The sequence below is a fragment of the Solea solea genome, chromosome 21 (assembly GCF_958295425.1).
Source record: "Solea solea chromosome 21, fSolSol10.1, whole genome shotgun sequence".
NCBI lineage: Eukaryota > Metazoa > Chordata > Actinopteri > Pleuronectiformes > Soleidae > Solea > Solea solea.
The window spans coordinates 366,792-438,880 of NC_081154.1; the positions used below are offsets into that span (position 1 = coordinate 366,792).

At 40.1% G+C, this 72,089-nt stretch overlaps 2 protein-coding genes across 2 annotated transcripts; both read right to left on the bottom strand.

Moving 5' to 3' along the window:
- Positions 1–10,322: 10,322 nt before the first annotated feature.
- Positions 10,323–20,568, bottom strand: foxk2a (forkhead box K2a). Its single transcript, XM_058620287.1, has 9 exons — positions 20,040–20,568; positions 17,466–17,660; positions 16,572–16,713; positions 16,330–16,476; positions 14,636–14,829; positions 13,910–14,112; positions 13,559–13,810; positions 13,285–13,476; positions 10,323–12,859 (listed from the first exon to the last, which is right to left on the bottom strand). Exons 1-9 carry the CDS (start codon positions 20,333–20,335, stop codon positions 12,603–12,605), a joined length of 1,878 nt encoding a protein of 625 aa, XP_058476270.1. The 5' UTR covers positions 20,336–20,568; the 3' UTR covers positions 10,323–12,602.
- A 4,701-nt stretch (positions 20,569–25,269) lies between these two features.
- Positions 25,270–31,033, bottom strand: LOC131448146 (transmembrane protein 238-like). The gene is made up of 2 exons (XM_058620290.1): positions 30,175–31,033; positions 25,270–27,832 (listed from the first exon to the last, which is right to left on the bottom strand). The coding sequence occupies exon 1, from the start codon at positions 30,730–30,732 to the stop codon at positions 30,181–30,183; it is 552 nt and encodes a 183-aa protein (XP_058476273.1). The 5' UTR covers positions 30,733–31,033; the 3' UTR covers positions 25,270–27,832; positions 30,175–30,180.
- Positions 31,034–72,089: the final 41,056 nt, after the last annotated feature.

Here is a 72,089-nt window from a genome sequence, read left to right on the forward strand (position 1 = left end):
CATAGTATAACATGTCGTCCAAAATTTGACATAAAAGTCATAGTATAGCATGTCGTCCAAAATTTGACAAAAAAGTCATAGTATAGTATGTCGTCCAAAATTTGACAAAAAGTCATAGTAAAGCATGTCTTTCCAAATTTGACCAAAAAGTCATAGTATAGTATGTTGTCCAAAATTTGACAAAAAAGTCATAGTATAGCATGTCGTCCAAAATTTGACATAAAAGTCATAGTATAGCATGTCATCCAAAATTTGACAAAAAAGTCATAGTATAGTATGTCGTCCAAAATTTGACATAAAAGTCATAGTGTAGTATGTCGTCCAAAATTTGACAAAAAGTCATAGTATAGCATGTCTTTCCAAATTTGACCAAAAAGTCATAGTATAGTATGTTGTCCAAAATTTGACAAAAAAGTCATACTTTAGTATGATGTCCAAAATTTGACAAAAAGTCATAGTATAGCATGTCGTCCAAAATTTGACAAAGTCATAGTATAGTATGTCGTCCAAAATTTGACAAAAAGTCATATTATAGCATGTCTTTCCAAATTTGACAAAAAGTCATAGTATAGTATGTCGTCCAAAATTTGACAAAAAAGTCATAGTATAGTATGTCGTCCAAAATTTGACAAAAAGGTCATAGTATAGTATGTCGTCCAAAATTTGACAAAAAAGTCATAGTATAGCATGTCGTCCAAAATTTGACAAAAAGTCATACTTTAGTATGTCGTCCAAAATTTGACTAAAAAGTCATAGTATAGCATGTCGTCCAAAATTTGACATAAAAGTCATAGTATAGCATGTCATCCAAAATTTGACAAAAAAGTCATAGTATAGTATGTCGTCCAAAATTTGACATAAAAGTCATAGTATAGCATGTCGTCCAAAATTTGACATAAAAGTCATAGTATAGTATGTCGTCCAAAATTTGACTAAAAAGTCATAGTATAACATGTCGTCCAAAATTTGACATAAAAGTCATAGTATAGCATGTCGTCCAAAATTTGACATAAAAGTCATAGTATAGCATGTCATCCAAAATTTGACAAAAAAGTCATAGTATAGTATGTCGTCCAAAATTTGACATAAAAGTCATAGTATAGCATGTCGTCCAAAATTTGACATAAAAGTCATAGTATAGTATGTCGTCCAAAATTTGACTAAAAAGTCATAGTATAACATGTCGTCCAAAATTTGACATAAAAGTCATAGTATAGCATGTCGTCCAAAATTTGACAAAAAAGTCATAGTATAGTATGTCGTCCAAAATTTGACAAAAAGTCATAGTAAAGCATGTCTTTCCAAATTTGACCAAAAAGTCATAGTATAGTATGTTGTCCAAAATTTGACAAAAAAGTCATAGTATAGCATGTCGTCCAAAATTTGACAAAAAAGTCCTAGTATAGTATGTCGTCCAAAATTTGACAAAAAAGTCATAGTATAGTATGTCGTCCAAAATTTGACAAAAAGGTCATAGTATAGTATGTCGTCCAAAATTTGACAAAAAAGTCATAGTATAGTATGTCGCCCAAAATTTGACAAAAAAGTCATAGTATAGTATGTCGTCCAAAATTTGACAAAAAGTCATAGTATAGTATGTCGTCCAAAATTTGACAAAAAAGTCATAGTATAGTATGTCGTCCAAAATTTGACGAAAAGTCATAGTATAGTATGTCGTCCAAAATTTGACAAAAAGGTCATAGTATAGTATGTCGTCCAAAATTTGACAAAAAGGTCATCGTATAGTATGTCGTCCAAAATTTGACAAAGAAGTCATAGTATAGTATGTCGTCCAAAATTTGACAAAATAGTCATACTTTAGTATGTCGTCCAAAATTTGACAAAAAGTCATAGTATAGTATGTCGTCCAAAATTTGACAAAAAAGTCATAGTATAGTATGTCGTCCAAAATTTGACAAAAAAGTCATAGTATAGTATGTCGTCCAAAACTTGACAAAAAAGTCATAGTATAGCATGTCGTCCAAAATTTGACAAAAAAGTCATAGTATAGCATGTCGTCCAAAATTTGACAAAAAGGTCATAGTATAGCATGTCGTCCAAAATTTGACAAAAAAGTCATAGTATAGCATGTCTTTCCAAATTTTACCAAAAAGTCAAGGTATAGTATGTCGTCCAAAATTTGACAAAAAAGTCATAGTATGACAATGTCATCCAAAATTTGACAAAAAGGTCATAGTATAGTATGTCGCCCAAAATTTGACAAAAAAGTCATAGTATAGCATGTCGTCCAAAATTTGACATAAAAGTCATAGTATAGCATGTCGTCCAAAATTTGACAAAAAAGTCATAGTATAGCATGTCCTCCAAAATTTGACGAAAAAGTCATAGTATAGTATGTCGTCCAAAATTTGACAAAAAAGTCATAGTTTAGTCGTCCAAAATTTGACAAAAAAGTCATACTTTAGTATGTCGTCCAAAATTTGACAAAAAGGTCATAGTATAGTATGTCGTCCAAAATTTGACGAAAAGTCATACTTTAGTATGTCGTCCAAAATTTGACGAAAAGTCATACTATAGTATGTCGTCCAAAATTTGACAAAAAGGTCATAGTAGAGCATGTCGTCCAAAATTTGACAAAAAAGTCATACTTTAGTATGTTGTCCAAAATTTGACAAAAAAGTCATAGTATAGCATGTCGTCCAAAATTTGACAAAAAGTCATACTTTAGTATGTCGTCCAAAATTTGACTAAAAAGTCATAGTATAGCATGTCGTCCAAAATTTGACATAAAAGTCATAGTATAGCATGTCGTCCAAAATTTGACAAAAAAGTCATAGTATAGCATGTCATCCAAAATTTGACAAAAAGGTCATAGTATAGTATGTCGTCCAAAATTTGACATAAAAGTCATAGTATAGCATGTCGTCCAAAATTTGACATAAAAGTCAAAGTATAGCATGTCGTCCAAAATTTGACAAAAAAGTCATAGTATAGTATGTCGTCCAAAATTTGACAAAAAAGTCATAGTATAGTATGTCGTCCAAAATTTGACAAAAAGTCATAGTATAGCATGTCTTTCCAAATTTGACCAAAAAGTCATAGTATAGTATGTCGTCCAAAATTTGACAAAAAAGTCATAGTATAGTATGTCGTCCAAAATTTGACAAAAAGTCATAGTATAGCATGTCTTTCCAAATTTGACCAAAAAGTCATAGTATAGTATGTCGTCCAAAATTTGACAAAAAAGTCATAGTATAGTATGTCGTCCAAAATTTGACAAAAAGGTCATAGTATAGTATGTCGTCCAAAATTTGACAAAAAAGTCATACTTTAGTATGTCGTCCAAAATTTGACAAAATAGTCATAGTATAGTATGTCGTCCAAAATTTGACAAAAAGGTCATAGTAGAGCATGTCGTCCAAAATTTGACAAAAAAGTCATACTTTAGTATGTCGTCCAAAATTTGACAAAAAAGTCATAGTATAGCATGTCGTCCAAAATTTGACAAAAAAGTCATAGTATAGTATGTCGTCCAAAATTTGACTAAAAAGTCATAGTATAGTATGTCGTCCAAAATTTGACAAAAAAGTCATACTTTAGTATGTCGTCCAAAATTTGACAAAAATCATAGTATAGTATGTCTTCCAAAATTTGACAAAAAGTCATAGTATAGCATCTTTCCAAATTTGACAAAAAAGTCATAGTATAGTATGTCGTCCAAAATTTGACTAAAAAGTCATAGTATAACATGTCGTCCAAAATTATACATAAAAGTCATAGTATAGCATGTCGTCCAAAATTTGACAAAAAAGTCATAGTATAGTATGTCGTCCAAAATTTGACAAAAAAGTCATAGTGTAGTATGTCGTCCAAAATTTGACAAAAAGTCATAGTATAGCATGTCTTTCCAAATTTGACCAAAAAGTCATAGTATAGTATGTTGTCCAAAATTTGACAAAAAAGTCATACTTTAGTATGATGTCCAAAATTTGACAAAAAGTCATAGTATAGCATGTCGTCCAAAATTTGACAAAAAAGTCATAGTATAGTATGTCGTCCAAAATTTGACAAAAAGTCATATTATAGCATGTCTTTCCAAATTTGACAAAAAGTCATAGTATAGTATGTCGTCCAAAATTTGACAAAAAAGTCATAGTATAGTATGTCGTCCAAAATTTGACAAAAAGGTCATAGTATAGTATGTCGTCCAAAATTTGACAAAAAAGTCATAGTATAGCATGTCGTCCAAAATTTGACAAAAAGTCATACTTTAGTATGTCGTCCAAAATTTGACTAAAAAGTCATAGTATAGCATGTCGTCCAAAATTTGACATAAAAGTCATAGTATAGCATGTCATCCAAAATTTGACAAAAAAGTCATAGTATAGTATGTCGTCCAAAATTTGACAAAAATCATAGTATAGTATGTCTTCCAAAATTTGACAAAAAGTCATAGTATAGCATCTTTCCAAATTTGACAAAAAAGTCATAGTATAGTATGTCGTCCAAAATTTGACTAAAAAGTCATAGTATAACATGTCGTCCAAAATTATACATAAAAGTCATAGTATAGCATGTCGTCCAAAATTTGACAAAAAAGTCATAGTATAGTATGTCGTCCAAAATTTGACAAAAAAGTCATAGTGTAGTATGTCGTCCAAAATTTGACAAAAAGTCATAGTATAGCATGTCTTTCCAAATTTGACCAAAAAGTCATAGTATAGTATGTTGTCCAAAATTTGACAAAAAAGTCATACTTTAGTATGATGTCCAAAATTTGACAAAAAGTCATAGTATAGCATGTCGTCCAAAATTTGACAAAAAAGTCATAGTATAGTATGTCATCCAAAATTTGACAAAAAGTCATATTATAGCATGTCTTTCCAAATTTGACAAAAAGTCATAGTATAGTATGTCGTCCAAAATTTGACAAAAAAGTCATAGTATAGTATGTCGTCCAAAATTTGACAAAAAGGTCATAGTATAGTATGTCGTCCAAAATTTGACAAAAAAGTCATAGTATAGCATGTCGTCCAAAATTTGACAAAAAGTCATACTTTAGTATGTCGTCCAAAATTTGACTAAAAAGTCATAGTATAGCATGTCGTCCAAAATTTGACATAAAAGTCATAGTATAGCATGTCATCCAAAATTTGACAAAAAGTCATACTTTAGTATGTCGTCCAAAATTTGACATAAAAGTCATAGTATAGCATGTCGTCCAAAATTTGACATAAAAGTCATAGTATAGTATGTCGTCCAAAATTTGACTAAAAAGTCATAGTATAACATGTCGTCCAAAATTTGACATAAAAGTCATAGTATAGCATGTCGTCCAAAATTTGACAAAAAAGTCATAGTATAGCATGTCGTCCAAAATTTGACAAAAAGGTCATAGTATAGCATGTCGTCCAAAATTTGACAAAAAAGTCATAGTATAGCATGTCATCCAAAATTTGACAAAAAGGTCATAGTATAGTATGTCGTCCAAAATTTGACATAAAAGTCATAGTATAGCATGTCGTCCAAAATTTGACATAAAAGTCAAAGTATAGCATGTCGTCCAAAATTTGACAAAAAAGTCATATTACAGTATGTCGTCCAAAATTTGACAAAAAAGTCATAGTATAGTATGTCGTCCAAAATTTGACAAAAAGTCATAGTATAGCATGTCTTTCCAAATTTGACCAAAAAGTCATAGTATAGTATGTCGTCCAAAATTTGACAAAAAAGTCATAGTATAGTATGTCGCCCAAAATTTGACAAAAAAGTCATAGTATAGTATGTCGTCCAAAATTTGACAAAAAGTCATAGTATAGCATGTCTTTCCAAATTTGACCAAAAAGTCATAGTATAGTATGTCGTCCAAAATTTGACAAAAAAGTCATAGTATAGTATGTCGTCCAAAATTTGACAAAAAGGTCATAGTATAGTATGTCGTCCAAAATTTGACAAAAAAGTCATACTTTAGTATGTCGTCCAAAATTTGACAAAATAGTCATAGTATAGTATGTCGTCCAAAATTTGACAAAAAGGTCATAGTAGAGCATGTCGTCCAAAATTTGACAAAAAAGTCATACTTTAGTATGTCGTCCAAAATTTGACAAAAAAGTCATAGTATAGCATGTCGTCCAAAATTTGACAAAAAAGTCATAGTATAGTATGTCGTCCAAAATTTGACTAAAAAGTCATAGTATAGTATGTCGTCCAAAATTTGACAAAAAAGTCATACTTTAGTATGTCGTCCAAAATTTGACAAAAATCATAGTATAGTATGTCTTCCAAAATTTGACAAAAAGTCATAGTATAGCATCTTTCCAAATTTGACAAAAAAGTCATTGTATAGTATGTCGTCCAAAATTTGACTAAAAAGTCATAGTATAACATGTCGTCCAAAATTATACATAAAAGTCATAGTATAGCATGTCGTCCAAAATTTGACAAAAAAGTCATAGTATAGTATGTCGTCCAAAATTTGACAAAAAAGTCATAGTGTAGTATGTCGTCCAAAATTTGACAAAAAGTCATAGTATAGCATGTCTTTCCAAATTTGACCAAAAAGTCATAGTATAGTATGTTGTCCAAAATTTGACAAAAAAGTCATACTTTAGTATGATGTCCAAAATTTGACAAAAAGTCATAGTATAGCATGTCGTCCAAAATTTGACAAAAAAGTCATAGTATAGCATGTCGTCCAAAATTTGACAAAAAAGTCATAGTATAGCATGTCGTCCAAAATTTGACAAAAAGGTCATAGTATAGCATGTCGTCCAAAATTTGACAAAAAAGTCATAGTATAGCATGTCTTTCCAAATTTTACCAAAAAGTCAAGGTATAGTATGTCGTCCAAAATTTGACAAAAAAGTCATAGTATGACAATGTCATCCAAAATTTGACAAAAAGGTCATAGTATAGTATGTCGCCCAAAATTTGACAAAAAAGTCATAGTATAGCATGTCGTCCAAAATTTGACATAAAAGTCATAGTATAGCATGTCGTCCAAAATTTGACAAAAAAGTCATAGTATAGTATGTCGTCCAAAATTTGACAAAAAAGTCATAGTGTAGTATGTCGTCCAAAATTTGACAAAAAGTCATAGTAAAGCATGTCTTTCCAAATTTGACCAAAAAGTCATAGTATAGTATGTTGTCCAAAATTTGACAAAAAAGTCATACTTTAGTATGATGTCCAAAATTTGACAAAAAGTCATAGTATAGCATGTCGTCCAAAATTTGACAAAAAAGTCCTAGTATAGTATGTCGTCCAAAATTTGACAAAAAAGTCATAGTATAGTATGTCGTCCAAAATTTGACAAAAAGGTCATAGTATAGTATGTCGTCCAAAATTTGACAAAAAAGTCATAGTATAGTATGTCGCCCAAAATTTGACAAAAAAGTCATAGTATAGTATGTCGTCCAAAATTTGACAAAAAGTCATAGTATAGTATGTCGTCCAAAATTTGACAAAAAAGTCATAGTATAGTATGTCGTCCAAAATTTGACGAAAAGTCATAGTATAGTATGTCGTCCAAAATTTGACAAAAAGGTCATAGTATAGTATGTCGTCCAAAATTTGACAAAAAGGTCATCGTATAGTATGTCGTCCAAAATTTGACAAAGAAGTCATAGTATAGTATGTCGTCCAAAATTTGACAAAATAGTCATACTTTAGTATGTCGTCCAAAATTTGACAAAAAGTCATAGTATAGTATGTCGTCCAAAATTTGACAAAAAAGTCATAGTATAGTATGTCGTCCAAAATTTGACAAAAAAGTCATAGTATAGTATGTCGTCCAAAACTTGACAAAAAAGTCATAGTATAGCATGTCGTCCAAAATTTGACAAAAAAGTCATAGTATAGCATGTCGTCCAAAATTTGACAAAAAGGTCATAGTATAGCATGTCGTCCAAAATTTGACAAAAAAGTCATAGTATAGCATGTCTTTCCAAATTTTACCAAAAAGTCAAGGTATAGTATGTCGTCCAAAACTTGACAAAAAAGTCATAGTATAGCATGTCGTCCAAAATTTGACAAAAAAGTCATAGTATAGCATGTCGTCCAAAATTTGACAAAAAGGTCATAGTATAGCATGTCGTCCAAAATTTGACAAAAAAGTCATAGTATAGCATGTCTTTCCAAATTTTACCAAAAAGTCAAGGTATAGTATGTCGTCCAAAATTTGACAAAAAAGTCATAGTATGACAATGTCATCCAAAATTTGACAAAAAGGTCATAGTATAGTATGTCGCCCAAAATTTGACAAAAAAGTCATAGTATAGCATGTCGTCCAAAATTTGACATAAAAGTCATAGTATAGCATGTCGTCCAAAATTTGACAAAAAAGTCATAGTATAGCATGTCGTCCAAAATTTGACGAAAAAGTCATAGTATAGTATGTCGTCCAAAATTTGACAAAAAAGTCATAGTATAGTCGTCCAAAATTTGACAAAAAAGTCATACTTTAGTATGTCGTCCAAAATTTGACAAAATAGTCATAGTATAGTATGTCGTCCAAAATTTGACAAAAAAGTCAGTATAGTATGTCGTCCAAAATTTGACAAAAAAGTCATACTTTAGTATGTCGTCCAAAATTTGACTAAATAGTCATAGTATAGTATGTCGTCCAAAATTTGACAAAAAAGTCATAGTATAGTATGTCGTCCAAAATTTGACAAAAAGGTCATAGGTATAGTATGTCGTCCAAAATTTGACCAAAAAGTCATTCTATAGTATGTCGTCCAAAATTTGACAAAATAGTCATAGTATAGTATGTCGTCCAAAATTTGACAAAAAAGTCATAGTATAGTATGTCGTCCAAAATTTGACAAAAAAGTCATAGTATAGCATGTCGTCCAAAATTTGACAAAAAAGTCATAGTATAGCATGTCGTCCAAAATTTGACATAAAAGTCATAGTATAGTATGTCGTCCAAAATTTGACAAAAAAGTCATACTTTAGTATGTCGTCCAAAATTTGACAAAAAAGTCATAGTATAGTATGTCGTCCAAAATTTGACAAAAAAGTCATAGTATAGCATGTCGTCCAAAATTTGACAAGAAAGTCATACTATAGTATGTCGTCCAAAATTTGACAAAAAAGTCATAGTATATTACAACGTCCAAAATTTGACAAAAATAGTCATACTATAGTATGTCGTCCAAAATGTGACAAAAAAGTCATACTTTAGTACAGGGGTCACCAACCTTTTTGAGACCGAGAGCTACCTGAAGGGTAGAGAATAATATTTAGGGCTACCATATTAACATTTTATGCAATTTACCATTTAAATAATGAATGTTATGCATTCAATTGCATACACATTAACTCCAGTGCTTACTCCTAATGATTATCACAGTTTTTATAAACAATATCAGGACATTTTACTCAGTGATCATATGGATACATGCAAGTGAGGTGAAGTGAAATGAGCCCACGGGCACCTCATTGGCTGCTCGCGGGCTACCAAGTGCCCGCGGGCACCACGTTGGTGACCACTGCTTTAGTATGTCGTCCAAAATTTGACAAAAAGTCATAGTATAGTATGTCGTCCAAAATTTGACAAAAAAGTCATAGTATAGTATGTCGTCCAAAATGAGACAAAAAAGTCATAGTATAGTATGTCGTCCAAAATTTGACAAAAAAGTCATACTTTAGTATGTCGTCCAAAATGTGACAAAAAGTCATACTATAGTATGTCGTCCAAAATTTGACAAAAAAGTCATAGTATAGTATGTCGTCCAAAATTTGACAAAATAGTCATAGTATAGTATGTCGTCCAAAATTTGACAAAATAGTCATAGTATAGTATGTCGTCCAAAATTTGACAAAAAAGTCATACTTTAGTATGTCGTCCAAAATGTGACAAAAAGTCATACTATAGTATGTCGTCCAAAATTTGACAAAAAAGTCATAGTATAGTATGTCGTCCAAAATTTGACAAAATAGTCATAGTATAGTATGTCGTCCAAAATTTGACAAAATAGTCATAGTATAGTATGTCGTCCAAAATTTGACAAAATAGTCATAGTATAGTATGTCGTCCAAAATTTGACAAAATAGTCATAGTATAGTATGTCGTCCAAAATTTGACAAAATGGTCATACTTTAGTATGTTGTCCAAAATTTGACACAAAGTTATAGTCCAATTTGTCAAAAAAGTTAAAAATGACAGTAAACAGATTTATTTTGTTTTAATCAGACTAAGTTGAGTGTTGAGTAAATATTATTTTTTAATATTTTTATTCTTATCAAAGCTTTGTTTTTGACCAGTATGTAACAGTGGTAGTGTTGGGCTTCAAAGCAACACAACACCGTCATTTTTGTTTGTTGAAGACACAACACAAAGAAATCCCAACCAAGAGTTTGTGTTTTAAATAAATTTATATATAAAAAAAAAAGCATTTACCCACTGAAGCAGAACAAACACCGATCACTTAATTTTCCTCACGTAACATAGAATACAATCTGAAAAAACAACAAAAAAAAACAAGCAAAGAGAGACTTCAACACAAAATATAACAAAACAACCAATGACGACGGGAGGGAAAATACTGAGGAGCCAAAGTAAAAAATGAAATACAGAAAAATAAAACAAAAAAATTAAAACTAAAGAGGGTTAAGTGCAGCACTGGTCAGAATCATAAAGCGTAGATTCAGTCAAAATTTTCTTCAGTTCCATAACTCGGTTAAATCTGCTCACGTACATTTGTCTCTAGATCCATAACATGCAAGTTCATGGTCAAAATACGCAGAACGGGAATAATATACGTCGTTTCATCTCGTAGGATATTTGTAAAACGTGAAAAAAATAATCTGTAGATGTACGGCAATCAAAGAAATCTTTTTTCCTGTCGCGTGAGTGAGCAGAAACGAAAAAACTTTAAAAAACTAAATAAAAATAAAAATCGAAACGTCCACTCCATAGATAGTGTTTTTGAGACTACATTCATTTCACGTAAAAAAAAAAATCCCGAAAAATATTGTGTTTTTTTTTTAAATGTTCTTAAAGAGCCCACGTATAGATTTTTCATTTTCTTCGTTAATTATTATCTTAATTATTACTAGAGAGAGTATCTGTGGTTTTTGGGGGGAGGAGGGGGAAAAAAAAACACTCACAGATACACACGTGTACGACAGAATACTGCATAATCTACTCACGACTCAAGGTTAGGTAGGTCGACACGGAGGCTAGCTGCCGAAGACGGAATGTCCACGCGAACATACACAAACACACACACACACACACACACACACACACACTTCCCTTTAATGTGGAGAAAAAAAACAAAAAAACAAACATACGCAGCCGATGATTTCTTCGCTCGTCTGTGATGCTACCAGAGTTCGGCTCCTTTTTTGTCTTTGGGGGCGGAGTTACAGTCCTCTTTTTTTCATCTTTTAAAAAAGGATAGTTCAGGTTTTTTTTTTTTTTTGTATAAGATATTAGCCGCTTGTGTGTAACGCTGTGTTCACGCCAAACGCGATTTGTCACGATGATAGCGCCAGCCGCACATCGCAGAGAAGCCGTCGTTCTGTGGTGGTTTCACAACACCACGCAGGGCCGGACACAACGTTGGCGAGCTCCTGAATTTAGCGGCTCTGTACGGTGTTGTGTTGCAAAAACTGCACAAGACGACGGCCTCTTCTCTGCAGACGTTTGCACGAGAGACTCAGTGTTGTACCACCACGCCATGTCGCATCCGGTGTGAACACAGCATAACGTAACATTACACGCATGTTGGTTGAAGTTGTGCTGCCACGTTTCCACAGTAGCTCGAATAGACAAACAGGATCTCACTTAATTCTTACGCACTGAGCTTTAACAGGAAGCTCACAAAATAAAACCTACGATCACATAAGAATGTATTTTCCCGGCTTTATCTCGTCATTACACACCTTTTTTTTTCGACTATTAAAGCACTCACTCTCCCTGCACCAAAGCCCATAGAGGAAATCAGCGATTTTAACATCACAGCACACAGGAGTTGTCGATCCACTGCCGCCTCCGTCTGTACGTTCAAAAGTCTTATTTTGTTTCTCAGGATTTGAAATAATTCATTTGGATTTACTTACACAAAGTGACCACACGAGGCAGCAGTAGACCAGCAGCTGCTGTGTCCTTGTGAGCTTAAATCACTGATTTTCTCTATGGGATTTGGTGTGGATTTACAAATGTCAGTTTCACGTTGGGAAAAAAAGTGAGATAAAAGCAGGGAGCATTGTTCTGAGATATCATAGGTGAGCCTTTTATGTGTGTGGCTAAAGTCAGAGTTAGCAGCGTGTTAGTACCTCATCCAACAACACCAACCAGATAAAACCTGAACGATCCCTTTAAACCAGGCGTCGTCCTCACGGGCGTCTGCGTCACAAACGTCTTCACAGTCTTCGCTTCCATTTTTCAGTTTGGTCTAGTCTTTGCACCGTGTTTCGTGGAGGAGGAGGAGGAGGAGGAGGAAGAGTGGGATTGTGTGTGTGTGTATAAGGGGGCGGGGTTATGCACATTCTGCAGACTCGTTTCCGTCTTTTGTTTTTTTTGGCACCTTGAAGTAGAAGAGTGTGTGTGTGTGTGTGTGTGTGTGTGAGAGAGTGTGGAAGGTGTGAGGCTCGATACGTACAGGAGAGCTGAGGTCAGTGCACGCAGATCACACCTGTTCACTGACCCCTCCCTCTCCGGCTCTGTCCGTGGTGCCGTTGTTGTTGTTGTTGTTGTTGTTGTTGTTGTTGTTGTTGTTGTTGTTGTTGTTGACGACGACGACGACAGCACCGCTCTCCTCCACCGCCCCCGGTTTCGCTCTCTTTGATCCGGGCTGGTCTTGCAGTTCTCCGTTCTGCCTCTTGGTGGGGAGGGAGGCGGAGGCTGAGGCGTGAGTCGCCAGGAGGTGAAGAGGGTTCGCGATGGCTGGAAGGAAGGGGGCGGGGTTTAATAAATATCACAAGCCATCGAAACAATGTGTTTTCAGCTTTATCTCAGCATCTTACAGCCTCTGTCACCAGGAAATGGAGGTTTCTAAACTTCTCACCCTCTTGCACCAAAGTCCATTCAGAAAATCAGCACTTTAAGCTCATGGAGACACAGGAGCTGCTGGTCTGCTGCTGCCCCGTGTGGTGAGTTTGTGTCACTGCGGTTATATTGAGCAATGAATTTCAAATGGCAAAGTCTTGAAAATAAGAACATCTGAACTCAGTGATGGACAGCTGCTGTGTGCTGGGACGTTAAAGGGTGTAGATTTGACACATTAAGTGGCTGAAACCTTTTCTTTCCTGTGTCTGCTCTGAGAGCGAGCTTCTGGGACCCACAGGGGGCGCTCTCAGTGTGTGTGTTACCTGTGTTAGCAGCAGTAGTGATGGGGACCAGGTGCTTCCCGTTTTGTGTGATGGCCTTGATCGGGAGCTGGTGCTGACCGAGCGGCGCCTGTTGCAGGATGGTCACCGTCGTCAGCGGCGCCGCCTGAGAGCTCTGGATGATACGACTGACTCCGCCTATAGACGTGGCTGTGATGGACGGCACCGCCTTCACTGCTCGAGGAGAGAAACTCGGATCAAACGCGGGAAAAAGTCACAAAAACAAAACGACGACGGCGTGAATCCACTTCCTCACCTTTGATCTCTTTGTGCTCTGAGCCGCCGTTCTCCTGAGGTTTTTGGCTCACAGCAGGCTGTGTGGCGACGGTCGCCATGGCGACCGTTGGGATCTGGTGGACGACGTGCACCGTCTGCATGACGGGGGCGGGGCTACCCGCCGTCGTCACGATGGCCGGCGTCGCCACGGTGTAGGTCACAGGCTTCATGGTCGTCTGAGGCATCTGCCGCTGCACGGCGATCAGTACCGGCTGGTTGTTGAGCGGGGAGCCTATCAGAAGGCGGGGCAGGAGGCGGAGTCAAGGTCATTCAGTGATGTGAAAAAACTAACACGGGGACAGAAAAACAAATGAGAGCGCGGTGTTTGTACCGGGGGAGCTCTGAGCGAAGCGCGCCTCCTGGATGACGGCGAGTTTGGGCTGGACTGTGGCGGTCTGCACGGGGGCCGGGGGAGGGGTCGGCTCTGGATCCATGTGGACCGGGGAGCCCTCTCTGGACAGGCTGTCTGGAGTCTGGACCCCGCTGGAGTGAGCGGACAGCGCCCCCGTGTGGTTAGGAGAGGCAGGAGCGCTCCTGAGGGAGAAAATATAAAAAAAAGGAAGTGGTGAAAAACAACCGAAAACAAGTCAAACTGAAACTGTGTCTGATGTGGAGAGACTGTGATTAATACAGGTGTGAAGGGCTGAATAATTAATAAACTGCAACAGCTGCAAATAAATTATTCTATTCTTCATTTAAAACTGTAAAAAAATTGTGTCAGAAATGGTCAAAAATACGGTACGGTCAGAAATGTGATGGTAAAGAGACAGAAATGTTGTTGGAAATGTCACAGTAACATTATCATGCACTAAATAAAAATTATGAATATGTGAATATGGAACTGACCCTTGACCTCTATCAAATAATATTTCACAACAATGAGATATTTTCCCAAAAATGTCTTCTGCCCAAGTCCAAACATCCCAGTCCTTCACAAATCATGAACGCAGAGCATGAAAGTTCAAAATCTTATTTCATGTTACAGTGATGCAGCCGTTCACTGAGAACTCGATCCAGGACTTCAGGTAAAAACTGAAGAGAGCCGACGCGTGCTTACCTGGAGGACAGAGTTCCCACAGGTGTCCTGAAACAAGGCACGCCCCTGGGCCGGCGCTTCCTGAAGGCCTGTTCTATCAGCTTGCCCTCGGAGGACGGGTCGATCCTCCAGAAGGAGCCTTTCCCCGGCTCCTCCTGAGAGCGGGCCACTTTGATGAAGTACCGGTTCAGGGACAGGTTGTGACGGATCGAGTTCTACGACAGCGGAAAATACAATACAACAAATAAATAGTTTTTTTTTTTACAAACTAGCAACTGAGATACATTAAGATCCAGAAGAGCTTTACCTCCTTATGTATGTATGTATGTATGTATGTACATACAGTGGATATAAAAAGTCTACACACCCCTGTTCAAATGCCAGGTTTTCGTGATGTTTAACGTGACCTGTGACCTATAACCTGTACAACGCAATTGAAAAACTAACAGTACCGTCCGTCCAAAATTGACAAAAGGACGATAAGAAAACTAGTCAGGGAGCTGCCAAGAGGCCGACGGCAACACTGAAGGAGCTGCAGGAATTTCTGTCAAGTACTGGCTGTGTAGTACATGTGACAACAATCTCCCGTCTTCTTCATATGTCTGGGCTATGGGGTAGGATGGCCAGACGGAAGCCTTATCTTACAAAGAAAAACATCCAAGCTCGGCTTAATTTTGCAAAAAGACATCTGAAATGGGGAAATGTGTTATGGTCTGATGAGACCAAGGCTGAACTTTCTGGACATAATTCCATAAAGTGTATTTGGTGCAAGAACAACTCTGCTCATCACCATAAGAACACCATACCTACAGTGAAGCATGGTGGTGGCAGCATCATGCTTTAGGGGTGTTTTTCTTCCGCTGGAACTGGGGCCTTAGTCAGGATGGAGGGAATTATCAGTGTCAGTGTTGGCCTTCTGTTAGAAAGCTGAAGATGAAGAGGAAGAGGAACTTCGTCTTTCAGCACGACAATGACCCAAAGCACAAATCAAAATCAACTAAAGAATGGCTTCACCGGAATAAGATTGAGTCTTTGGAATGGTCCAGCCAGAGTCCAGACCTGAATCCCATCCAACATCTGTGGGGTGATCTGAAGAGGGCTGTGCACAGGAGATGCCCTCGCCATCTGTCAGATTGGAGCAGTTTTGCAAAGAAGAGTGGGCAAATATTGCTACATCAAGATTTGCCACGCTGATAGGCTCCTGCCCAAAAAGACTGAGTGCTGTAATAAAGTATTAGTTTAAGGGTGTGCATATTTATGCAACCAGGTTATTTTAAGGTTTTTATTTTATACTTTTCCCCTTTAAAGGTTTCAGCTCGTTTTTCAATTGCATTGTACAGGTTATAGGTCACATTAAAGGTGGAAGAAGTTGTGAAATTATTTGTCTTGCTGTCATTTTTTTACATCACGAAAACCTGGCATCTGAACAGGGGTATGTAGACTTTTTATATCCACTGTATATATATATATATATATATGTATATATATATATACATATATATATACATATATATATATATATATACATATATATGTATATATATATATATACATATATATATACATATATATATATATATATATATATATACATATATATATATATATACACATATATATATATATATACATATATATAGATGGTGACATATATAAAATTGAAAAAATATAGACGTTTCCTCCTCCTTTGGCGACGACAGTAACCAGACACTGACCTGCCAGCCTTTATCAGCTGTTCTGTAGTACGGGTAGTTCTTGGTGATGTGGGTGTAAATTCCGTTCAGTGTGAGCTGTTTATCCGGGGCCATGGTGATCGCTTGGACTATTAGCTGCGCGTATGAATATGGAGGTTTGGAGTCGTCCTGCGGAAAAAAGATTACAAAACAAAAGAAATATAAAAACATGAATTAACAAAAGTTAATGTGTGTCTCTGGTTTGTTCACGGGCACACACTCACTTTTGGGCTGTCTTCACCCGACGCCTCCTTGTCGTTTTCCGACTGGGAGTTGTCTCCTATAAGGTCAGAGGTCAACGCACGACCTGTCCTGTAGCTGGAGAACCCCGCCCCTCGCGGACTTGACGGACAGGAGTTTGCTGCACTGTAAAAAATAAATTAGAGCAAGACTTGTTTGATAAACTGGTAAAACAACAGATCACAGGAAAAAGTGGCTGCAAATACTAGAGAATGGCTCAGTGGCGCCCTCAAAGGTGGAAACGGGTCAGACAAAGCTTAAAACTAAAGTTGCACCAAATTCCACGAAACTTGGTGGAAACGTGTCACAGCCCAAGACAAACAAAAAAGTCTATCAGCACCATGGCCTCAACTCAACAGGAAGCCAGCCATTTTGAATTTGGAGCCCACCTTGGCGATTTGCGCGTTTCATAAAGGAACAAACTTGTCTTGAGTAACGTTAATCATACCTACAAAAAAACAGGCCAATTTGTACTAGACGCGCCAAAGTTATCGAAAGGTTCCACAGCTTCTAAGGGGCGTGGCCATGGCAACCATTGGAAGTTTGGCGAATTTAAACCATTCACCATGGAACAGGAAGTGTCCTGTAAATTCGCCATATATTGACCAATCTGCCCAAAACTTTATACGTGAGATAAGCGACCAAACCATAACACGTCTACGCACATGAACAGGAAGTCAGCCATTTTTGAATTTAACCAGCACTTATCCATGAAACAGGAAGCGTCCTGTATCTTTGCCGTTTATCGACCAATCTGCTCGAAACTTCACACGTGAGATAAGAGACCTGACCAGAAAACATCAGCGCATGAAAACTGAGTCATAGGTCATAGCACCACCTGCTGGAGGGCCTGCACAATGCAAACCTTTCTCTCTCACCTGAGGGTGCCAGTGGGTGAAGGCAGTGGGCTCATGAGGTGGGCGATGTTGTCAGGAATGTTAATGGTCAGTGGGGAGATTTGGGGCTGGACGGGCTTGACCGGTGATTCCGGCACGTTCCTTGGCTCCTTCTTTTCACTGGACAGGGCTGTGAACGTGATCTTTATACTTGTGCTTGGGAAGCGGAAACAACACCTGAGAACCAAAGACACAAATACAGCTTAGTATCTTACGTCGTTGTGCAGTTGATTCCCTGAAAACATCGGCAAAATGAGACTGGATTATCAGCACGCTGGCAGCAAATATTTGAATTGAATTGAATATGAGGAAATGTAAAAGGTGCAATATGCCACATTCAGGTTGACTGCTTTTGTCCCATTTTCAGAAATTAGGGCAACCAATGGCCGATAATTGACATAAAGATAGGGTCTTTTGCCCATATGTTAGCCATTTTTCTTTTTTCCTCCATTTCCATAACACATTACTGTTTAATGATAACAAATAATACATTTTCTTTTAATCTGGATCAGATCTGGATGAAATTAGTCTCCTTATAGAGAGTCTGAACACACACACACACACACACACACCAAATTCTGTTTGAATACGATGAGTTTAGACAGAGATATTTTAGTTTGTTTGACAGTTTAGCCCATTATAGAAGAATGGGGTTTCTTGAAGATTTGATCGTGTTTTGTGACGTCATCAGTGGGTCGATTCTTACCAAAATTTAATGGGAACATGCTTGGATGATCGCCTACCCACCACAAGAAATGGATCCTGATCCGTTGAGATGTCGCAGAGATAAACACATGTGAACTAATTCAATGGGACTGAAACATGTTACATTTCAATTGCCACCAAAATCTGCATACACACACCACATTTGCATTCATGACAAACTTTAAAAAGAAAAAATAATTATTTCACACGTTTGCCCATTATAAGTTGGGCTGCAAAGGCATGGAAGATTCCTGGTAATTCCATGGGAATTGACTGGAATTTTTGGGGGATACTTTGAGAGTAGGGCTTTATCAATGCTTACATTTTTACATTGAACAACAAAAACATAAATGAATGTTGAGCAAAATAATCCTTACAACCTTCAATTGTAAAATTTTCATAAAAAGTTTGCCAATTTTGCAAGTTTTCGTACTTTTTTCCAACCCTAATTATAAGAGAATTTCCCTGAAAATATGATAACTTCTTAGATGACCTCATCAGTGGGTAGATTCTTACAAAAACACTAGTGGTCTAAACTACACATGTGAACTTATTTTCTGGAGTTTTACTTCAAGTTTCACTTCACAAAGAAATCTCCTCACCTCCTGGACTCATAGGTAATGTTCTGTAAATGGCAAATGGTCTGTATTTATACTTTTCTAATTTTTCTAGTTTAATATAGTTTGTCCTCCAATTTAAATCACTGTATAATTGACTACATTTATATATGTATGTATAGATATACACACACATATATATATATATATATATATATATATATGACTAAAATGAATGGGAAACACTTGGTGTTTATGACAGTGTTGGTGTCCAGATAAGCTTCCTGCCCGGCAACAGTCGGGCCAAGGTCTAAGTGAAGCCCACAGATGAGAGCTGAGATTTAGCAACACAGTTTAAAAATGGACGTCCACCATGGTCATTATGTAACAGATCATACCTATCACGTCTAATTTAATATTAAAGGGATATATGTGGAACAGCTGCTCGTGCATGAAGGCATCACCACTAATGACAGAAGTGAAGTTTTGAAGTGTAAAATGCTGACCATGGTATACATGTGGTTCATGGAGTAAACAGGGCTAACCTTAGCTGCTGATGCAATGTGAATAATTCCCTTGTATCAATTACATAACGACTATTCATCACCAGTGTGATAAGTAAATAAAAGCCGCACAGAGCACATGTGTTTTCACAGACCACCTCTTCACGTGTGTTTGTTGCACAGATGAGCGTGAAAGCCCACAATACAATAAGTCAGTCATTTTTAAACAAATCCCCCATTACAGTATGAATCATTTTTAAGTTAGTCATCAAGTTACCCGGAAATACAAACAGTAGTCACCACATATTTACACCGCTCTCAATCATAAGTGGCAACTGTCCAATTCGGCATACATCAAACACACATTCTTATTATAAACCACTCACTGTGAACATGTAAAAAGATTACTTACACGTTCTACATAAAGATCTCCACAATGAATTCTTAGGTCGACCATGACTGTTTGGTGTGTCACTGACGTGTTCTGTGTAAGCCGAATACACTGCAACACACCAAAGAGTCACATTCAGTCGTGGGTTGTGTTGAATTGTGTTTTATCTGATCTTTATCGGAGGGTTAAGAGATAAAGAAGCGAATCTGTCGATGAGATTAAGTGTAGCGTTATCGCAGCACGTCTGAGGTGCTTGGTGTTGCTTTAGTGCTCAACACGTGCAACACCGCTGCGGGCGAACAAAACAATAACACACGAAGCCGTAAATCCGCAAACGTTTGTTTAGTTTTTTCGCCCCAGTTTTACGGTTCGAAACAAACGGGTCATAAATGAGTCTTACATTCGTGGAAGCTGGAGAGGTGGAGCGCCTCTTCTCTGGAACACCCCATCAACAAACACCCCGTTTTTCCCCAGGCATCGGAGGTAGAATTCTCCGGTGCCAGTGCCGTCCTCCCCGGCGGTGAATATCTCGAGGTGCCGCCGCGAGATGAAGCTGGAGTGTCCCATGCTGACGTCCACCGAGCCCTGCGAGGAGTTCCGGCCGATGGTCACCGACCTTTTCTTCATCAGGTATTCGAATTCTCGGCCCTCTAGCCGGGCTACCGCCGACCCCGACATCCCGCTTACAACCGCCATCTTCTGCCGGAGATCTGTGTGTTTTTGTGGGAAGCGCGAACGTAAAAGCGGCTGCGGGTGTTTGCGAAGGGGGAGTGATTTTTTTTTAGTTTTTTTTTTTAGTTTTTGTGGGGGGGAAATGGGGATCAAATTTAACACCGTGGAGAATGTGGCTAGGAACGTGCCAGACCGGGGACACAGCGGCTCCTCCGACCCACCACCGCCGTGAAGCAGAGAGGAAGGCGGGGCAAAACAAGAGAAAGAGCGGCGTCGGCCAATGAGGAACGGACAAACGGGCGGAAGTGCCGTCACTGACAACCGCGCCAGCCAATAGAGAACCGGCCGGAGAAGGCAGATGTGTGTTGTTTACCAATGACAACAAACATAGAACAAAATAATAGTCCCCCTGTAGAAAATGGCGTTCGGTTGCGGCGCAGGCTGAGTGACACGCAGATGAGAGGAGAGACGGAAGAACCGGGACAGAGTTTCCTGGAGGAGGAACAGGGTGGTGTTTATTTACAACGAGTTCCTCATTTACCTCAAGATGTAAACAATCAATCAATGGAAAGCAGAGTTACACAGAACATTTAAGTAATATCACTGTAAAATGTTATTTTCTTCTTAGAAATAAAATAATCTCGCTATCGTTTAATGTTAATTATGTAATAAAATAAACTGTTAATCATTTTCAATCAATACAAAAAAATCTAGAAATTAATAAATCATCACTAAGATGAAGAAAACAACTAAATAAACAGTAATATAATGTTTAAGAGCCTTCAAATTGAGTTACAATTTTATTAAATACATGGAAAATGACGGAATATCATTATAAACACAAGTGTGGTGCAAAAGTCATAACATGAATCCAGATCCACGCTCCGTGTTTTAGGTGCAGCTGAGTGAGTTCACTGACTGCAGTTCAGCAGCAAGCCGCTGGGAGCGCTCTTCATGATAAATCACTGCTGTTCACATGCAGCAGTGAAGTCCACATTATTGATATTGATTGGCTATAATAATTTGTAATACATATAAATCTATACACATAATAAATATATGTATATATAATATATATATATATACAGCTCCACAAGAGGAAGAAAATAATAAGAAAGTCATCTCTAATATCAGGAATTTTATTATAAATGATGTCAACATATAAATATATTTCATTAACTCGTTGCTGTATTCTTCTCCTTACTATTATTAATCTTAATATTAGTAGATATCTATAGTTTTTTTATGATCAGCCCTAAACTGCAGTTAAACCTCTGTGCAGTGCTGCCATCTGCTGGTGTTTTATTAAACTGCAGCCTCATCTTAGTGTTGAAAGGTTGTTAAAAGTAATAATAAAAAAAACCTGTTTATTGAGGGTTTTTTTCTTTTTAAAGTGATCCGCAAAAGTTTAAATAATTTCCATTTACAGGACATTAACGTTTACCCTATATCCATTTTGTATGTTTTCATATTCATATTCCCCCCAAACGTGTCAACCTCTGACCCTTTTACTGCTGCAAGAAGTGATTTAACTCAGTTTGGGATCAATAAACTTGAATTTAATGTCATCTAAAAAATAATTATTGGAGCCTTAAACATATTTATTGTCATGTTGTCATGTTCACGGCTGTGACATTTGTATTTTGGCAAATAACAAAGGAAATAGTAAAAAAAACAATAAAAAAAACATTCAAAATGAAAGATATCCATGTTTAATTAAATGTGTATTTGTGAGATTTTTCCTCCGCAGTGAAACCAGACGTCACCTCATTAACTCGCTGTTAATGAACCTGTCGCACGTTCACTGGAGCAGATACTGTGGATCAATACGACCGTTAAAGGGAGGAGTTAATTTAACGTAATCCATCACCGCGGTAACCAAGTGTAGTAACTGTACTTTTACCTTTTCACTCCGATGAAGACGCATTTATTTATAAAGACTATTTGTTAGTCGAAATACCAAAGAACTAAAAGTCCTGTAATAAAAAAAAAGGAGAGAGAGTGAAATAAAAAAAAGATTTAGCTCAGGTTAATCACTGTTAGCCACTGTTAGCAACACTAGTCAATAACAACGATCTATGCGGTATTTTGCTCACACAAACATCGTAGCAACGTGTTCAACAGACGTGCACTGTAAAAAATAGCTACGTTTTGCTATGTTTCATTTGTAGTCAGAACTCAGAATTTATGAGGTGACTTGAAGCAACCTTACCATGGGATTCCAAGATGGCTGCCACTGCACGAACACTGCTACTTTTACCGTTAATTGCACTTCTGTCGTATTTTTGTTTCACATTAAAACAGCCGCAAATGTATTACTCTTGGATTTTTAACGATTGCTACGATGTTTGTGTGCGCAAAATACGGCGTAGAGCGCTGCTATCGATTTTTGTAGTGCTTTTTAAAAGTTATTTACCACGTTTTAGACCCTAAAGATTTAATATAAACTAGTCTGAATGTAGAATATTTAAATGTGTTTTTTTTTATAGTTATTTCTACTTGTGTAGCGATATTTCCTCTGAAATAGCATAACAGTGAACACCACCACTGTGTGTGTGTGTGTGTGTGTGAGTGAATTACTGACAGATCAGACAAACAACCAAACGTTGCACTGAACTTAATCCCTGACGCCTTTGTCACCACGACGCTGAGTCAAAGAGTGTCATGTTCACCTGACCCAGGACACCTCTGAGTGTGTGTGTGTGTGTGTGTACACGTGTGTGTGTGTGTTTGGCTCCAGGTAACGGAAAGACACATTAGGTGTGAGGTGGAAACCGATGCCTCACAAACAAGACGGAGCGATTGTGACACCGTCAACGAGCTCAGACGAATTCACCCGGAGATTTAAAGAGCGCCGGGATGAATTAGTGATGAACAGTTGACACGTTTCCAAACATGTTGACCCTCGCCTCCAAAAACTGTGCACAGACATTTATGAGGAGTGATACCTCATTTTAAAATCCATGTTTAATGGGTCAAAAGAACCAATAAAACAGCACAGATATATATGCTGATAAATATGAAGTTACCTTCATATTTATTCTATCAAGTAACTCTTATGTTGTTAGAAATGTATGTTGGTTAAAATTAGAGTAAATATGTTAACATTTCACAGAGATTATATGGAAATGTAAATTTACATTACATTTTTTCCTTCCTCTACAATGAATGTTAGTTAATTGTCTTTTGATATTAATAAAATTACGTTACGGAAAATGTATTGTTTCCCTCTTTGTGAAAGCTGTACATGTGGGAATGTACAAGTTGAGGGGGCGTTCCTTCAACTAGAACACTAGTTAGAAATTCTGACCTGGAAAGTGCAACATAGAATTCCAAGATGGCTGACACTCACGTCAATAATAAAAACAAATAAAACATCTGCTATTTTTACTTGAACGTACCAATATATGAAACTTTGAAAGCTCTTATATTGTAATTCATGAAATTTAATGACTATAATAACCCTGCATATTAATTTAATAAATCATATTTACAACAGAGAGACATTTGTTGACACATTTACAGTGTGGCGTTCCTCAAGGCTCTACTGTATACTTGGACTGCAATTTTTCTCTCATTTTTGGCCGTTTATCAACAAGTCCAATATAATTTCTTCATAATTCTTTGTAGAGAACAAGAACTGACATGGTTTAATTAAAGTTGATAATGGACTAGTCATTTAATTAATTTTTTTAGGAAATATGCAAAAATCGCTTCGTTTTATAACAGATTTGCTGCGTGGTGTTCCCCAGGGCTCCATTCTGGGGCCACTATTGTTTTAATGCACCTAATGAGCATTTTTTCTAAATTGATATAAACTGATATAAATTGATATAAACTGTGAAAAATATAAATTGATAAAAGTGTGTTTTCCTTTTACCTTACTGGGACCCTGACCATGCTAGGGAAGCTAGGAAAGAGAATTTACTTTGTTTTTTATTTGTTTATTATTGTTATTATTATTATTATTATTACTATCATTCGCTATATATTTGTCTGTTAAATGTGATAAATACAATTGGATTGTAATTATTTTACTATTGTGGGCACACTCTGATTTGGGTTTAAATCTCTTTGTTTTACATTGTCTTGTTTTTCTCTGATCATTTCAAAACATAAAGATCAAGAGATCAGTGTGTAAATAGAGGCGTGGCCTCTTCAGTTACACAGGAAACAAGTCGCACCACATACTTGAGATTGTACAAGAGCACATAATATTATGGCCAAATCTGTGCAAACAGACTCCACGCCCTCACTGCCTCACTGCCTCATTGCCGGCCATATTTATTTTAAATTCTGTATATAATATTTCTGATTATGTTTCATAAAAAGGGGAAGTTTTTCCCCCCAGTGCTGTAAAATGAGAGGAGCCTGGAGTGACCCAGTTTGACTGGTTTCTGATGAATGGGTTGAGCGACCAATACTCCGATTTCACAGCAGGAGAAGCAGCACAGAGACTGATCAGGAACAATGGCCATGGAGGGAAATCAATAAAAACAAAGAAAGAGGGAGAGGAGAGAGAAGGAGAGGGAGCGACTGAGTCATTCTGATGTAAATGCTGTGAAAATGTGATTCTGCTTTTGACGTCAAAGTGAATCATCCAAGGACGACATTAAAAAAAAGACCAGATGTCGGAGACAAAAAGCTGCTAGAAAGACACAAAAAAACAAAAGACTAAGACGTCAAACTTAAAAACTAACACAAAATCGCCATTTTCTTTGTAATCACTGGTTTTGTGGAGCTTTTTCCCCGACAGGCACTGACCAAAAGACACTATTCATGTCTGAAAAACAGCTCAACACAGTCTGAATTCTCTCTTAAAGTCTGTAGGCAGAGGAATGTTGACTCTATTTAAGCAGTTTGAAGTAAAAAATATACCATAAACATATATTTATTTCACACTTTAATAAAATGTATATAGCAAATATGACAAAGAATGAATTAAATAAAATTCTTGGAACGATTTAAGACAGATTTATAGGACTACAAAAAATTGTTTTATTTTAATCCATTCATTGTTTCTTAAAATGACTGATGTTGTGGCATTCCTCAAGGCTCCATTCTTGGGCCACTGTTTTCCCCCGATTTACAGCAGTTTATGGACATTTCTACGTGATTAGGTCGATATTTAGTTTTGCTCACAAAATATGTTCAGTTTACTTTCAATGAACCAGGAAAAGGAACCCGAATTTGTTAAATCAGAAAACACACTTTTATACAATTTAGTCATCAATTTAATGTTATAGTTCCATGTTTGTGCTGTTAGTCACATTCAACTTTACTTCAGTGGTAACATTATTATTTCATACTTTAATACAATTTATAAAGCTAATAATATGATTAAATCAAAGTTAAATACAATAATTTGAATGTTTTAAGTTTTGTAGGACTGCAACTTAAAAACTTTCTAAAGTGGTGAAAAACGTTGTGGCGTCCCTCAAGGCTCCATTCTCGTTTTTGTACATATTTTAGGTGCATTCCAAACCATAATATCAAATGTTTAGTTTTGACCACAAAATATGTTCACTTTACTTTCACTGAACCAGGAAAAGGAACCAGAACTTGTTAAAGAGCTAAAATCAGAAAACAAAATCAATCAAATGTTGCATTAGTATTTTTTTTTTATCATTCCACAAATGTTTCTTCAAAATCCAACCTGTTTAGCATAAAAATGTTTTGGTTTTTTTTCATACTAAAAGGTCCACGTTTGTGCTTCCATTGTCATATTCCATCATATTCCCGTGGTGAACATCATATCGTAAAAACGTGAACATCCTGCGACAAGCTGCTCCGTTGCATCTCACACCGGGAGCAACTCCTGCAACGGCACATCCAGATTCCCCATGTACCAGAAGATCCAGAAGAACAGGCTGAGGAAAAGGAGCAGCGGCCCAGAGAAGACGAAGAAACCCAGATGCTGAGGGGAGCAAAGACCCCGACGAAGAAGAGGACGAGGCCTGCGACATCCAAGAATACGGCGAGGAGGAAGAACACCAGGCAGCGGCCGAGATAGGCGGCGTACTCCATGTCAGCAGTGAGGGAAGTTTGGACGCTTCTTCAGTTTTACTGGTTTACCCACATGTTGTTGTGAGGAGGACACTTTCTCCTGCCTCTCGTAAGTCTGAGAGAAGTCAGGTCACACATTCCTGTATCTACATCTCACATCTCCTTCCCGTCATGACTCTGACTGACAGGAGGAGGAGGAGGAGGAGGAGGAACATTTCCTGGAAGGCGAGGCAAGACCTTGTACATGTTTTTCACATGTGAACCTGAAAATAGTTTTTTCTTTTGGAGATTTTCAGGGATTTCTCAGATCGTCTGGGGGTCAGACGAGGTCACAACAGGGAGAAGAAGATTTCCACAATGTCCAGATGAGGGGAGGAGCTTGGGTCAATGAGACAGTCTCCCACTGGGGGAGATGCTGGCAGGAGAAGCAACCTTTGCAGACATTCAGATTATACAGATATTTGCCAACACACAAAAGGCTAATTTAATATAATCAACACAATCACCACCTTATGAATGTGTTCAGAGCTTTATTTCACCTTTACACAACTTTCTTATGACCAGAAACTGAAGTTTGTGTCACTTTTTCAGATCGCTGGCTCTCCCACACCAAACCCCATACAGAAAAACTGCGATTTTAACATCACAGCACGCAGGAGTGGTTGTTCCACTGCTACCTTCGTCAGGAAGTTCACACTTGTTATTCTGGGACTTCAGCGTCACAGAATAACAGAATCCTTTGTTCAGATTTACATCCGTGACACAAACCGACCACACGGGGCAGCGGCAGACCAGCAGCTCCCCGTCTGCCCGAGAGCTAAAAACCATCATTTTCTCTATGGGGTTTGGTGTGGGAGAGCGAGCAGGGATACAGACTTCCGTTTCCTGTTGGAAAAGCTAATTTACCAACGAGATAAAGCAGCAAACACATTCTTAAGATGCTGTAGACTTAAGCAAGTGTATATTTTATGAGGTATGCGTTACTTTAAATGCAGTTGTGGGAGCAAGAACTTGTATTGGCATCAAAATGTGCAAGATGTTTTAAATAAAACAGTGAAAAAAAGCAGCTAAAATTGGATTAACGATGCTCCTGTGTATGAAAGTCAAACAAGGAAGCAAATCAAAATGCCTAACACACACACACACACAGCATGGGCGTTACTGTGGTGTTCAGATATCAAACAATGGCGGCGTACAGTGTAAACTTTATTCCCCCAAGAATAATAAATAATTTACATATGCGACAGAACAAAACAAAAAAACTGTATAAAACATCATCTTTGAACAAATGAACAAAGCTGAAGATGCAGCCCCAGTGTTTGTTCACTGTGTAAAAACACGAGTGCTGGACTTTTCCCTGATTTAAAAAAGTGACGTCAGTTCATAAGGTGGAGGGTTTTTTTTTCAGTCTGTTTCTGAGCAGCAGCAGCAGCAGCAGCAGCAGCAGCAGCAGCAGCAGCAGCAGCAGCAGCAGCAGCAGCAGCAGCAGCAGCAGCAGCAGCAGCACAGTCCATCCTTCAACACCAGCAAACAGAGAAGAAGAAAAGAGCATTTATACTTTTATACAAAGTGATATTTAATACATCGTATGAAAATAAGAATGGGAATCAACAAATAAAGGTTCTATAAATGCAACAAACGTCCAGCTGACTGTTAATCCCTTAACGTCCAACAACAAGAAATGGTTAGCAACTATTTAGACAATGGATTTATCAGTTTTTGGAATTCTGACTTTTTCTTCAGAATTCTGACTTTTAAATTATGTTTTTTTTCTCAGAAAAAGTAAAAATTCTGACTTTATAGATTAATATTTAAAATGTGGAATTTAATCTGACAAAACTCTCTCTTTATATAGATTAATGCGTGAATTTCTCTGTGAGATGAATAAAGTATCCATCTACAGTATCTATCTAATAGACGAGGTTCTGACTTTAATCTCAACATTTTCTGAGAGTTTATATCAAAAAATGATCAAACAATCATGAAAATAATCCTGATTTTCTTCTTCGTGACAGTTAAAAACTTCTTCTCTCATGTTTGAATTAAGTGAAACAATCATTCATTCATTCATTCATTCATTCATTCATTCTCAGCTCAGCTTTAAACTGACATCACAAACAGCGTTCAACACAAAACAACACGTGACACAATCATCGTTAAAAATCTGCTGTTACACAACGTGTGTGTGTGTGTGTGTGTGTGTGTGTGTGTGTGTGTGTGTGTGTGTGTGTGTGTGTAGAAACTCTTGTTTGTCAAACACTTGAGTCTTTTTTACTCTTTTAGTTCAAACATGCTTTTGTTTAAATATATTTATGAATGTTGTCTGTGGGCGGTGGCTGATGATGAAGATGATGATGACGATGATGATGATGGACGTTTGCTGATAAAAACACGTGTGTGTGTGTGTGTGTGTGTGTGTGTACAGAGTGTGTTTGACTGTTTTATTTAAAAAGTGCACAGTCACTCATGACAAGAAAAATCTTTTGTGGTAAAAAAGTGTCAAATTTCCTGATACTGTCAAGATACTATCTAACATACTTGGTTCTAACATTTGTATTTTTTTTTAATTGGAATAAAAAAAGACAGAAAATGTTCACATTTTTCACCTGCAGTTTTCAAAGCTCTCATTGTCTAATACTCAGATTCTTATTTTACTGGTTTTCTTCATTTATTGAGTTTAGCTTCATGTTCACATTAATAATCTGCTTTTTGTTCCTCCTCCTCCTCCTCCTCCTCCTCCTGCTCCTCCTCCTCCTCCTCCTGATATAAAAGTGTTCACTGCTTTGAATTTGGATGAACTGTTAGTTTACAGTGGAAATATTCAGCCCTTTCTGTTCATAGTCTGTTCCATTTTTCATAATCCTCAATATGTTATACTGTATATATAATAATACATATGTATATACACTGTATGTACATGGAATTGTATGTTTTTTGCTGCTGTCACACACACACACACACACACACACACACTTTACCACTCCCTCTCTTTAACCCCTTTCCTTAACCTTAACTAAGTGCCTTACCTTAACCTTTCACCCTTAGAACACAGAGCGTCTTTCGTGTAACTATATTAAAACTTATATAAGAGTATATGATTAATATCCTTTTTCTTAAACACAACCTATAGATAATCTGATGAAATTATTTCCTTTTTCATTTTCACCAAATATATAAACACACACGAGCAGAAAACTACACGGTTTGTAAAAAATGCGAAAAACATCATAGTTCAGTTTGTTTTTATGAATAAAAAGAAAAACGGTCGACTTTGTGACTTACAATAATATACAATTTAAAATGAATCATAACTTTGACTCAACAACACAACTTTTACAGCCTGAAGATGTGACCTATAAACACACGCCCTCAGGACGTCCATATAAGGAGTTGTCTTTTATTCCTGCAGCAGTTTACCAAAGGTGTTAAGAGTTAACTTCACCCTGAAACCAGGTCTGAAACCAGGTCTGAAACCAGGTCTGAAACCAGGTCTGAAACCAGGTCTGAAACCAGGTCTGAAACCAGGTCTGAAACCTGAACAAGAACTGCTAAATATTTAGATTGTTTTACTGTCAAATTATTATTATAAATTCAACATTTACTGTACATTTCATAAAGAAAAGGAAATAGATTAAAAAAAGTTCTGTGTTTCAGTTTTTGAAAAAATAAATATTATTTGACGTCGTGGTTAACACTGATCTACATTTTGCTGATATTACAAAAAATAATCTGTTGTCTCATGTCATGATGTCTTATACCTGGATGATATCAGGATGGTATCAGGATGATATCAGGATGGTATCAGGATGATATCAGGATGATATCAGTGTGTTGTGGGTGTTTGTGTTGACACTGACCTCAGGTCACAGCAGCCTCTCCGCTTTCTCCGCCGTCAACACTCCCAGCTCCACGGTCTTCTCAGGACACTCGCTGCCTCCGTCGAACCCTCGGTTGTCGGTTCCTCCTCCGGTGCCACCGTCCTCCCAGCTGATCCTCGCCGGCGCGGACGCACGCACAGTCCCGTTCAGCGCCTTCACGTTCCCCACGTTCTTCTCCTCCTGCTGCTGCTGCTGCTGCTCCTTCATCTTCATCTTCTGTCCTCCTCCCTCCAGAGTCTTCACCCCGCTCAGCCTCTCTGAAAGTTTCCTGGCCCACTGCGTAAAGCTCAGGTCCAGGCTTCCCGCGCGCTCCTCGCGCGCGTACAGCTGGACGTTGCCGGTGTACCAGAGAACCCACCACACCAGGCTGAGGAAGATGATCACCGAGCCCGTGTAGATCAGGAAGTCCCCGTAGAAGCGGCCGTGCAGCCTCAGGTTCCCGAAGACCCCGACCAGGAGCACGACGAGGCCGGCGGCGTCAAAGACCAGCGCGAGGAAGAATAACGGAGCGCATTTACCCACGCAGCTGTGGGCCATACCGGAGAGGACAACACGAGACCGGAGACCCGAGACCCGAGACCGGAGACCGGAGAGGACAACACGAGACCGGAGACCCGAGACCGGAGACCGGAGAGGACAACACGAGACCGGAGACCCGAGACCCGAGACCGGAGACCGGAGAGGACAACACGAGACCGGAGACCCGAGACCGGAGACCGGAGAGGATAACACGAGACCGGAGAGGAGAACTCCACACTCCGAGCCGCAGCTCCACAAACTCACGTTTACACCTGTGCACCGATTACCTGTGCGCTGGCCCCGCCCCCTGGCACACGTCAATGTATCCAGTGGGCTCCCGTGGGGCGACTGATCCACGTGCTGCCTTCATGGACACACGGGAAATCTCACACTTCTGTCACCTGTGTCCCTACAGGAAAAGGTGTTTGTAAAATAATAATAAAATAAAAACATTAACTCAAATAAACAGCTGCAATCATTTTTAAATGAAAAATAAGTCAAGATAATTTAGAAAAATCTGAATATATATATTTATTTATTTAAAAAAACATTTTTGAAGAGGAAAAATATCAAATGAATCGATAAAAACAAAAGTTTAGTTTAGTTTGGAACAAAATGTTATCAGATCGATGTTTTCACAGTAAACAAACAGTAAATAATCATTTTTGAAAGTACATGGAACTCTGGTGTCGTTCCCCTTTAAAGATGCTGCAGAACAGCTGTAATAAACTGTAATAAAGGAGTGCAGAGCGACTGTGTTTGTCTGAGGATCGACTTGGTGATAAGGTTTAGTCTTACGGTCAAAGGTTTTTAGCAGAGTCAATTCACCTGGAAGCAAAAACAAAAGGATTATTATTAAATTATTAAAACGTCTAAATACATTCATATCTCTCAGTTGTTTGATTGACAAACACATGAAACTGTCAGACAGACTTTTGTCAAACAACTCACTTCAGTTTTAACATCACAGCACACAGGACTGCTGACATCATCAGTCACTTCAAATGTGTTCAGATTCAATTCAGTGACACAAACCGACCACCAGAGGCAGCAGCACACCAGCAGCTCCTGTGTCCCAGTGATTTTCTCTATGGACTTTGGTGTGGGAGAGTGACACTGGATTTCACACGTTTGTCGTGGAAGTTTCAGTTGAAACGGCTCTTGTTCAATATGAAATGTCACCAAAGTGCATTGTGGGTATTTTGTTTAACTTTGCTTACGTTTGTGTGCGACAGAATTTGAGAAATGTTCAACTTTAAAAGCTTTAGCTTAAGCGTTAGCCAATCACATCACAGTATGTTTGAACAATGCTACAGAAAAAGTTTGTTTTCCCTGTTATTAATGTTCTTTAAATCAAATATAACACACACAACAAGAGTGGACATCACATCACCATCACCTTAGCAACATTAGCAACTCTTGCTATGTCGTTAGCAAAATAGAAATCAAAGAAACTTCAGTTTCCAGTCAAAAAAGGCAGTTTAACGGAAAATAAATTGGTAAACAAGTTCTTAAGATAACATACACTGATGCTAACGTGGATTTTATTAGATTAGTCCTTTGTTAAGTTTTCTTGTGCTAGTAGCTGCCAGATGTAGCATACCTCGTTTTAGGAGCACAGTCAACTATCACTTTAATGTGAAATATAAGTTGCTGAACAGACACAGTAGGAAAGATTCAGGGAGAGTTCTTTCTATATTTCAAGGCTGATGTGAATGTGGAAATGTCTCAGATGTCGTCGATTATTGAGGTTTATGAAGGAAGAATGTGTCAAAAACACAGGATTATTCACCGTATATTTATTTTATATATATATTTGGTTTCTATGGCAGAGATAATTCCCTCAGTGACCCAGTGATTTCATGACTTATTAAGCTTCATGATTGAGTGTAAGATGAGGCAGATGACATGGATTTCCTCCAGTGACGTCCTTCATGGCTCACAGTGATTTCTCTGCCGTATGCAAAACATCTGCTGCAGGAAGCGAGGAGGAGGAGGAGGAGAGACGAGGAAGGACGCGGTGTCTTCCTCAGCAGAGAGGGACATTCAAAACTAACATATTAAATATGTTTAACTGAGTTTAGTGTGAGTGAGAAAAGCTGATGATTAATATGAGTCATATATTCATGTGACTGCTAGAGGGCGCCAGTCATCTTTAGAATAAGCTGATCCTGCAGCACTGCACTGAAAACTCACTGCATGGCTTAACCAGCAAATACAAAGAATTCAATAAGAATGACATCAAAATATAAAAAAGAAGTCTTCAACTTAACCAGAATATAGATTTTCAGGTTGATACGAAGTTTATATCCCAGTGTCGTCACAGGTGTAAATATACACAAAAATTGGGTTTTTACTCATAGTTTTCTATCATTTCTATAATTTCACACTTATATTTTGATAGTTTGACAATAAAATCTCATTTTACAATAATCTAGGGTTGTAGGATGTGTGTTGATTACACAAAAACAGAACAAAAAAGCATTTGAATTGATTTAGAATCAAGTAGAAACAAAGGTTTTCTGTGTACTTTTGGTGCAAAACAAGTGCAGTAACAGGAAAGACAAGAGATTATAAAGATTATATCAAAAGACGAGCAGTTCCTGTGCAGGGATTAACAAAATAAGACAGCACAATTCCAACATTGAAGCTTAAATATATGAATATTAGAGTAGAATATGTGTAATAAACAATGTGAACATGTCTTCTTGTACACACACACACACACACACACACACACACACTGTACATGTATGACACGTGTTCACTTTCATCATGTGTCACTATAAGGTTGAAGTCTGCATTACAGTCAGTGCTGCTGCTGCTGATATTACTGCTGCTGCTGCTGATGATGATGATGATATTACTGCTGCTGCTGCTGATGATGATATTACTGCTGCTGCTGCTGCTGCTGCTGATGATGATGATGATATTACTGCTGCTGCTGATATTACTGCTGCTGCTGCTGCTGCTGCTGCTGCTGCAGCTCCACCGTCATGGATGGAGTTGACATTTCTGCAGTCATTTGTATTTATGGTGATAAATATCACCTTTAACTGTGATTCTTAAGGCGACAGGTGACATTTCTCAGCACGTACGTGTCGTTACTTTAAAGCGGCATATTTTTCTGTCGTAGCCACATGAGTGAGATGAACGAGTCTCTTCATGAATCGATTCACATCATATTCGGGATCAGGATAAGCTGCGTCTGAGCCAGATCTGTGATCCTGATCTGTTCTGGATGTTGGGTGATTTAGTTCTAGCAACACTAATTTACATGAATCACTTCCTTTTTCACTTGTTAGTGAAACATTTGTGTCTGTTCACACATGCTGTAAACTTCAGACGACAAACAGTTCACACTATTGTTCTATGATACGTAACATCCTCCAAATGCAGCCGCACAAAAAAAAGGATGCGATTTATACCCTGAGTGTGGTATGAACGTTGAGCACTTCCATGAGGAAAACTACCAAAATAACCAAACCCCCAACAATTCCATTTTTGTCGCCCTTCCCTTGGAGACGCCGGAGTAAAAATGCTACGTTGTTGTCAGGTGGAGTCAGACCGACAGTCAGCTGATTGGGTTTCTTCAGCACCTGCAGCCTCTTCTCAGATCAAGGTTGTTGAGACAGAAATCACAACACACATGATCTCAGGGATCAGAGAGAAACACAGCAGTTCACACAGTGAGCAAGAAAACCAGGAAGAAAGCTCAGACAGAAGCAGACACTCAAAGATGCCCGGCCATCTGCCTAGACAGGTTGTGGTGAAAGGGACCAGAGGACAGGTGGGGGACAGAAAGTGAAAGAGGGATGTCCTCTATTGTCTGTCAGTTGTGTCGCGCTTAAACACAGGATTTGTCACGCGTACATGTAATTACCATAACTCCTGATAACTCAGTTCATAATAATAATAATAATTATAAGAATAATAATAAAAACATTGATCTGTGCTTACAGTTACTTCTGTTTTTACATACTGTATTCTCGTGTTTATTCTGTCGTTCAGATGAGTCACAATTAGTGCACATTCAAAAAATCACAGAGTTAAAGGGCGGAGACACACTATTCCACAAGAAACCTCTGCAGGTGAAAATGAGACAGTAAAAAAAAAAAAGAAAAGACATTTCCACTCAAAACAGCCTGAACTTGTTTTTCTGTCTCTCTCTGACGGTGAAGAGGAGGAGGAGGAGGAGGAGCCCAGTATGCAAATGATTCACTGATGAACCCACTCCTGTTTTCTCTGCTCTTTGCCCCCCCCCCCATCACTCGCATCACTCCGCCCCCCCCGTCACTACGACCATCTCACCTTGGCGGCGCTGGACTGCACAAAAAACGCTTCGCTTTCCCCAAACCAAGACTCTGGAGGTTGGATTATGGTGTGGTCCAGCCTACATCCAGGACATGATCAAAACCTACACCCCAGCCCGCCCACTCCGCTCTGCATGGGCAAACCGTCTCGCTGCCCCCTCACTGAGAGGATCGCAGAGGCACTTACAGAACTCAAGACTGTTCACTGTCCTCGCTCCCAAATGGTGGAACGAGCTCCCCATCGACATCCGGACAGCGGAAAGCCTCCACATCTTCCGCCGCCGACTAAAAACACATTTCTTCTGACTCTACCTCGACTAAGACGATAACGACGACAAAAAAAACGTATACATTGCACTTATGACTAGCACGTCATAGTTTGGTTTACTTGGAGCTCTTACTTACTTCTAGCTCTTATTTATACCCAAATGTTTAAATGCACTTATTGTAAGTGGCTTTGGATAAAAGCGTCTGCTAAATGACATGTAATGTAATGTAATGTGATGTAATGTAATGTAATGTAATGTAATGTAATGTAATGTAATGTGATGTAATGTAATGTAATGTAATGTAATGTAATGTGATGTAATGTGATGTAATGTGATGTAATGTAATGTAATGTAATGTAATGTAATGTAATGTAATGTGATGTAATGTAATGTAATGTAATGTAATGTAATGTGATGTAATGTGATGTGATGTAATGTGATGTGATGTAATGTGTGGAATCAATCAGAGGAGACGTGAGGCACAGAGACGCTTCATCTGTGCCAGGATTGGAGACTTAAACCTTCTCTCCTGGATGTGAAAGCTGGAACTGCATTAAATAATTGAGAGCTGTGAGGTAATTGAGGACATAGATCAATAATATCTGGGGGGGTTTGTTCTCATTACAGAGACACTTCAACACCCAAAAGTTTGCACAATGATGATTAATCTGGAAACAGAGAGAGGAGAGAAATAAAAAGAAGGATTTAACAAATGAGAGGCATTTTCCCCGCGTGTGCGCGCTCGTGTCTCATCAGGTGCTTTCAGGCCGCCTCGCATTTCAAAATGTCAGAACTCGGGCGTGTTACAAACCGGCGGGGGGGGGGGGGGGGGGTATGGGCTGACGGCTTCCCGGGCTTCTGATTTCCCAGAGGATCGGCGGTCTCGACACGCATGGTTGTCCACGTTTAAACAGTCAAACCCACCAAACAACACCCGCCTCCCCTATTACTATCCTTTCTATCTTCTATCCTCTCATCCACGGGTTTCTGTTAAAAACACACATCTGTGTTTTTCATCCTCCACCTTTTTAAACTAAGAGTCGCTTCGTCAAATGTTACGAATCCGGATGTTTCTGGACTGTGGGAAAGTCCTTGTTCTGACCAGGTCACAAACCCAGGTCTTCTTGAGTCCGACCCAAAGAAACCAAACTAACAGAGTTAACACACACACACACACACACTCAGATACTGTATATGTAACCATCTCTTTGAGGTCAAAGGTCATCACTCATCAGCTGTTGTTCGCCTCAAGGACAGCGGTGGGCTGGTTATAGTCGTGCGGCCTTGGCGTCTGCTGCACGGGGGCTCAGGGAAGATAGTGAGTGGGAAAGTGGTGACGCCAATGAACCCCCCCCCCCCCCCCCCCCACACACACACACACACACACAGCTCCCATCCTCCACTCTGAGAAGCTATTGTCTTCACCCCGGTCAAATAAATCAGGCGGAGGAGGAGGAAGAAGAGGGAGGAAGGGACAGAGGAAGATGGAGTGGAGAGAAAAAAGCCAAACAAAAACAGGTCTGATGGCCAAACTGCTCGCTCGTCAAGGTCGTCACGGCGATCGGGCTGAAGTGAGGAGGATGGAGCTCCGGCAAATGTCCGCTGTGTGTCATTCTCTGGGTTACTATTTGTGGCGTTTGCCCGTCTTAAAGGAGCAGGACACGGTTTGTGGTGAAACACTTTCACGGTGTTGCACAGCGTTCCTCTCGACGTGAGACGACGCGTGAATCAGTGACATATATTATGGGATGTGTTTATAGTCCATATGTTCCTGAGCAGTGGGTGTGATCTGTTGCCTGTGGCAGCAGACATAGCTGCAGGCTAACTCCTCTCATTAGTGTGTGTGTGTGTGTGTGAGACAGTTACACCAACTTTTACAAAACAAAAAATGTACATTTACAACCAATTTAAGTACAATTGTGTTATTTTGTATAGTTTTATGTAATGTTGTTTAAAGTGCCTTTTCTGCCTGTAAAAAAACCCGCGTTTTAAGCTCACACAGATTCACTAAAGTCAATCTGAGTAAACTATTTCAAACAGAATATTTGAACGTACTCATGAAGGCAGCCGTGAATCTAACATGATGTAAAATTGCAGATTTTCTCAATGGGATTTGGTGCAGGAGAGTTAGTGGCTCACGGACGTTCAAGTTAAAATTCTGAAGCAGGCGTAGATGTTTGTGGAGTTAAACATTTAGTTTTATCTTCTGTTGTCAGCGACACGTGGACGACACATTCAAAACTATTACAAGCATCTTTATTTCATGAATAAGGAATTTGCTCGATGCCGGGGGATGGGGGCGGGGTTATCTTTCACTGCAGTTACACTTTTCAGATTGGTCTTTGCAGAAGGAACGAGAGAGAGACAGAGAGACAGACAGAGAGAGACAGAGAGAGAGACAGAGAGAGAGACAGAGAGACAGAGAGAGAGGGACAGAGAGAGACAGAGAGAGGGAGGGAGACAGAGAGAGAGACAGAGAGAGAGACAGAGAGAGAGACAGAGAGACAGAGAGACAGAGAGAGAGAGACAGAGAGACAGAGAGAGAGAGACAGAGAGACAGAGAGAGAGACAGAGAGAGAGAGAGAGACAGAGAGAGGGACAGACAGAGACAGAGAGAGAGAGACAGATAGACAGACATCTGTGAGCCTCAGCCTTTTACTGATTATCTATTTGTCAACATTTCTCTCCATTTCCTGCCTTTTCAAAGCCTCGGGGAAGTCTGGGAATATTGACTTCCACTTCTGCAGAAGGTAACGTCGGATTCCAAATTGAGTGCAGAGACTCTTCTTCTTCTTCTTCTTCTTCTCCTTCTTCTTCTCCTTCTTCTTCTTCTTCTTCTTCTTCTTCTTCTTCTTCTTCTCCTCCTTCTTCTTCTTCTTCTCCTTCTTCTTCTTCTTCTTCTCCTTCTTCTTCTCCTTCTTCTCCTTCTTCTTCTTCTTCTTCTTCTCCTTCTTCTTCTTCTTCTTCTGTACGATACACACCGATCAGAGTATTTAGAAATGGACGTCGTGGACATCTCGTGTGACGCAGCTCAAATGATTTCCCATTTGTTGCTCATTGGTGGAGACGTCGCTCCTCTGCGTCGTCCGCAGACCACGGCACGAGGCGACAGAGCGTAATGTGGTGAAGACACGATCAGCTGGCGCTGTAATTGCGTTACTAACGGGTGGAAACACAGATGAATTGTGACGCTGTGGTGAGGAGTCATTACATCTCACAGCTGTGGGTCACTTTCAGAAAATGAAGGTTACGTCTCATTAGTTTTGATTAAATGGATTTGTTCCTGGGCCGTTGTGACAATGTTAATGGGTCACTGCACCCAAATTACAGATATATGTAAAGATCATTGGCGGAGAAGGTCACCAGTTCAAGTCCTGGTCCTGGGTGGGTTCTTCCCACAGTCCATAAACCGGCAGATGAGGTTAATTGTTAATTGGAGAATGTATCTGTGAAGGTTCTCAGTCGTCCGGGAACTAACGTTTCTACAACTCTCACTCTCCCTGCACCAAAGTCCATTGAGACATCACAGCAGACAGGAGGTTGTTGAGCCTTTGGATTGACCTCAGTGACACAAAGTGACCACACGAGGCAGCAGCAGACCAGCAGCACCTGTGTCTCCACAGGCTAACATGGATTGATTTGTGTGGGGAGAGTAAGAGTAAGGTGTGGTTTAGAAGTACGAGCTCTTAATACTCTGCTTTTTACAAAATAACAATGAATGAATTCATCTAATGGTCCTAGAGGATACGATACACAATACATGGCTGTAAATGGCTGCATTGTTATCACTGTTGTGTGTGTTATTGTTGTATAGCAACAGACGACGTGGTCAGGCAGTGCCACCTTGTGGTCAGTTCTGTTTTGTGACGTTTCTTCTTCATGTGTTTTTTCTGTTTATTATGTGTCGTGTGTGTGTGTGTGTGTGTGTGTGTGTGTGTGTGTGTGTGTGTATCGTCTGAGAGCTACGTACAGATGCATATGCTAATATTGAGAGCATGCTAGCAACTTAAACTAGCGCCCGTGGTACGCTGACTGATTTATGTATTAATATTATTAGCGCTGTGATTTATTTATTCCTTCATTTGTTGATTTCATTTGGTAATCATTTAAAATGTCTTGTATTTGATGTGATTTAGTGAATATGATTTAATGGTGATTTATGATGCGTGAGAAGAAGGAGAGGAAAACAAAAGGACACTCGTAAGAAACTGGCTGCGTCTCATAGTCATTCCAAGTGGCCGCTACACCATTAATATCACGATACCACGATTCTGTGAGACAATCATATGGAGATACATCGCGGTTTCCACTCATTCATGGATGAATTAGTGACTCTTCTTTCTACAAAACACTAACAACAACCGACCAGTGCAGACAGCAGAAACCTACTTTTCCCTTCTGTCCGACAGTTTCTCATTAAACGAAACCAGAGTGTGTTTTTACTGTGTCTGTGCTTGAACTCACCGCTGCTCCTCACACGACATTTCATTCAGAGATTCCAAGCATTCAAAATGACCGTAAATGATAGAAGATATTCTACATGAGCCGGTCGACTCGCTCGCATGAATAATGCATGTAGCAACGTATGGATCCTCGCTGTGCTGGAGAACCAGCTCACAATACAAGCACATGTCATGTGACCATATGACATCTCAACTTCTTTGGACCTAGACGTCCTGCAAAAAGTCTGTCTATCTATCTATCTATCTATCTATCTATCATCCACGTATCTGTCTGTCTGTCTGTCTGTCTATCTATCATCCACGTATCTGTCTGTCTGTCTATCTATCTATATATCTACGTATCCGTCTGTCTATCTGTCTATCTATCTATCTATCTATCTGTCTATCTATCTGTCTATCTATCTATCTATCTATCATCCACGTATCTGTCTATATATCTATCTATCTATCTATCTATCTATCTATCTATCATCCACGTATCTGTCTGTCTATCTGTCTGTCTGTCTATCTACCTATCTGTCTATCTACGTATCTGTCTGTCTGTCTGTCTGTCTGTCTGTCTATCTACGTAACTATCTGTCTGTCTGTCTGTCTGTCTGTCTGTCCTACATGAGGTGTAATCAGAATTCCCACAGTAGTGAGATCTCACAGACTGTCACAGAGAGATAACCCTGACAAAGCAAATATCCAGACGTGAGGATTTTTAAATGATTTTATAAAGATCCATAAAACCCGGTGTAGAATTCAGAAGTTTCATATATAAGGAAAGTTCTACGGGTCCCCGGTGACACCTGTGTTGTGTTTACCGCCTCGTATAGGACAACAGCAGCTATATTAGACGGCGGCTCATGTGTTAGGGGACTGAATAGATGCTATCATCTCTTCAAACGTATTCTCACATCAACTGAGCGATTTCTGCTGTTGTTTCCTGTTGTTTTTTAGGCCACAATGTGGAGATCTGTCTTCAGATTGGCTGATGCCCGCGGGCGCTAATAAGCTACAGACATGTTTGTGCGGCTCAAACTCCACCTTTCGCTGCCCCCTCTCTGCAACACGGCCCGCATCATTATCCTCCACCACAAACACAAATGCCTCTGCACACGCAGCCACACAAAATGACAGGGGCAATCCACAATGAGCTGCCTCCTCTTCCTCTTGGTCTTTCTGAGGAAGAAGACGAAGGAGGATATGTGTGGATTGTCCTGACTGACACCATAAGGCTGTTTGAAACGCCCTCTTGTTAAAGGTAGACACACAGATGCTGAGAGAAGACGACACAGAGAACAACAGCCTGTCTCACTCATCTATTGATCCTGGATCTTTCCCCATGATAACACGACAGACAGACAGACAGACAGACAGATACACAGACAGACAGACAGACAGACAGACAGATACACAGACAGACAGACAGACAGACAGATACACAGACACACAGACAGACAGACAGATAGATACACAGACAGACAGACAGACAGATACACAGACAGACAGACACACAGACAGACAGACAGATACACAGACAGACAGACAGACAGACACACAGACAGACAGACAGACAGACAGATACACAGACAGACAGACACACAGACAGATACACAGACAGACAGACAGACAGACAGACAGATACACAGACAGCTGTTTGTGCAGATTGTTGTTTGTTTCCAACAAAAATAAAGACGTATGAGTAAAGGTTAGGAGGAACAAAAACTATCTGTGTGTGTGTAAAGTAAACACTAGATGGCGATGTTTGTTTCCAGTAGGGATCGTCTCCCGGTCGTGCGCACGCTCACGCACACACGCACACGCACACACACACACACACAGTCCCGTGTGATATAATAGCACCCACACACATTAAGTGATAAATGCTCTTGTTTAAAATGGTGGTTAGTGCGAGTGTTTAAGCTGCACTGTGTCTTCTCACGTATTGATTTTTCATTTAGTCTGTGTCGGGAGAAGCTTTGCACCATCTTTCATTTCACACCATTTGAGCACAATTCTGTGGCTTTTTTCCACCGACGTAACCGCGGCTGCTGCTGGCTGTCTGTCTGCCTGCCTGCCTGTCTGCCTGCCTGTCTGTCTGCCTGCCTGCCTGTCTGCCTGCCTGTCTGCCTGCCTGCCTGCCTGCCTGCCTGCATTCCTACAACAGACAGACAGACAGACAGAGTCAGAGTTCCCCACGTCAACTTAAGCCGACTGTTGATATGCCATTGCCTGGCAACAATGATTTGCCTGTTGTGATGTGAACACTGTGTGTTTGTGTTTACCCTCCCAGCAGCGGACAGGACACACACACACGCACACACACACGCACACACACACACGCACACACACACGCACGCGCGCACACACACGCGCACACACACACCACATGATGTGTGGGTTTGATAATGAGCCACAAAGAGACAAACAGATAAATCTATGTTTCCGCCTCGACTAGAATCACAGCCAGGGGCGTCACCAGAGCAGGTGATAGCCTGGGGGCCCCCCGAACTTAGAGAGAGGTCCCTGAGAGTGGCTGATTGGTCTGGAGTGTGAGTGTGTGAGTGAGTGTGTGTGTGTGTGTGTGTGTGTGTGTGTGTGTCCCGCTGTGCAGCTTCTGCTTAGTCTTACACCACAAAGTTTCTCACATAATGAGAGAAAATAAACCCTAAAACATACTTTTATCAACTGTACATTAGGTTAACACGATTATAACACTGTTATAAGCATTTACTAACAGTTAATTCATGTTTCAACCAAGCATTTATTGGTGTCATTCGCATTAACAGTAGTCATTAATTCATATATAGTATTATTCAGGGTTCTATAAAGCTACTGTTAATGTCTGTTAAAGTAGTGACATTAAAAGCTTTAAGTAGCTGTACATTTTTATTTCCCTTAAGTGTCACTTAATTCATGTATAATAGCTCGAAATCATCATCACTCAACTATAATTAAACATTACTTTAGGGCGTACTTTACCTTTAACTAAGACTTCATAAATGTATAGGAGCCCAGTGTAAGACGCACGTAACTATAATGAAGCATTTTTAACCGTTTATTAACATGTTATTCATGTGAACCACAGTATGTGTGCTTGTTTAAGGAGGTGAAAAGGTTAACAAGGGTTAATAAACGCTTACTTATAGTTAAATAATGCTTATTAAGTTAAGTGTTAACTGATGTAAATACTTGAATAATATAGAGATGAATATGTTAATTAATTAACCTGAATAATATCGTTACATTAACAAATGTATCCATATTGTAAAATGTTGTTTTCCACTGAATGCCCAAAACTGAAACAGAAATCTTTACGCCTCAGATTAAGAATTCCACATCACATTTGCATGACACGGTTTGAAGGTTTGAACAAAAACAAACGGCTGCACATTGTTTTCAGTCGAGCGCCAACGAAAAACACTTAAAAGATTGAGATTTATGTAAAATTGACCAATTAATCCAATTAGGACGTGCAAACAGAGGCTCTGAGGTTCATAATTAACCCTGATGTAAAACAATCTCATACATTTGAACTAAATGAATCAGGAATGTTTTCACACTTTCACACAACATATTTAACACAATTAACAGATTTATGCTGATTCAGGGAATGTGATTAAATAAAGTTTGGAAGTAAAAGCAAATAGATGTGAAAATGTGAATAAATACACTTTAAAAACTGCCCTCGTTTGTGAGCACAAGTCGTTGGATCAATGAATCGATCTCAAAACTATTGAACGGTCTGGAGTTAGAGCTGCTCGGGCTCGATCCCTCAGCTCGTCCGCCGTGTTTCTGTTCCCAAAGCAACAAATATTGGTTCAGAACCTGAAAAGTTGGTTTTAAGCTGGAACCCAAAGGTAGTTGGTGGGGGTTGTGGGTTGTGAAGACGAGCGGACAGTTTGGAAACGTGAGTAACACGGAGTAACGTCCCCCTACTTTGGTTCCTCTTCAACTGGTGTGAACGCGGCACCAAGGTTCTGAGGCTCCAGAGCGGCACCAGAACCAGAACCGTGTCTGTCTGAAAGCACTATGAGCTTCACTGAGCAACACTGAAAAAAATCCGGACTAGATTTACCAAGAGCTAATCTTATGCTACGTTATGCTAATGCCAGTGACAACAACAATGCTATCTTTAGCCGGGTTCAGCTCCAGAGTTGTCTCCCTCCAGGCTCTTGAAAAGTTTCTATTAGTAAAATAGTATTAGTGAAAACTGAAGAAAATAGTTTTTATACGAGAATAAAGTCGTAATATTATGAGAATAAAGTCATAATTATCATTCAAGCAAAATCTCAGATGATCAACATTACATCACATGTCATTTAGCAGACGCTTTTATCCAAAGCGACTTACAATGGAATGGAGTACAATCAGCCAGCGGTGGAGTCGAACTTGCGACCATGATGTCTTTTCGCACACAGGGTACCACCGTTTTAACCACTGAGCCACTGCACCCCCCGATAAGATAAGTTTCATTTCGATTTCAGGATTCACATTTAAATCCGGACTTTGAAACGATAACTGAGTCTGTCTCGGACAAAGAATCACACCGTGTGCCAGTGGTCGACTGCAGCGCTGATGCTGCTTACACCTGCGTTCTGGTGCTATTTCATAATCAGTCCAACATTTTTCTCTCTTGAGTTTGTCCCTAATACTTTTAAAGTGGCAGTGAACTCTGACAGGCGGACTCCAGCTTTGTTTGGCCTGCCAACATGGCGGCTCATGGAGTCATGTGACGTCTGGAGCTCTATTCAAAGTCCAAACTTTAAAGTTTGTCACTGAACCACCAAACTGATGCGGCGTCATCAGCATCACTTTCACGTCAGGCCCTCTTCTCTCTGCTCTCTATGTGTGTGTGTGTGTGTGTGTGAGACAGTTTGATGCCTGAGGAGACCTCATTACATCAGACCTCTATCCCCCCGCCGCCGCCGTCGTCTGGTGGACATGTCCTTGTCACAAAGTCTCTCACAGAAACTTGGTTCACTTTGTGAGGAAGAAAAACTCATCAAAGGAGAACCGGCGTTATCCGTCATCCTGTCCACCTCGACATGTTACCCAGACTCTGAGAACCCGGGCTTGTGATGAAAAGTTAGATTTGTCTCTGTCCCCCGTCTTCACCCTGAAGGACAATTCTGCTTTATTACAACTGCCCGTCTTAGTGTTTGTAATTTTGTCCATCATTTCCGCAGCTTGTAATAACATTGCCGTCGACACCAGAGGGAGCACAGAGAGATTACTGCAGTCCACTGCACCGGGACCGGCTCTGCAGGTGTGTTGTGTTAATGGGACAGAAAACACAGGAATCAGGATGAATGAAGCAACTTTCTGTTTGCAGTGAAAAAGCAGAGACAGCGTTGGGTACTTTGGGTCGTAAACACGACAGATACCAAGCAAAAGCTGTCGTTTTTAACAGGTTTGGACACAAAATGATGCTCATTAGTCAGAAGTTTGTGTGAAAACCGCCTCAAAATGGCTACGATGACAAACATGAAGCTAACACTTACTTCTTCGCGTCGCCTGGAGAAGCGTCTAAACGTTGCAGATTGGGGATCCGTTGCTCTGATTTGGTCGCATTACGTACTTTACAAGTATCACACAGATATTCCAGCGTTAGCCAATCAAATTTCATTCAAACAACCTAAACGCAGCTCTCAGACAAGCTTCTTCTCCCTTTTTCATTTTTCTCAGATTAACCGTGAACAACAAGTTAGCCTGGCTTTAGCAACTCTTGCTAACTAGTTAGCAATGACAGACACCGCTCTGCTAACCTCCGATAGCTTACCTCCTTGAACAACCGTCAGATTAGCGCCAGTCAAGCATAAAATAGACGAGTTTGTGTAAATCCAATTGAAATAAGTTTAAATAGACATTACCAAAAGCAGCTACGTTAATCTCAGTAGATATTCACGTTTATTGAGTCATGAGTGCTAATGCATTTTATGTCCAAGCAATTGTCAATGAATATGCTTTAATTGCACATACATGTCCATAGAGATCTTTAATAAAAGATGTCTCGTTCACACTGAGACAGAAGCAACGGGACGTCTTCTGAAGACGCTTCTCCTTCAGGTGTCTTCACTTCTGAAGGTTTTGTGGTGAAATTGAACACAAAAACACATCTGAAGGGTTGTGTTTTGTGAAATGTTGCGGTGCGCTGACCTTCAGGGCCACCGTACTAAACACTCAGAGGAGTGTAAATAGGCTGCAGAGTAGAAATGAGACAATTATCTGTCGTGGATATTAAACTTCTGTGGTGGCGGGAAATCCTGGGAAACCCTGTTATCACCACGAGTAATCACCGTGAAGCCGTAAAGACGATAAGAGCGTTAATAACACACACACACACACACACACACACACACACGGTTGTCATGAAGACAATGACGTGACCACACATTTCACCTCAGCCTCTACAGAGCGTCGTGGACGCCGCGTCTCATTCCCGCGCCGCGTGACCTCACGTCAGAGCCGCCAAGGTGGGTGTGACCTTATTCAGAAATGAGGCGGGGGATCAGCGCCCCAGCCCCGCCCCCTCTGCTGGAGCTGAGAGAGAGAGAGAGAGAGAGAGAGTATGTGAGTGATGAGTCTGAAGAGGTTGCGCAGAAAGAGGAAGACGGGCTAGATTTGATGCAGAGGAGCGGCGGGTGTAGAGGTGAAGGAGCACATCAGCCTCCGCCTCCATGTTTCATCCTTGTGGAAACTCAGACGGAGAGAAAATAGGCGGAGTCATTTATCATTCATCGGCGGCGCAGGAGAGCAGAGACCAGACGAGCAAACCTGTAAAACCCTGATCCGAGGGCACTCCCGTACGTCTGAGTTCAGAGGTCACGCTCTTTATTCCACAGACTGACAGACTGACGCGGATCAGGACTGTCAGTGTCAACAGAGTTTGGGGTTTGAGCTAACTTTGAGTAAAGTCAAACTCGTTTGAGCTTGAGTTAAAGAGTCAGTTCACTCCTCACTCATGATGTGTTACATTACATTACATTACATTACATTACATTACATTACATTACATTACATGTCATTTAGCAGACGCTTTTATCCAAAGTGACCAACAGAAGCTGGTGGTGCCTCGAGACTTATGCACAGAACTGTAATTCTTACAAAGTAATTAAAAACACAGCACATTTTTTTTATGGCACACTTCCTCGTCCTCTTGTGAATTTTTATTTTTTCCACTAAACGTAAGACAGACTTGAGGAAATCCTCCCCCAGCATCACCTGAGACTTCATCTCTGCCCACGACGAGAATCAAAAACAGCACAAACAGCAGCAGCAGCAGCAGCAGCAGCAGCGACAAACGCACAAAATGATCCATTTTTTATGAGCAACCTGACGGCAAAGTGTCACGATGGATTTTTAAAGTCTGACTGACTATTTTCAATTTTTTTAAGAGGAAAAATATTCTCACTCTCTGGAGAGGAACAGCCACTTATTTTTAAACCTTGATTTTTTCCCTTTTATATCGTTCACAACACGCTTTGAATGTTAAGTGTTGAATGTGAAACCAGTGGGTTTGAAAATAGTCAAGTATTCATTAAGTAGTGGCCGGTTTTTGAACATTTTTATCAGAAATGATGATAAATGATGATAAATGATTTCTGTGAGGTATCAACTGTGACTCCACTAATAAATACTTTTTTAAATACATGTTTGTTAAAAAAAGAATCCACGACTCAACTCACTAGCTAAATTGGGAGTAGAGATTTGAATCAGACATGTAAGCGGGTAATTTCCCGTCTTATTTGCATTTCCATTTTCCCTCGCTGCTTCTCCCTTTTTTCCTATTAACTATTCAATTTGCTTCGTCATTGAGTTTCTTCTCTTAGCGCCTCCATTAAGCCTTTCTGTGACTCTGTGGGCCTCACTCTGCAAATACCAGGGTATGTGGTCAGAGAGTGCGTAGAAAATCAAATAAGTCGACTTATCTGGTCACTCTATCTGTCACTTGCTTGTATACATATCACTTAGGTGAGTGTTTCCCTAACTTTTCTATACGGGCGACCCACGTCTGAAAAACCCCCCAAATCATGATATAAACTGTGACAAACAAAGTAGCATCTGTGACACGTTGGATTACACTTTGGATTAATAAACGAGTCATTTCCAAGATATGTTAGATGTAAATGCATTGAAACAACTTTGTTGTATGCATGTCACTTAAAACATATACACTTAAATCTCAGGTAAAAGGATGAAATAATCCAGCTAATTTGATTGAGAAGCCTAAGAAAAATCTCCTGTGAGCCATTTGTGTGGCCCTGTGATGCTCTGTGATGCTCTGTGATGCTCTGTGATGCTCTGGTTTCTCAGTTTCTCCCTGTGTCAGCTGGGCTTGTGCTCATGTAGAGGAAGAAGCTCAGTCCTGGACAGACAACGTTACAACATTACACCACATGCTCATGACATCAGTCCTCAGGGAACACGAACCTCCCAACAGCAACTAAACTAATCACAGCATCTGTAACAGAGACCGACAAGCAACAAACAAACAAACACAGAAGCCATTTTTAACTTTTACAGCAAGAGAGGGAGCGCGGCGGCGACGCTAACCCTGCCTCCTCCCAAGGTCTCTCTAAATCTCCCCCACACACTTATCACCGCCCCTCCTTTCATAAGCAGCAATAAAGACAACACACTGGGAACGTGACGACTGTGTCCATGTGAAGTTAGCGAGGGCATGACAGGGGGAGGAGCACGAACCCATTAAGAGGCATTGATTTACTTCCTGGTGTCCTCATGGGTGGCTTAGCTTGCCGGTCAGGTTTCCAGGTAATTCGGGGGGATTGCATCCGTCGCCGTGTACTTCAGTTATCACTGCAATCCCATCTCTGCCGCCGCGAGAGCACGTGGTAAGACAGGAATAGTAATAAGCGGCCGCGGCGTTGGAACCCCAGGGCCTGGAGGAGCTTCAGTGATGCACAGTGACACCTCTTCTCTGCGTCTTAATGACTCTGAGGAGGCCAACGCTCCGTGTTTCATAGTCTCTCCACGTGTCGTACATGTGATGAATGTGGCACAGGCTCTAATTGCTCATGTGAAGGACTTTTTCTTTCTCTGACGCAGACTGGAGACGTCTTTCCATCAACCTGTTTTACAAAAAGAAGCTGAATTTTTATGATACCTCCCTCCTTCCTTCCTTCCTTCCTCTCTTTCTTGTGAATTATTTTCCCAGTAAATGTGAGATAAACTTGAGGAAATCCTCCCCCAGCGTCACCTGAGACTTTATCCCGGCCCACGTTGTGAATCAAAAACAGCACAAACAGCAGCAGCGACAAACCGACAGGATACATTTTTTATAAGGTTGGGTTTTTATAAAAACCAAAACATTTCCACTCTCTGGAGGAAACGTCACTTAAAGTTAGGCCTTGAATGTGAATCGTTGTAGGGAAAAACCATCAGTACTATAGAGAAATAGTAAAGTATTAATTAGAACAATAACATAAAATATTAGGCAAATGTTTTTTGGACAGTAATCCACAAATACATAGTTCCAATCATTTCAATTTGTGCATAAATGCACCAATATTTGAAATATCACACAATTTTACCCCCTGAGGGAGGTTGAAAAGTTAAGAGAAATCAATAAAAGCTAGGTATTATTTTCCTTCTTTATCATCTCTCAAGTCTCCAAATTAATACAGTGGGCAGATACAGAAATAAACATCATTAACGGTGATTCATTTTTCCAATTTGTACCAAAATGATGCCTTTGGGACAAAACCAGAATAAACCACCCTTCTGAGGAAACCCATTTCAGCTGCTTGTACCAGCGATCTCTTTCATTTACATCACATGTCATTTAGCAGACGCTTTTATCCAAAGCGACTTACCAGGGAACTAAGTACAACCTGCCAGGGGTGGAGTTGAACTTGCGACCATGAAGTCTTTTGCACACAGGGTACCGGTCTTAACCACTGAGCTACCCCACCCCACTACCTTTTAGATCGAGGCCACATCGTCCAACTCTCCCAGGCCAGTGAGGAGATATAATCTCTCCACCTGGTCCTTGGTCTGCCCCTAGGTCTCTTCCAAGTTGGATGTACCAGGAACTCCTCCCTAGGTGGAATCGTTACCAGGTGCCCAAACCACCTCAACTGGCTCTTTTCCACACAAAGAGGCAGCGGATCTACTTCAGGTCTCTCCTGGATGGCTGAGCTTCTCACCCTACCTCTACAGGAGACCCCAGACACCCTTCTGAGAAAACCCATTTCGGCCTCTTCTACCCGCGATCTCGTGCTTTCGGTCATGACCCATCGCTCATTGACCTTAGGTGTGGGTAGGAACGATGATCGACTGGCAGATCAAGACAGAGCTTTGCCTTTTGGCTCAGCTCCTCTTCAACCCAAGGGTGTGGCGGGGCTAATATATTCCTTCATCCTTCATCTCCAATAGTGGGACAGCAATCTATTTAATTAGTATTAAATAAAATCACCTTTTCCCGAGCCTGAGGTACGGATGTGCATATATTTGATTATTATAGACAAAAGGATCCTTTTTCAAACATTGGTTGAGTAAAGATTGGCTCATTCCTGATTTCCATTGACAGACTGTATTGTTAAGGAGTGAAAAACCTAATTCCTCTCTGTGTTTGAGGGTTGAACAGCATCTTAAAGACCCATTTATACACCACTGGAGAGGTTATTTGATTGAACTTGAACCATAATACACAAAAACGCAAGCAGATTTCAAGTGGTGGAATCTAAGTCATCCCGTCAACATCTCGTAGAGACTCTCTTTGGACTTTTCCGTCATTTTTAAATGCCCTTATAGACTCTTTTTTTTTGTTTTCCTGACTGATTAGACTCCTGACTCTGTGCTGCCCCCACGACTTCCAGTGGTATCCCTCCCGAGCTCCTGCAACGTCCACAATGACGGACTAAACTGATGAAAGGCCCAGTCTTTGGAGTACAAACGGGCCTTAAATAAACCAAAGTTACATTTATTTATTTTTGGACATGATGTGAAGGACAGGCAACAAAGAAGCTTGAGTCCCTAATCCCTGACTAAAAAACCCCATCTTCTGCTTCTACATCCCGTCTTCATCTCTCACCTCCTGACTCCCCCACTCTTCAATCACCAGCGTTTAGCTGCCAGTGGGATCAAGCCACTGTGAGATGTATGAGCGTGGAGAAAAATGGATGGCTAATTCAATCAAGTCTATTATTCCTGAGGCAGCGCCGTGTTATCAGCAGCACAGCAAAGGCGTTTTGATGCATTGCCTTCACGCTGCAGCCTCGCTCCCCCTCCCTCCCCCCACACTCCCACAGAAATCAAAGTTGTTGTGGTCTGGAGGAGGGTGAGTGTCGGGGTGAGGTTTGGAAGAGGAAGAGCTCCACAGAGTCATCAGGGACCAGAGAGTCCTCGTCTGTGCGCAGCGGCGAGCCGTTTACCTCCGCCGCGAGGAAGCCGCTCATCGCTTGCAACGAGACGTCGAGTGTCAGGTGTCGACGTCGTGTGCAAACAAGGAGTGAATCACATCAGTGTGTGTTTAAACTGCTCAGTAGGCAGAATCAAAGTCACTGAATTGGCCTTAATAGCGTTCTTTCCTCCCCTAACGATAAGTCACTGATCCCTCTGATTAATCCACCGCCTTAAAAGATATTATCTTAAAACCTCATTTCACTTTAAATGTCTCCTCTAGCAGCTTTAAATCTGTGCTAATCAATATTATTAATGGGACAGCAGCTGAAATGACTGTGTGTAATGTTTTTACAGTATCTTCAACAGCGCCGCAGCTTTATGGAGCGTTTTAGCGTCTTTTCTTTACTGCCCACACAGTTACGCTCACAGACGTGGTTTTTGAGTTCGCTCGTCAAACGTCTCCTTCAGATGAACCAATAAAACACACTGGAGAACAAAGCAGGCATTTGTGGACCCAACGACATCAGCCTATGCTTTTTGTAAAGGTTCAGTTCACAAAATACTTTCCATTCTTTGAATTAGGATGGAAAAATTCTTGTGTTGTAGTTACGCCTCCGACCACAGGTAGGCAGCACGTTTTCGGCCATAACAATGTTGCGATTAGTATCATAATGTATGGCAATATATCATATCATCACTCTGTATTATTAACCATATCATATACATATTTTTGCCAATATGCTGCCCTAAAATTTACGGTGTAAACTTTACGTTAACCACAAAATGTTTTGTTTGCTGTTTTAATTAAATTTAAAAGGACCTTCGTGATCATATTAGCTTCTGTTTGACTGTAAATGGTTTACAAAATGGACGCCAGAGCTGAAACTAGTCACTGAGATCATTACGTCCTCAGAAAAAATGTTTATTAGTCATAAAATTAAATAAAAATTTTAAAAAACATAAATTGCTACTTGTGTTGGGTCTATTTGAGTTTTTCTCATTTAATACGTTTGATTTGTGACTAACGTCAGCGTCACATAAGTTATTCATGTCAGCGGACTTCGTTTAGGGACCAGAAACCACCCGAGACGCGGATTTGTCTTTGCTTATTGGACAATAAAAGCCCACAACACGGCAATAACCTGGAGCGGACGTGAAGTATCGCTGTCCAGCGTGAGCTTCATACCCACGGCGCAATAGTTGCTCTTTTAATGAAATCAATAATAATGATGATACATGACATTTTAAGTTAGTGTGATCCTGGCTTCATTTAACATATCGATTAACGCTAACTCTAGCGGGATTACAACGTGTGTTAAATGTAAATGTTTCATACGTAGACTCAGTCTTTGAGAATTGTCCACGTTTACAGAATCAATATCTGCTTGAATGTGAGCGAACAAAGTCTTCCTCAATCTCTTCTTCTTCTCGGCTAATTCGCGTCCATTTTTCAAACATAAGTGATCGATAATAATAAATCCTCACTGGAACAAACATGCTTTTGCTGTGGTTTTCAAATAATTACATTGAAATTTCCATATAGACGACAATGCAGGAAGTGTCCGCCTGTGATTATTCCCTCCTTTGATGCCGACTCTGTCTCTGATCATAAATGTGTTATCGTCTGTTGTTGTTCTTTTAAAACCACATTTCCTGACGCTCTCTTTTTTCCCTTGATGTGCACGTTTGTGCACGTCTGTGCACGTCGCAGCCCCTCGCAGGCTGATGATTCTGTTTTAATGCTGCTCGCCGGGCTGTGCTGGATAGTCCTGCTGCCTCTTAAGCACAGATCGGTCCGTGTGAGTCAGGTTCTCTCTCCCTCTCTCTCTCCCTCTCTCTCTGGATCACTGATGCTATCTCTCTCTGCTCTGTAGAGCGAACGCCGGCAGGTGGAAGAACATAAAGCTTTAGATTTGCCGCGCTAATCTGAAGGAAAGGATGACGACCTTATCTCTAAAGATTAAAGAGGCATGAAGCTGCCTCTTTAATTACCTTATTACCGACAATAAAAATGCACTTAAAATTGTTCTGGAAACCACTAATCAAGACCATGTAAAGCAAATGCTTCACATATTATGTTAGGAAAGAGTACGGTGGTGGGTTAGGGACAAACTAAAGGAAATAAAATGTAAGCTTTCGAGAATGAAGGAAATATTATATTATATCGCTTTGCTGTGATCCTTCTTCCTCATAATCATGACTTTTCTCGTAGTATTTTAAGGAAGAATTTGTAATATTAAGAGTAAAAAAGCCTTTCATCACTTTAATTCTGAATTTCGCACCTTTCGCAGCTTTTCTTGTAATATTATCAAAGAAATTTGTTATAAATGTTGTTATATTATATGTTATAAAAAAGCCTTGCATTACTTGGAAAAATAATTGCAACTTTATTCTGTTTATGCTATGATGTTTCTCGTAATATCTTAAGGAAAGATTTGTAATATTAAGAGTAAAAAAAGCCTTGCATCACTTTGCATCACAAAATGATTCCGACTTTATCTGGTAATACTACGACTATATTCTTGCAATATCACACCTTTGTTTCTCACAAGAATTTGCTTTTCTCAGAATATTTCTAAACAAATTTCATTCTGGTAATACTACGACTTCATAATATCTTATGACATTGGCCAAACTACAACTTTATGTTCATAATTACACCTGTTTCTTCGCAAAATGACTTCTTTCCTTATAATAATATAGTAATATTATGACTTGATTCCATTAAAATTACAACTTCATTTGGCAAAGATAAAAAGATGTTCCCTTCAGTTATTACTCTGTAAAATGGTGGCTCTCATATAATTATTTCTTCTCGTCTTCTGTTTGTGTGTAAACATATAAAGTGGATGATGCACAGTAGTCATAATTATCATAACGTCTCCTCAAACTGGACACTGTCTACATTACTGTCTTTGGTTTGCTAGCTAGCTGAGACGTCTTTGTTATTACATTATTATTATTATTATTATTATTATTATTATTACATGTCATTTAGCAGACGCTTTTATCCAAAGCGACTTACAATAAGTGCATTTAAACATTTGGGTACAAATAAGATCTAGAAGTAAGTAAGAGCTCCAAGTAAGCCAAACTATGAAGTGCTAGTCGTAAGTGCGATGTATACGTTTTTTTTCTATCGTCGTCGTCTTAGTCGGGGTAGAGTCAGAAGAAATGTGTTTTTAGTCGGCGGCGGAAGATGTGGAGGCTTTCCGTTGTCAGGATGTCGATGGGGAGCTCGTTCCACCATTTGGGAGCGAGGACAGTGAACAGTCTGGAGTTCTGTAAATGCCTCTGCGATCCTCTCAGTGAGGGGGCAGCGAGCCGGTTTGCCCATGCAGAGCGAAGTGGGCGGGCTGGGGTGTAGGTTTTGATCATGTCCTGGATGTAGGCTGGACCAGATCCGTTTGTAGCATGGAACGCAAGCACTAGAGTCTTGAAGCGGATGCGAGCAGCTACAGGAAGTCAGTGAAGGCAGCGGACGAGCGGTGTAGTGTGGGAGAATTTTGGTAAGTTGAAGACCAGTCGAGCTGCTGCATTCTGGATGAGTTGCAGGGGTCGTATGGCACACGCAGGGAGACCAGCCAGGAGGGAGTTGCAGTAATCCAAGCGTGAGATGACAAGAGCCTGGACCAGAACCTGTGCCGCCTTCTGGGTTAGAAGAGGCCGTATCCTTCTGATGTTGTGCAACATGTATCTGCAAGATGGAGCTGTTGCAGCAATGTTGGTCATCAAGTGTCACACCCAGGTTCCTCCCGTCATCGTGTCTTTACCTTGATGTGAAAACACACAGAAAAGCTCTGACACGTTATTTAAAATTCCTAAAGATGAGGAAATGAAGTAGAGATGAAGAGCAGACTCCTGCTGTGAGGGTGCAGTGCCACTGATAGAGGAAGAGGGAGACAGAGAGCAGGACTGTCGTCAAACTGACACCAAAATGGCGAAAAATGATGATTCTTTTGATTTTCGTCATGTTTACGTTAATATTCTGCACAAACATTGAGGAACAACAGTTTTTGGCGGATTTGGTCCTCACTAAAGTGAATGGATCAGGAGGAAAGGACTTTGGTCCCCACTAGAGTGTGTGTGTGTGTGTGTGTGTGTGTGTGTGTGTGTGTGTGTGTTCGACACGCCCCCATTGTTTATCGACTTTTTTAATCATTAAAATTGTCTGAGATGCTTATTAAGGATGGGAGACAAAGTCAAAAGAGACATTTTTTCCACACGTAGCTCTTTGTTAGATGACTGATGAAATGATATTCTGCTTTTATTCATTCATCTAAATGTGTGTTGTTTCAGATAACTCTGCCTCCCACTTATCTCCGTCCCTGTCTCGTCTGAATTCTTCAAGGCAGCATTATGCATCATTGGCCCTGCTTTACACGCCATTATCATCAATTCCCTTTACCCCAAAGTCATTTTGAGACTGCCTCTATTCAGCCACTTCTGAAATAAGAACAATAATAATAAGAATAATAATGATAGTATTAAAGAGAGAAAACCCGCACACAGATCTGGATCTTGGAGCTGGAGCTCAGAAGTGAAAACACATCACAAAGTTACCCTTTACTTCTGTAAATGTGGAGAAAAGTTGCCCGTGAGCCTCTGGAGACGAGTGAAGGAGAAAATCTCCGGAGGCAGAAATGTCTTTTAAGTCAGTCCCTCAGTCCTGCCGTGTTCATTTATGAGACGCTGTCAAACTCTTAAACCGTTTAAAGAAAATCATCCACCGCTTCATGTCTCCACGTCTCACGACTATTGAAACATGCTGTTTTTTTTCCATTTAAGCTCTCGCTCTATTCTGGCTCACTGTGAAACCACAAATACCAGAAGAAAAGCTCCTGGTTATGGACTTTTCAAACTTTAAGGTGAAAGGGGGACACAGTCTTAAGGCTCCCTAAGGGGGAAATGATTGTGTTTATCTTAGCGGTGAGAGAGTACGTTTAAATAGTGACGAACACAACATCAGGACGGCAGAGTTTACGTCAATTCAAAGCTGTCTGACTTTATTTACCAGGATTTTGGTATTTCCAGTGTCATTATGCATTTTCTAGCAAAAGGGAATATTATTTGCTGCCATCTACTTGATATTTTATGGGAAAATTGTGATGTAAAGTAATGAATAGCATCCAACAGAATGAGGGGAAAAGGGGGGAAATGATTGTTTCTTCTAGTATTTACCTTAAAGGTGAGAGAGTTCACTTGAATTCAAAGCTCTTTAAGTCATCTGATTTATTTTTTTACTTTATTTACTAGGATTTTAGGTCATAAGGCATTTTCTAGCAAACGGGAATATTGTTGACTGGTATCAATTTCATATTTTTATGGTAAAATGATTGTTTTAAGCAGGACTGTGTGTAGTGTGAGGTACTGCTCAATGCTAAATCGGCATTTTTGGTAACGAGAAAAGTAAAAAGGTGCAATTTTGCGTATGGAAAGAAAATTACAAGAGATATTTTCATGCGGAATCTACAGCACAAAATTCACGGGGATGGAAAAAAATCACGTATCGCGGGAGACACACCCACAAAGTTAGATGATAAGGAAATGAACAACTGAAAGTCCGTGTAAAATAAGGGACAATACATTTTAGAACAGAATAGAATTCTAGAATCCAATAAAAAGAGTACTTCCCCCAAAGTTGCTCAATAACACATTCAAAAACAAACAACATTTTCTAATCATGAAAACAACGCAGGCAAGAGAGAATGTGTACATTTAAAAAAACATATCATAGAAATCTAATCATTGTATTTCACAGGCCATTTTCAACATACTGTGAGTACTGTATGTTATGATAAATTCCTCGTTATTCACTAAATCTTAAGTAAAAAGTAAAAAATCATAATAAATACCATTCAATTTCAATATTGCCTTGTTTTTCAAAGATTATGGGGGAAAAAAACGTGTCTAAACGAACCCTGAAACAGAGACTAATAGTCAAAATCATCAGTAACTTACACATATACAGTATACAGCTTAATGAATACACAACAGGGTGATGTTTATAGACCCTTCAAAAGCATTCACTGTGTTATTTTGCTCTCAAAAATGAATATAAATGGCTCTCTCGCACACACACACACACACACACACACACACACACACACACACCTTTATTTCCACGTTGTTCTCGTCCGTGTATTTCTAAACGAAAGCGTTTGACGAGGTAATAATAAGTGAGGAGGGCAGCAGCTTTTATAATAGAGTTTGGGTGGTGGAGTATTGACTGTGACGTCGTGGCCACAGAGTGCCGAGCTTCCCTATAGATGTCAGAGACTAATGGCTCTGCAGGAGCGAGGAGCTGTGGTCGCTTATTGAAAATGACATAACGGTGTCTACGGAGAGGGAAAGAGGCTGCAACTCAGGATTTGACTCAAAACGAGCAAAAGAAATTGTGTTCAACGCATAAAATTAGGAAAAGTTCACACCTGCAATAACTTTAATCTAGTCTGTGTTAAATGTAATATTCTGTAACACACTGGTTCCTAACCCTTCTTTATTTAAAGCGCCAAACTGAACCTCTGTCCACACACACACACACACACACACACACACCAAAATAATAATAAATACAAATGTTTATATGCAAAAATGAACCGTTCCCACAGTGTAAATGGATCAAATGTGTTCTGTGGTTCCATAAATTTAAATTCAAGGCGAAGTTTCCTTATTTTCTTGTTTCTCAGACGTGATATTTTGTCATAGAACAGGAACACGATTAGCTATAGCCGCTAACCAACGCAGTAATGCTCACAGTTGCTAATAAATAGCTAAATAAATTTAAAGGTTTTAAGGTTTTAATTTAATTCAGATACCGAGTTCTTCTTCCTCTTCTTCTTCGTCTAAATGTAATGTATGTACAAATATAATTTTGACCTCTGAGTCGACCCCATGTGACTCGCTGGTTTAGATAATCAAAATGAAGGGAGGTAGCTAATGCTAATACTGTTACTGTGCCTTTGTTTACCAATAGAGAAGCATGCTAGCAAGCTAATGCTATCTACCAAAACTACAGTAGCAGACAGAAACACTTGTAGCAGAAAAACACCACAAACATTAGGTATTACGGAGCGATGGGACGTCTCATGAGCCCAAACTGTGACTCATGTTACAGTGGAAGTAACGTTAGCATCACAGGCTGTTGAAAAGTGTCGCTAACTTATTTATTTTGCTTTATAACTGTTTAGCATGTTGTGCTAGTTTTGCGCTACAGTCAAGCGTGTTGTCAAAGCAGCATGTGTTAACAACAGCAACTCAATTACCTACAAAAACAGACTTTTATCATATTTAATAATCATTTTATTATTAATATAAAGAATACTCGTGACACGTATCACATACGGAAATCCTGGCACTTTTCTTGTGGGTTATTTATGACATAGACTCTTGAAAAGCACCAGGGGGCAGTATAAGAATATTTAATCTGTCATAGTTCAGCCCTGTGCATTGTAGGGCTGAAACCAAGGATTATTTTCATAATAAATTCATTGAAATATTATAATATTTTCTCGTTGATCAGTGTCTCCAAACCTCAGAATGATTATGTCTTCTTAAATGTCTCGTTTTTGTCCACAAAGTCTTATTGATTTTATAAAATATTAAATAAAATACATTTTAAAACCTGAAAAACCTGAGATCTTGTACAATTTATTTAAAAAATCCGATACATTTTTTTCCAAGAGTTTTTCCTGCCAACGCCATGTTTGCTGGGTGCAAACTGAGTCACATGACGTCCAAAGTTCTTTACGATAAGCAGCTAAATTCTAAATATTGGCTCCCAATAATCGGTCAGGACGATCAAACCCCAGGAAAAATACTTGTATTCTTCCCCATAGACTAACTATAATTCTCTCAATTATTATGGTTAGATTTATTATCCAGATGAATCCATGAGTTGTTTGGTCCATAAAATGTCACAACATGTTGATAAAGTTATGAAATGATTCAGTTTTTAATGATTTCTTTGTTTTGTGGAGCAAAGAAACCAGAAAATATTCACATTTAAGAACTCGTTAGAATCACTAACCCTCACAACGGTTAGTGATTCATTTAGTAATCAATAAATAATAGACTTTTTTATACAGTTGTCGGTTCTTGTTCTTTTGTGTTGGATCATCCTTCCAATAAATTAAAAATATGACAAATTCACTTTAAATGACGAGTAAAACACAACAGGCGTAGTGTTATTATTTAAACACACACACACACACACACACACACACAGTGAGAATAAGACTAAGACTAAAGGCGTCTGATAACGGCATGTACACGTCAGCAATATCGATGAAGAGGAACTATGAGGAAGAGGAGAGGAGGAGGAGGAGGAGAGGAGAGGAAGAAAATAAAAACAACACAACAACAACAGAGAATGAAGACAGTGATGGTGACGAGAGTCTGCAAACGTCCACACACGATGAAGGAGGAGGAAGACAAGGAGGAGATGGATGGATGGAGCGAGGGAGGGAGAGAGAGAGGGAGGGTGGGAGAGAGAGAGGGAGGGTGGGAGAGAGAGAGGGAGGGTGGGAGGGAGAGAGGGAGGGTGGGAGGGAGAGAGGGAGGGTGGGAGAGAGAGAGGGAGGGTGGGAGGGAGAGAGGGAGGGTGGGAGAGAGAGAGGGAGGGTGGGAGGGAGAGAGAACAGTAAACAGAATCTCTCTATTTAACACGAGCGATGTGCAAAATCATTTACCCTCACATCCGAGCTGGGCTTCAGTCAGGACATTAATCACAAGTGTAATGGAAGGCACACACACACACACACACACACACACGTACACACACACACACGTACACACACACACACACACACACACACACACACACACGTACAGACACACACACTAAAATAAAAGTGTGAACTCCAGTTTATTAACGAGTTAAATAAAGATTCATATTTGAATGTCAATTAAAAAACACTTTAAAGAGTTTTTGTTATCGTCTCATTGTCATGTCACTTCCTTCTCCTCTTCCTCCTCTTCCTCGAGGTCAGAGGGTTCTCAGCGTGAGGCTCCGCGGTGCCACCGCTGATGCCACTCAGCTGGAGATAATGGGGCGTTTTTTTGGGGACGAGGACCTTCGTCGTGACCCTGAAGACGAGGCAGAGCGGCCGCCTCAATTATTCATCGGCCGTCACTGATCCCAATATGAGAAGAAATAAATATGCAAATGAAGCACAAACAGCACCTGTGCTTTTCACTCACTCACTCACTCACTCACACAGACATAAATCATGTCCTCACGTTTAAAACAGGGAGTTTATAAAGTATAAAGTACCTTAAAGGTGATACTTGACTTAAAGTACAAGTATGTAAGCCAGAAAATGAGTCACTTATGTGAATATTACTGAAGTTTATGACATTTACTCCACTTAAGTAGCAAAAATTCATTTTCTGAGATCAAATGCGCTTCCGTTTTAGTGGCAGGGGGTTGTGGGTTCAATTCCTGTCTCCGAGCAAAGACACTTAAGCCCATGTTGCAGCGAGTGAATGAGTGAATGAGTGAGTGAATGTGTGAATGGGTGAAACCTGTAGTTTAAAGTAGCTCATCAAGACTAGAGAAGCTCTGTATAAATACAGACCATAATAGCAACAACTTCTTCTTCTGAGTTAGTGAAAAAAACAACTGTTCAGGAGTGGTGGTTTTATCGGCATTTCAAAATAAAAGTTTACAAAATAAAGGTTTTTATGATGCAAAATTAATATAATACAAAAAAACAGAGAGAAATAATACACTGAAGAGTAGAAATACAAACATACCTCTGATAAAGGATGTAAATGTGTGTCGGTTACTATGGCAACCAGTCAGAAGCTGCTTTATCCGAGGGACTTGGGTAAATAATGTCGACGTCATCATAACAACACGTCTTCACCAGCGTCTTTATTGAATTACATTTGTAAAATAAATCCTGGATTTCATTGTTTGAAAATACACTTCTTCCTAAACCCCGCCCACAAACGCGAACACGAGCTGAAAATCAGCGTCCGTGCGTGGACTCAAAGATTCGTTCAGAAACATCTGTGAACTTTGTGAAGAAATCACACATCGCAGCCTGGTAACCATGGCAACATATATGTACGTCAGCATGTATAAACGGTGAGGATTCAAGGCGACGCAGACGTGCACGGAGCTTTAATGTGATATCATCATCATCATCAATGTCGTTATTGTTGTTGTGACAGTGTCAGCGTGTGCTGCAGAGTAAACTGCAGAGCTGACATATGTGTTACCATGGCAACCAGCGTATGTAATTATAAACAGGACTGATTATGTAATCATGAATGTTTAAACATCACAGTTTTTTAGAAAAACTAGAGTGATAATGATCAGAATAATATTGAAATGAAACCTGATTAATAAATAAATCATTCAAACTGAATCATTCCTGACGGTTTCTGGACCAAACAACCGCTTGTAACTCGTATTAGTCGAGAAAATAGTCATAGTAATAAATATTCATCTGAAGCCAGACAATAATCCCAGTTTATCAGGTTACTAATCTCCAAACTCCGCCCATGGACAGAATCACAAACAAAAAGTGTCTTTACAAACAAATGAAATGCAATCTTTTTTGAATAATTAAATCAATATTTAGTTTGGTTCATTAATCAATTTCCAAGTACAGGCAGGGGCGGTTCAAGAAACCTTGGGGGTTAATTGGCCACCAGGTCTTGTTTGTGTTCTTTTGTCTTCTCATGTCGCATATTTATTTTTTATAGTGTTAATTGTGCAGACGTCACAAAATAGACCGTTTTTATTTAGTTTTTGTTCATAAAAAAACGAGCCAAGCGAACTTTCAACTGTGATGCATTTCCAAATTTCACAAATTTAATCCAATTTTAAAGATTTTGAAAAAAAAAAATAAAAAATCAGATTGCTATGTTATGCTAAAAAAAGGATATAAAAGTGTTCATTATTCAGCTGTTCTTGTGGGGCCCCCCCGGGCAACAGGCCGCTGTACCAACGCCCCTGACTGCAGCAGCATTGGCCGTCACTGAAAAAACATGAATGTGTGTTTAAAAAAGGACGTTTTTTAAGTGCAGCTGTTAAAGGACGAGACAATGATGAAGCTAATGAAGCAAAACCTGAATAAATGAGCGGAAACACAGTTGAGAACATTGCTCATGATCTGGTAACTGGGGCGTTTATTGTTGTTTACGCTGTCACTGGCCTCACAACCGTTAGAACACATCGAATGTTTTCTGGGCAAAGAGCCCAGCGACGTCCATCACGGTCTGCAGGAGAGAGAGAGACAAAAACAACTCCAGTTCTCCATCACAGAGCGTTTTCATTTGCCGAGGGTTCACTCGCAGACCAAAGTCAAAGCTTTACAATAAAGTTCCTCCATCAGCTTCATCACTTCCTAAAATACTGCTTTCTACAGATTGATGTCACCTGCTCACACGTGGAGCGCTAACGCCACATGTTCACTTATCTCCCTCCGCGCGACTGTCGAGGAACAAAAGTGTGTTCCTCAGCGAGCGCCGCTTATCTTCAAGCTTTTATTGCAGGAAACCAATGACTCATAAATGACCACAAAGGCCGCGGGAGAGACGCGCGACAAAAGAAAACTTCCTCACTTCCTCACTTCCTCTCTGCTCCGAGCTGTTAGCGACTTCTCTGTGAGTTACCTGAACGCTTTACTATTTATCACTGTCGCCGCGGAGACGTCCCTCAGCCGAGGGGACGGAGACGTCCCTCAGCCGAGGGGACGGAGACGTGTGAGGAGTGTCCGGGGTTTGTCGTGTGAACGCGTGACCATTGTGAGCGGAATCTGCAGCGACGTGACGCTAATAAACGTGCTGCTGTTAGCAGTTAGACAGAGATCTTTATCTATAAATACACATTTAACGTAGATTTAACCTCATTATTACATCTAAACAAAAACACAAGTGTGACTGCTGCCATAAGCTAATGCTAACAACAGTGTTTGTTGTCGTCGTCGTCATTTAGCAGAAGCTTTTGTCCAAAGCCACTTACAACAGAACTGAGTTCAACCTGCCAAGGGTGGAGTTGAACTCGCGACCGTGAAGTCTTTTGCACACAGGGCGTCGGTCTTAACCACTGAGCCACTCCACCCCCTAAAGTGTCCTAATTTGATAAATGTTAGCATGCTAATGCAAGTGTGACCTAATATTAACTGCATGTTAGCAGCTATTGCTATGCTAAAATGCTAGCATCATGTGTAGTATGTAGCGTGATTGCTGGATCACTTGGGTTAGCTTGCATTACTTGTGCTAGAACTGCAACATTAAAACACAACCTTGACTGCTTGACTGGGGCTAATGCTAAAGCTAACCAACAGCTAACAAGAGTTCAACCAAGGTCTGTAGCTTCCTTATCAATTATTTACAATCGTCATCTTAATTTGAAAAATGTCAGAGTGCTAATGTAACTTAAATGTTTGATTGAATGTTAGCAGCTATTGCTAGGCTAATTGCGTATAGAATGTCGCACGACTGCAACTGAATTGGAACCTGATTTACAACCATGAACTTAATTTGATAAATGTCAGCGTGCTAATGCAATTGTAACCTAGAATGAATTGCATGTTAGCAACCAACAGCTAACAGCAGTAAGCTCAGGTCATTGTTGTTGTTATTGTTGTCACTATTTCTACAATAACATCAAGACAGCACAAAAATGAAAAATATGACTAAATAAACTAAAAATGAAAGAATTGTTTAATGTATCGTAGTTTACGTCAGACTGAAGACAATTCTTTAAAGAAATGGAGGAGAAATAACACGGATTATTAAAGGGACATTACAAGCTTTTTTATCTGGACACAAACACACAGTGACACACAGCAGCAGCCGTGCACAGGTGAATGAAGCCTGTGCGTGTGTGTGTGTGTGTGTGTGCGTGTGTGTGCGTGTGCGTGTGTGTGTGGAGGATCAGGGCGACATGAAAATAGATTAAAGGGATTCATCCGGTTATCAAGCCACTGCAGACAATAATCTGCTAAGTGATATCAAGGCCATTCAAAGAGGACGACGACGACAAGAGCGACTGCCTCACACACACACACACACACACACACACACACACACACACACACACGCACACTCACACACACACACACACAGATTCCACCCTTAATCTGTCAACCACTGCAGCTGAGAGTGTGTGTGAGAGAGAGAGCTGTGTTTGTACTCTACAACCATAACTATAGATTTAATTAAAGTGGGAAGAGGATCACAGATAAAACTGTGTGTGTGTGTGCGTGCGTGTGTGTGGCACAGCTTCACTCGTCATCTCACAGAGGAAGAACTCTGACACGCATGTTTCCCGTGTGTGTGTGTGTGTGTGTGTGTTACCTGCGTCTGTTCCCGCCTCCAGCCAAACAAACTGTGACATGCTGTATATCAGCTTTCATTAAAGCGTCTCTGTTTACATCATTGTCGTGTTTTAACTCGGCTCTGTGTGAAATGAGAGGTCAGAAAACGTCTTAAACTGAGTTTATTAGATATTATTATATATTATATATATATTATATATATATTATTATATATATTATTATATATTATATATATATTATATATATATTATTATATATTATATATTATATATTATATATATATTATTATATATTATATACAAAAAATATAATACAAAAATATTATGAACAAAAAATCACATTGGGACCATGACCTCGACTAAACAGGAAGTCAGCCATTTTGGATTTGGCGTCCATCTTGGAGTAAATTTCGTAAACTGAACAAACTCGTCTGAGGGCGTTTATCGTAGCAACGCGAAATATGTGTGAAATCGTACTAGACCCATCCAAGTTCAAAAGTTACTGAAATATTTCACAGATTCATCAGAATTTTGGCGATTCGCCACAAAACAGGAAGTGTGCTAGAACTTGGCCATACAGTGTCCGATCAGCACGAAACTTCATACATGACACGAGACACCGAGCCTGAACACGTCTACGAATGCGAACTTGACCCAAAGTTCCGCCGCTAAACAGGAAGTGCCCTGTAACTCGACCGTACATTCATCGATCAGCTCGAAACTTGATATGTGAGACCAAGGGCCTACAAGCCATGACCTGCACACAGGAAGTCAGCCACCCGCCCTGCACACGTCTGCAAGACATTATCTGCACACAGGAAGTGCATTGTAACTTCAACTTGAATTGACTTATCTGCACAAAAATGTGAGATAAGACACCCGTCCAGAACACATGAGCACAGAGTCCAGTCTGGAGGCCGTGAGGGCTCGCACAACGCTGCCTCTGGCCTCTGTGACATATGTCACAGAAGCTAAATAACAGATTATATTTATATGTGTCAGCGTTGGTCAGAGGAGCGTAAATAAAAAGAATCAGCCGGGAGTGTTGTGGGTTTTTTTTCTCAGCCACACTGAAAGGAGACATCAGAGCCAGATGTGTCACTCTGACATCTGTAATTACCGAGCGTGGATCGGCCTCTGAATGCTCCTTCACCTCCGTGTGAGAAACCTCTTTCCTCCGTCGTCTTTTCTCTCTCGGCGGCGTCACGTCACACGGAGACTCCTTGGCAACCAAAATTGGCTCTCTGTGTGTTTCATTCACTTTTTTCTTTTTTTCCCTGTGACCCAATTTTCTGTGGTTTAGGCGGCATGAAAAGATGCGGCACAAAGGCAATTTTTCACCGAGCTCAAAGTGGGTTTTTTATACCAGACAAACTGTGCAAAAGGGAAAGGAGGGAGATAAATGTAGTAAATAATCACCGGTGAACCACGTGAATTATTCTCTGTGTGTAAGAGCAGATTATGATCGTAATCCATTGTAGTCGCTGTGTGTTAATGACACACTCACACACATCAAATGTAAACAAAGAGGAAATATGGTTTAAAGTAGACGTGCAACTGTTAACCTGCAGCCTCATACTTATTTTCTTACTTTATTTATTCTTCATTTTCTTGCATAGGTGATGAGAACCTTTTTTTTTTTACTGTGTATTTATCAACAAACTTCTTGAAACGTTTGAGAAATGAAGATCACAAAGTTGTGCTGAGTACATTCACTGCAGAAAAGCAAAGCAACGACATGATGAAAAGGGATTTTTACAGAGGGGTAACTTTGAGAAACAGATGGTCACATAGCAGAAAGCTTTTCAAGCATTTCAAGCATTTCATCAGCTTGTAGATTCATTTCAAACTCGCTCCTGAGACGGCGCTTAATGATCTGTGTACCCACTGAAACCAGCCTGCAGGATATCGATGCCTTTTCTCTGATAAACTGAGGGGAGCTGGACTTCTGAGAGCGGCTCCTGGACCCGGTCCAGGTGAGCTCGCTCCACGTCTGCGGGGGGAATAAGAATGAGGCTGCTCCCTCCTGCTTTGGCCTATGGCCCTGAAACAAAAATGATTATTCCTCACATTTGGGCTAATGACTTTGGCACATCAGCATTTATCTCCCGCTCTCTAACACATATCAATTAGCCGGGACTGCATGAATGCCCGAGACACTTAAACGAGCCGAGTGCTGACACCGGTGATGTGACCCGCGCTGGCCGCACTTGACTTATGAGCAGTTGTGAAAAGGTTTTAATGGGAAATTCAGAAAGTTACAGTCACAGCCGGACTCATTACAGGACGTCAACATCCACAGAGACACACAGGACGTGAGGACCATCTCCTGTCAATCACACCATAGCCACACCCCAAAGTTCTCCTGGTCTTAATGGGACGAAGATGGAACAAGTCATTGAAAAGAAAAGTTAGTGATTTCAGAGTTCAGTGGCACAAAGTGACCACACGAGGCAGCAGAGAACCAGCAGCTCCTGTGACTTTGGTGTGGGAGAGTTAGCAGTTTACAAACTTCAGTTTCCAGTTGGAAAAGTCTTTCTAACGGTGAGATAAAGACGTGAACATGATCTTGAGATGTCGTAGACTTTAACAGACGTCGATTTGATTCATAAGAAGTTCATAAAGCCTCACTCTCGAGTTAGCGGGTTTATAATCTTGGGTTTTCAGTTGTCAAACATATTCTTAAGACTGTTGTAGACTTAATCAGGTCAACTTTGTATCTGGTGAGCTTTTTGTTATCTATTTTTTTTGTCTTCCACTGGCAACAGGAACGTAACCTATAATTAAAGTAGAAATAACTGTCACGCTGTTGGAACAACAGTGGACAATTGGGACTATATAGACGTGATACCGGGGGGACACTGGCCATTGTCCACACATACTGTCCTCACCATTTAATTGTTGTTTCCAACAAGGTGACCAGCGGCAGGAGCAGCAGCCAAAACTCTGTCCTGTTTGATCTTGAATGTCTTAAACTGACAAAAACAAATTAAGTGTAAAGAAAAAAAGAAGAAGAGTGGAGTGGATTTTCTTTGTTAGTGGGACAGAAGCACAGGTTTTGTCTCTTTGTCTCTCTTTATTGGAAACTAACTCCCTGCACTTTTTCCCGTTGTTGTCGTTGTCGTTGTTGTTGTCGTCGTTGTCGTCGTTGTCGTGCGCCTACAGTACAAACGCAGAGCTACAACAGCCTCGATATCTCGCGGCATCATCTCACGCATCATTGTGCCGCCATCAGAGTAATAGACTGTCTGGATGCATTATCTCCCTCTGCCTGCAGCCAGGGTTTGGACGGGATCCCAGAGCAAAGTGATTGAAAAGCAAAGGGTGGAGGGGGAAGCATGGAAGCATGAGCCGCAGCAGTAATGTATGATAAAATACAACAGTTTCACGACGACTGCACGCCGCACGGTTTGTGAGCAGCAGCAGCAGCAGCAGCAGCAGCAGCAGAAGCAGCAGCAGCAGCAGCAGCAGAGAGATTCTTTTATAAGTTATGTGCAGAAAGTGGAAGGAGTGAGAGGAAAAGCATGGGTGATTTAGGATGATGGAATGAGCTATTTTGTAGGATGACACTTTATGATGGTTTATGTGGCAGAGTGGTACCTCTCGCTATACTGACACACATCCCACGCACAGGCTTTAACACTGTCACATGACGGCGGTCCACTCCCACACACACACACACACACACACACACAACATCATACTTTGTTTAAATGGATATTGCAGAAATCAGCAATATAGTTTTATTTTTATCTGATGCTACATGTAGCACAAACATTTTACTTTTACTGGATCCTGCTTGTCACGGCATCAGGCTACATTAGCTGCTAATATTAAACACCAATGTCACAGCATCAGGCTACATTAGCTGCTAACATTAAATACCAATGCCACAGCATCAGGCTACATTAGCTGCTAATATTAAACACCAATGTCACAGCATCAGGCGACATTAGCTGCTAACATTAAATACCAATGCCACAGCATTAGGCTACATTAGCTGCTAACATTAAACACCAATGTCACAGCATCAGGCGACATTAGCTGCTAACATTAAACACCAATGCCACAGCATCAGGCTACATTAGCTGCTAACATTAAACACCAATGCCACAGCATCAGGCTACATTAGCTGCTAACATTAAACACCAATGCCACAGCATCAGGCTACATTAGCTGCTAACATTAAACACCAATGTCACAGCATCAGGCTACATTAGCTGCTAACATTAAACACCAATGTCACAGCATCAGGCTACATTAGCTGCTAACATTAAACACCAATGTCACAGCATCAGGCTACATTAGCTGCTAACATTAAACACCAATGTCACAGCATCAGGCTACATTAGCTGCTAACATTAAACACCAATGCCACAGCATCAGGCTACATTAGCTGCTAATTAAAGATGGCGAAAAAGTGAAATATCCGACAAGTTTTCTTGACAAATCTAGTGGGATATGATGTTTTTGTGCTAACTCTAAGCTGAAAATAAATTGAATAACCTATATATTGTTCAGAGCTTCATCTCCACAATAAAGTTTTTAGTTTTTTTTAAAATCCCAGGACAACAGAAGCCATTCCCAAACAACAGCCATGTGGCGAGTGAGTTGCAGAGCTTTATAATAACCCGTGTCTTGGAAGTAATAGGACCGAACCTATGGACTGAGACAAGCAGCCATTTTATAATGAGGGATGGAGGCGCTCAGCCATACAGCACCACTCTTCCTGTTAGGATCCTTAAATTAAAGAAGCAAACGATGCATGCAGCACATTCTTGCTCCTAAATCTCCAGGGCTACCTTTTCTCTGAGTGGAATCCAGCTCCACTTTCCACCACCGACTCTCATCAGCTCCACTGAATCAGCTCCCGGAGAAAAAAACACAGAGAGGACGTCACATGTCTTCAGTGTATCACTGGATTGGAACTGGATTTGTCCACACATTGTTGTCGTCGGTTACTCGTGCATTTCATCACTTTGAAATTTGCGACACTTTCTTCAAACTCCGGAGTGGTTTTTTTGTCGAGCTTGTTAAAAACATGGCATTTCAATTTAAGATGCCACCAAAACACTTGCACTCAGACGCCGGGGAAAAATTACACAAGACTGTGACCAACTTTTAAGTGAGATGAAGTGGAGATGATTAAGGATGTGGACTAATTAGAAATTATGCCTGAGCGTCACATCAGGCGTCTGAGGCCGGAGATGGCACTTGTTTTTTTAACTGGAGGTATTTATCACGGCTGCCGCCTCGTGCCTCTTACATTCGCTGTGTCACTTGTGCTCATTCAAAATGTGTATTATGCACATGAACAGTAGGGGGCAGAAGTATTTCTACCTCTTTAGGGGTTCGCCACAGCGGATCGCAACCCTAGCATTCGGGCATTTATCAATTGGGAGCGATGGGGATTGGGTTAATCCTCAGGCCGCCTGGATTAATTTTGATTTTATGGTTGTAGAATTATCAAAAAATGTTCAATGAGTGAATTCTTCTGCCCCGTTTTGCCAAAAAGTCAATTGAAGCCATGGTGTCAACTCAACAGGAAGTCGGCCATTTTGGAATTTGGCATCCATGTCCTTGCTTTGGTTTGGATTATCATCTCAGTTTAATGGATTTCTTCCAGGTTTGACGGGGGCACAACCGTCCAAAAATGATTTCAAAACATGTCAGGTGTTTTTCACATGTTTTTAGATGCTAAATAAACGGCCCCTTACTATTCCTAGAACAATGTGGACAAAACCTCACAAATAATGCACCAATGGACTCAATAATTAGATGGATGTTGGCATGATTCATGCAAACCTGGTCTGGTACGCTTTCTAGACGTGTCCTCCACTAACACAGGCCGTGCACAACATACAGTAGATGTTCTACATGAACATGATGTCTTAAACATCTAAAAGAACATTTTTGTTAGTGTTCTGACAACTTATTACGGGAGAAAAATTAGAAAGTGAAGTTCAACAAAGCAAAGCCAAGAGAAAACTGTCTTTCAGTCCACTATCTGCACAGAACAAGTCTGAGGAGGAAGTTTGGACTTCTTTAGGATTTTACTTTTCAGTGTAGTAGGTGAGTTTTAATTAAAACTTTAAAGTGAGAGCGAGAGTCGACAGTGGGACAGAAGTACAGATTCAAGATTTCAATAGAGTCAGGAGAAAAGAATGACTTGGCCAGTGCTGGTGGCTTTAGTACACTGGAATTAGCCATTAGAAGATGGTAAAGTGTGGCGATAAAGGGATGCACACGGTCAGCAACAAAACTCAGATAAGCTGCGGATTCATTCAAACGCTCAAATGACAATTGATTGTCTTGTGGGTGTTCTACGAGTTCACCGTTCACAGATGTTCACCGTTCACAGATACTGTCACTGTAGCCCTTTGTCTGGCTATTCTCCTCCTCCTGCTCCTCCTCCTCCTCCTCCTCTGCGGCTGCTGCTGCTGCTGCTCTGATGCCGAATGGTTCTCTTCTGGAAACTGTGTGAAGGTCAGCAGTTTCAGAAATCTTCAAAGCAAAAAAATATTCGGACACATTCGGAGTCACTGGGATCAAGTTTTTAACAAACGCTCCAACCAATCGTGACGTCACCCAGAAGAATCTGAACTCTTGTTTTGAACCCTCCAGATTTGGGATTTGTTGATGTTCAGGGACGTCATCGTCAACCGGGCTGAAGAATGTCGGTCTAACTATTAATCGCATAGCTGTCAGTCAACAGTTTACTTGACAGGCTTCAAACTTGGTGACTAATTCGAATCACCGGTGAGTGCAGTAGCGACTTTGGTGATCACTAAAACGTCACTTACACAGACATTCTGTTCATCGGTCTGTCATCACATTATCTCAGAGTTCTTTCTACAGCCAGTGGAGTCGCCCCCTGGTGGCTATTCAATATGTCTTTATGGTAAATGGTGTTTATTCTTTGACTAAAGATTTGCCGGGACACACATTACATTACATTACAGTTTATCACAGTTTCCATTTCTTCTTGTTCATTGTTCTTCTTCTTCCTCAAGTGATCTTTGTCTTCTTCTCATTATCCTTCTTCCTCCAATCTTCTCCTTATTCCTTCAGATGTTTCTTTTCTTCTATGAGTTCATTGTTCATGGTTCATCTTCTTCTTCTCCTTTGTTCCACAGTAACTGGCATCTACGGTTTGTATTTAACTTTTACGTGAACGTGTTAGCAGGAGTTTGTCACTTTTAGCTGAACCTAAACAGTAGCCGCGGTTTCCCAGAGCAAAGTGAACACACTGAGCGCGCGGGTGTGAGCGCAGGGCGTCGCAGCTTGACCTGCGTTCTCGAAAAAAATAAGAAAAGTGGGGGGAAAAAACACTCCTCTACTCTCACACAAACCGCCTCTGCTCCAAAACCTGAGTGGGATAAATCTACAAGCGCGTGTGGACTAATAGAAAATCTCTCGGCCATGCATCATAAACTTTGAAGGCTCAAACCGACGTGAAAGAGGGGAAGACTGAAAACAGACGAGACATAAACCGGATGAATGAGCGCTTTCAGATTACTGCAAACACCGGTTATTTGTTCATCATGGTTTAATTGGCGGGATATTTGCGTCGCCGTGAAAAATCGCACAACAGTTTTGACAGAGAGGTCGACTCCTGCGTGAAAAACCACATCCGCCCACTCGGAGAGAAACCGTAAACCAGGAGTCAAAGAGACAGCAG

Excerpts from the sequence above, each read along its gene's own strand:
- foxk2a (XM_058620287.1), bottom strand. The coding sequence starts at position 20,335 with ATGGCGGTTGTAAGCGGGATGTCGGGGTCGGCGGTAGCCCGGCTAGAG. Across the intron at positions 14,113-14,635 it reads GTGGGAACTCTGTCCTCCAG|GAGCGCTCCTGCCTCTCCTA; the intron begins GTAAGCACGCGT and ends TTTCTCCCTCAG. Across the intron at positions 13,477-13,558 it reads AGAGCACAAAGAGATCAAAG|TGAAGGCGGTGCCGTCCATC; the intron begins GTGAGGAAGTGG and ends CTCCTCGAGCAG.
- LOC131448146 (XM_058620290.1), bottom strand. The coding sequence starts at position 30,732 with ATGGCCCACAGCTGCGTGGGTAAATGCGCTCCGTTATTCTTCCTCGCG.